Source organism: Helianthus annuus, chromosome 11 (genome assembly GCF_002127325.2).
Source record: "Helianthus annuus cultivar XRQ/B chromosome 11, HanXRQr2.0-SUNRISE, whole genome shotgun sequence".
Lineage (NCBI taxonomy): Eukaryota > Viridiplantae > Streptophyta > Magnoliopsida > Asterales > Asteraceae > Helianthus > Helianthus annuus.
The window spans coordinates 76891665-76963753 of NC_035443.2; positions in this window are offsets into that span (position 1 = coordinate 76891665).

Here is a 72089-nt window from a genome sequence, read left to right on the forward strand (position 1 = left end):
AGAATCCGAAAACAACTTATCCGATCCTGACATCTTGTACATAACAAGATCAGATTCATCATGTAAGTTGTTTTTGGACTTTTGCTTCGGAATGTATTTGTCTAGAAAACACCCATCCTCCTCAGAAGTGTCACAATCCGGTTTAAGCACTTTATCTACCACACTTTTCACCACATCACTTTGGACACCCTCGTCATTGGAAGACGTGAACGTGACATCAATGTTTTCAGGAAGTGTAACATCACTTTCTTCCTCAAGTTCAACCAACCCAGATTCCTTTTTAGAGTAATTGTGCAAAATTGGCGGTGGAACTTTGTGAAACCCTACACCGGTACCATCTGAAAACACATCCTCTCCAGCTTTGTTTTTTCCTATAGGTTTAGGAACAATATTCTGCAACACAAAGCTTGCAGAGTTATAACTGTTAAGTTTCAACTGAATTCGCTCATTCTCTATTTCAGCTTCTTGAACTTTAAGTTTCAATTGAGCGATCTCATCCAGTTGTTTATTAATTAATTCTTCTTTTATTCTCACCACAGCTCGCAAATGTTCATTTTCTTTAAATGTTTTACCATTTCGTTCATCACTTTCTTTAACTGTGGTTTTGAGCTTTTCAAATTTTTCAGAAATTTTACGGTTTTCAAGAATTAACTTTTCATTTTCAGTTTTAACCTTTTCATGATCAATTTTATCTTTTTCCATTTGAGAAGTTAACTCTTTGATTCGTTCAGTTGAAGCTCTCACAGTTTTGTCACGACCGAGTATTTGATCCTCAACACTGCTGACCTTGGCTGTCAGGTTTTTAATTTTCTCATTGTTGAGGTACGTGACAGTACTACAGAAATTGCATTCTTTTGTGCAATTTTTGCAGTCAATGTTTCCATCAATCTTCTTACCTGACGCATTAGCTGACACATTCTGACTGACCTGATCCTTAGACTCAGAAACAGAACTAGGATCTACCTCAAGTGCTTTTGCAGCTAGTACTTTATCAGCCATCTTTCCCAGATTTTCAGCTGTCAACTCCTGCGTAACATCGATCAAACCCGTATCAATCTTTTTCACTTCATCAATCTCTTCTTTTTCTTTCTTTTCTTTCTCCTCTTTCTCTTCTTCAATCATCTTTGACGTTGGTGTTCCCCACCATTTGTGCTGCCAATATTCATCTTCTTCTTTATACTCCTTGATGATGGCCTCGATATCAAGCGTTTTGTCATCAATTGCAATGTTACCATACTTATCAAGGTAGCACTCTCTGTCTGGATCCCATCTATTCGCTCTTTTTGCCTCTAGATATACACCAGACAGTCTGATAATCTTGTTTTCAGCAACCATCTTCCGGTATCTATACTTCTGTTCGTCTGTTCGATTATCTTTCCACGGAATAGGCTCATTCTTTGCCATGAAAGCATAACCAACAGCATCTTCTTCCGGTAAAACCTCTTTGCTCCAATCGTAACCCTCATCATCATAAATCACAGCTAAAGCCCTCGATTTGTCTCTGTTCTCTTCCTACTGCTTCAATCTGGGCGGCTCGGATTTATTCTGATGATAGATTGCCTTCTTGTAGTAGTCATCTCGAAACGGATTCTCCGATTCATCAGCATATGCATTCCTGCATTCCCTCTTGAAATGACCCTTCTGCTTACACTTAAAACAGGTCACCTTTGATTTGTCGAACCCCAACTTTGTGGACGGACCTCCGATTGTCTTCCTCCCGGTAATTTCCATGAAACACTGAGCACGCCGAACTGCACTTGCCATTGCCCAACGAATATCTATTAGTTCCATTTCCTCGGGGTCTATCTGATCGTAGTCTTCTTTTGTCAGATTTGTATTTCCGATCTTTCCGGCCACCAAACCTTCATAGGACTCCAACACAGACGCCAGAAAAACCATTTGTTGCTTGGCCGACTCTTCATCAAAATTCTGTGCATTCTTCAGATCTATCGCGATGTTGCATGAAAACTTTGCATCAGAACGTTTGTCAGAAGATGAAAATCCACCGTGATAACCACTGTGGCTTCCACTGTTTGAACTGCTTTGACTTTCTTTGTTTGCTGAAGAAACATTCTCAGCAGAAAATGCAGTTTTCGGAGAAGTAGCTTTCGGCATCAAGCTTTTCGGATAATAAAGATCCAAGTTTTGCTGATAGGATGAGTGATTGATTTTGTAAGTTTTCTTCAATTCAAGCTCATGACTTTCAAGTTTCTCAATCACCAAATCTAGAGTCAACTTTTCAGGAGAAATAGTGTTCTTCAACATTAATGCGTAATATCTCCAATCCACTTCATCTGGTAAGAAATCGAACAGTTTATCAACAAGTTCTTCCGGAGAATACGTAATCTTATGTCGTGCAAGTTCCAGCTTCAGATGACCGAACCTTTCAATCATTTTACAAACCGATTCATTTTTAAGATAACTAAACATATCAAATTCTTTTCTAAGCAATTTCGTCTTATTTTTTACAATCTCATTACTCCCTTGACACTTTTTCTTGAGTTTTTCCCATAAGTCTTTAGCATTGGAGTAATCTATCAACGAAATGATGTCTTCCCGCACCGACTGAAACAATAAAGCCACACACTTTTGTTCTGCCACAAAAGATTCAATTTCGTCAGCTGATGATAAAGTTTCTCCATTTTTGTCTCCATGATCATATCCATTTTTCAAACTCTTCCAACTTGCATACGCGAAAGCCATCAACCAATCCTCAAATTTTCTCGACCAACGACTATATTCATCAATTGCCATAAGCTTTGGGGGTTTGTTGAATGTACCGAATGCACTCTCAGACTACCAAGCTTCCTTCTTTTTCTCCTTTGATTGATTCTCGTTCGTATTGTTCGATGTCGTGTCATTGTTTCCCGAACTACCCGTGAATGCGTACATATCGCTGAACGGATTCATGAAAATATCGTCCATCGTGAACGTACCTGCAAAATCAAACAACGCTTAGAACAATTTTTAATTTTGAAAAATAACAGAACCACAAAAGCGATCGTGTCTATACTGATGACAGATAAGCGAATCAAGAGATGTTCAAATACGCGGACCAGACAATATCAAATGTGTCCTCTCGAGCGGTCCACAATATGTCAGAAAAGCGATCCAATTGTGTCTGTTCGAGCGGTTCAGACCAATTCTTTCGAGCGGTCCAGAAAATTGATCGTTCGAGCGGTCCGGATATGATCGTTCGAGCGATTCAAGTAGTGTCCGTTCGAGCGATCCTAACAGGAATATTGTCCGAAAAAGCGATCCACACAGGTATTTCGAGCGATCCTAAGGTTTAATTTCGAGCGATCCTAAATGTTCGAATACGCGACCCACTGTTTTTAGCCGTTTTTTACCATTTTTAGTCCGTATTTTCACCTGATTCTTTCTAGGGTTTGTTAATAGTGTGTTTTACACGTTATACTCGAATTTCAGACAATTTTGACCGTTGGAACCACTAGAAACTGAAAAAGTATGAGAGAAAGTGAGTAGAAAAGAGAGATTTCTGCAGATCTATGTTGTAGTAGTGTGAACTCCTCGTCCTGAGCTCTGATACCACTTGTTGGACCGTTCTATGACCCAAAAAGTCAGTCAAGGTAGTTCATCTTCACGTACGAAGGCGGAATCAACGTAAATGAAGTTACAACAGCTTATCCTTTCAATTCCTTATCTTTCTATTGCTTTCTGATGCAAATTTGGCAGAGTTTCAGCACCGTAGCACACACATACACACATAACAACTATGAACCGCTCTGGCCTATATATAGTGTTTCTGGGTCGCTCCTATGACATGCCTAAAGAGCGATCCAGACCACTTGCACTATAAGCGATCCAGGCAACTGACAAATAAGCGGTCCACATATAAACATTGACACATAAGCGATCCTAAGCCTATTTCACACAACATTTACATTTTGACTCCCTGTTGACCAATATTGACTTCAGACTTTTTGTAGACGCAGTCAACAGACATTCCGTGTATCAACACTTTGTGAATTTGGACCTGGCTCCCGATGGTCCTATGTACATGTTTCCTAGATTCTCAGAGTTTCGTATTCGGTGTAGAATCGTTCTGTGCATCGTGTAGGAAGCACCTTTCTTGCGTGCGTTTAAGAACAAGTTATTGTCCCACAACTTTCCCCCGGTATACTTTCTTCCTGAATTTACAGCTACTCGATCATCGATCAGTCGGGAAATACTGGTTGGATCCTTGCAGTTAGTTAAATAAGTAGTTTGCCAATCCTTAGCAAGAGTCGCTGACTCTTGTTGGCTAGCTCATCCGGCTCCTGGTAGTTTGATGTTCATTTGAAAGTCATCATCCTTTCTTTTGACGAGCAGAACTGAGGTAACCCAAAACGGAAATTTTGGTCTGCTATCTTCCTTCTTTATCTACTATTGAAACTACACTGTCAATCCTTGCATTTCCGAAGGTGTAAGTCTCTAGAGTGCATTTACTACAGACGCGGCGCCTGGAATCAAATCGATGCGAAATTCGACTTGTCGCTGAGGAGGTATTTCTGGCAAATCCTCGAGGAAGACCTTAGGATATTTCCTTATCACAGGAATATCTTCGTGCTTTGGTTCTTCGACTCCTTTGTCCACGACATGAGTCAAGAAAACAACACATCCTATTCGCAAACAACTTTCGTGCCTTCAAGTAATTTGTAATTTGCAGAGGCGTATCCCGCTTCATGAGTCAAGATTGTTTCTTCGTTCGCCATCGCGGTGCGGATATCAATCTCCGATTGATCATTTGTCAACCAATCCATCCAACTATCTTGTTGAAGTCTCCTAATTCACTGGCAGTAGATCAAGCGTGAACTCACACTCTCCGGGTCCTATCTTGCCATGTCCCATTTACTTCGTTGGTTTCTACTACCTTCCCATTAGCTAGTTCTATCGAGTGCGGGTTATCTAACTTACATACTACTAAACCAAGTATTCTCTCAAACCCCAGAGATTTGAAGCTAAAATTTGCAACAGTATCTAGCAGCGCAAATGCATAGCGTTGAGTAATATGGGACATACCGATATCCATGCTTGGATTCCTGGTGTGCTCCCCTAGCTCTGCTACTGGGATTTTATCCTTGTGCCTGGTTCTTCTTAGGGCAGTATTTTCTGAAACGCTTCTTGCTCCCACAGTTAAGACAACCTTTAGCACGTTTTTGTTTGTCACTCGTCCTGCCTTCGTCGTTGTTTCCTCCGTGATTCTTGCTATCATCTTGACCTTAATTTCCACTTTCAATACCTTGTCTACAAGTGTGACAACCCGAGTTTCTGACTTTTACTTTCGCATTTATTGCACGTTGACTTTGACCGTTGACTTTGATTGTTTAGTAGTTGACCTGTTAGATTTGTAATGTACACGTGGTGCTATAATGAAATGTACTTTGTTTGCATGGTTATGTGTTTGGTTGTTTAAACACGAGACTGGTTTAGAAGTTCTTAATGTAACTTGAGAATGTAACTGATTTAAGCTTAACTGATTTAAGCCCATTTCGGACCTAAGCCCACTAAGGGCCCGACGAAAAACACTATGATTCGCCAATGACAACTCAACGAAACAGGAATATGATTCGTCAACCCATACACGACGAAACTGGCTATGTTTCGCCAATTCTAGTCTCGCCGAATCTGATTCGCCGGCCCACATGTGTTTCGCGAAAGCCCAGTTCTGGCCCAACTCGTTATATGAAGTATTTGTTTGGTATCTCGTTCATTCACCACACTTTTAACGAAACCACCGAAACCCTAGAGCCCTATTGTTTTCCCTTAGCGACGGCAACTACAAGCTTTGAAGTCTTTTCCTTTCAATCAGTATAGTGATCTCTCCATCTTGGACTTAATTGATAAACTTTGAGCACATACTTAGCATACCGAGCAAACCAAGGTGAGTTCACACCCTTACTAAGGCATGGGATTCCCAGGGTTTGGGAATGGGATTGAAGGAATAAGGTTGAATAGATTCATACATACACTGTTACTAGACTACCATACCATCGCCTCGGTTGTGCAGGACACATACGTAAAACCTACGTATACTTATGCTACTCGCTATCCTCGGTTGTGAAGGATACTCACGTAAAACCTGCGTGAACTTATACTCACTACTGCCTCGGTTGTGTCAGGCACTTACGTAAAACCTACGTAAACCCCCACGTACCCCTATCCTCGGTTGTGAAGGATACTTACGTAAATCCTACGTAAACTTGTACGTATTACTGTTCTCGGGATATGTAGAACACCTATGGTTACGAATAGTCTAGTGGTTATACAACATGGGAAACCCCCACCAATAAAACTTACTATCGGCCTAGTAGAGCCACATGTTACAAACAAACTTACTATCACGCATGTACTTTCCGTGAACTCGCTCAACTAGTTGTTGATCCTCTGTTACATGCCTTGCAGGTCGATAGGTACATGGAGCTTGCACAGGGAGGAGCTGGTCGTTGTGGGCGCGGATCGTTAATGTTACGTTAAACAATTTATGACATTTCATACTTATTTATGTTGGGTTTTATTTATACGCTTCCGCTAAACAATGAAAACATACTTGTGTTTTGAACACCTTTTATATTGGTGATTGAATGGCATTTATTTTTACTTATTAATTACATGTTCAATATGATTGGTGGCTTGATCCTGGTCAGTCACGCTCCCAAGCGGTGATACCCCGCTGGTGGATTTTGGGGGTGTGACAGATTGGTATCAGAGCCATTTGTTATAGAGAACTTGGTTTTAATATGTGGAAAATGTTTTTATTAAAACCAGACTATAACCAGTAAAGTGCTGAACGATCCACAACGACGCTTCGCTCCACGTGCAAGACTCAACATCCTAGGTAATAAGGTTTATGTTTATTGCCTACATGCTAGAATTGCATAGAACTTTGCTCGTAGTATGCTTAGATTACATTGCTCACAACTTGTTATTGCTTAAGAACACCTATGTGCTTACACTCTTCTGTCATCGCACTACTCGCGAACCATTCTCACTTGTTCTACTTTTACTATGAAGATCATGTCTGGACGTGTGAACATGACTCAAGCCCAGTTGACGGCTCTTATCAATGAACAAGTAGCTGCGGCACTTGCAGCTGCACAAGCAGGTAGTACACCCTGCGGGTGTGATTCACACTAGGATCTTTAGATCCTACATTAACTCTTGTGTTTAACTTTGTCCTATTTGTATACAATAGGTCAACACGCCCCACAACCTGTTTGTACTTTCAAGAACTTCATGGACTGTCGTCCAAGTACGTTTAGTGGCACTGAAGGAGCGGTTGGACTCCTCCACTGGTTCGAAAAGCTCGAGTCCGTGTTCGAGATGTGCGAGTGCCCTGAGGCTCGCAGGGTGAAATACGCCACTGGCACGCTAGAAGGAATAGCACTAACTTGGTGGAACGCCCAAGTTCAGATCTTAGGGTTGGCAGCTGCTAACGCCACCCATTGGAATGATTTCAAGGAATTGATCAAAAGGGAATACTTCACTCGGGAAGACATTCACAAGTTGGAAGATGAGTTGTACCATCTGAAAATGACTGGGTCAGAGATCGAAGCTTATACCAAGAGGTCAAACGAACTGGCCGTGCTGTGTCCAACTATGGTGGACCCTCCAATCAAGCGCATTGAGCTGTATCTCAAGGGGTTAGCACCGGAAATTCAGAGTCATGTAACATCGGCCAATCTTGACAACCTCCAGGCCATTCAACGCCTCGCTCACCGTCTCACAGATCAGGCAGTGGATCAGAACAGGCTGCCTAAACGTATCAGCGCTACTGCTACCGCTACCACTGCCACAACACATGCTACTCCCAGTGACAACAAGAGAAAATGGGATGGGGATTCCAGCAAGGGGTCAGCTTCAGTTCAGTCACAGGTTCAGCAGCGAAAGACTGACAGTTATCAGAGTCCCAGTCAGCAATCTTCCGGCAGTCACAGGCAGGGCGGATATCGAGGGAACCTTCCTAAGTGTAACATCTGCAACAGATACCACAGTGGCCAGTGTAACAAGGGTCGCTGCCAAAGATGCCTCAAGTTGGGTCATGAGGCCAAGGATTGTAGAAGCCCTCGACCTGCGAATCAGAATCAGCAGCAGCCACCAGCACAGCAGAATCAGCAACAGGGAAACAGGGGATGTTTTCATTGCGGTGCAGAAGGTCACTTCAAGAGGCACTGCCCTCAGCTGAACAGAAACCAGAACAACAACAACAATAACAACAACCAGGGAAATGGCAACAACAACAGTGGGAACAACAACGGCAATGAAGCAATGGGTCGTGCGTTTGTGTTGGGGCAGGGTGATGCCAGAAATGATCCCAACGTCGTTATGGGTAAGTTTCTTCTCGACGATATTTATGTTACTGTTTTGTTTGATTCGGGTGCGGATACGAGTTATATGTCTTTGAAAATGAGTAAATTGTTAAAACGTACACCAACACCTCTAAACACCAAACATGTCGTAGAATTAGCAAATGGTAAAAGTGTGGAAGCCACGCATATAGTCAAGGGTTGTAACATCGTTCTAGCGGGTCAGACCTTCTCGATTGACCTCATTCCCATAGTTTTGGGTAGCTTCGATATAGTCATTGGGATGGATTGGTTATCCCAACAGCAAGCGGAAATCGTATGCAAGGAAAAGGTAATTCGCATTCCTCGATCTGGTCGAGAACCTCTTGAAGTTCAAGGCGACAAGAGTGGTGCTGTGGTTGGCATCATCTCTTTCTTGAAGGCGCAGAAATGTTTGCGAAAGGGTCATACCGCCATTCTGGCACTAGGCACTGACGCATCAGCGAAAGAAAAGAAATTGGACGATATTCCAGTAGTATGCGACTTTCCTCAGGTGTTTCCTGAAGATTTACCCGGGCTACCGCCTCATCGCCAGGTCGAATTCCAGATTGAGTTAGCTCCTGGAGCAGCACCAATAGCCCGCGCACCGTACCGTTTGGCTCCAACTGAACTGGAAGAATTGTCAAAGCAACTACAAGAGCTCTTGGAAAAGGGCTTTATTCGTCCAAGCTCATCGCCTTGGGGAGCTCCAGTACTTTTCGTGAAAAAGAAGGATGGCACTTTCAGGATGTGCATCGACTACCGTGAACTGAACAAGGTGACGGTGAAGAACCGTTATCCTCTTCCGCGTATAGACGACTTATTCGACCAGTTGCAAGGGTCGAGCTACTACTCCAAGATAGACTTGAGGTCAGGGTATCATCAGCCGAGAGTCTGGGATGAGGATGTATCTAAAACCGCTTTCAGAACTCGCTACGGTCACTACGAGTTTATCGTCATGCCATTTGGGTTAACGAACGCGCCTGCTGTATTTATGGACCTTATGAACAGGGTGTGCAAACCCTATCTAGACAAGTTCGTCATCGTTTTCATCGACGACATTCTGATTTACTCCAAGAGTCAAGAGGAGCACGAACAGGATTGATTTCGGAACTTCTTCAAAAGGAACAATTGTACGCCAAGTTTTCTAAATGCGACTTCTGGCTTCGTGAAGTCCACTTCTTAGGCCATGTGGTGAACAGGGATGGGATTCATGTCGATCCATCCAAGGTAGATTCGATCAGGAACTGGCCTGCACCGCGTACACCAACGGAAATACGCCAATTCTTGGGTTTGGCGAGGTATTACAGACGATTCATCAAAGACATTTCGAAGATAGCACAGCCGCTTACGCTACTGACACAGAATGGTGTCACCTACCGTTGGGGTAATGCGCAGGAAACCGCTTTCTAGTACCTAAAGGATAGGCTTTGGAGCGCACCTATTCTCTCATTGCCAGAGGGCACGGATGATTTTGTGGTTTATTGTGATGCATCGATACAGGGTCTTGGTTGCGTATTGATGCAGCGGGATAAAGTTATAGCCTACGCTTTTCGTCAACTCAAGATTCACGAACGGAACTACACGACGCACGATTTAGAGCTGGGAGCTGTTGTTTTCGCGCTTAAGATGTGGCGACACTACCTGTACGGTACCAAGTGCACAATTTACACCGATCACAGGAGTCTCGAGCATATCCTTAAGCAAAAGGATTTGAACATGCGTCAACGAAGATGGCTTGAACTTCTGAACGATTACGAATGCGCCATCAAGTACCATCCAGGCAAAGCCAATGTTGTGGCTGACGCCCTCAGTCGGAAAGATACTACACCTAGGCGTGTACGAGCTTTGCAACTCACTATTCAGTCCAGTTTTCCTGCACAGATACGAACTGCTCAGATAGAAGCATTAAAACCCGAAAACGTCAAGGCTAAAACCTTACGCGGCTCAAGGCAACGAATGGAACAAAAGGAAGACGGCGCCTACTATGTAACAGGGCGTATTTGGGTCCCACTATATGGCGGATTACGGGAACTTGTGATGGATGAAGCGCACAAGTCTCGCTACTCGGTACATCCAGGGTCGGATAAAATGTACCACGATCTCAAAACAACATACTGGTGGCCTGGCATGAAAGGCCACATAGCGACTTACGTTGGCAAGTGTTTGACATGTGCAAAAGTCAAAGTGGAGTATCAGAAACCAGCGGGCCTACTTCGGCAACCCAAGATACCGCAATGGAAATGGGAAGAAATTTCCATGGATTTTGTTACAGGCCTACCTAGATCCCAGCGTGGGAATGATACCATATGGGTGATCGTGGATCGACTCACCAAGTCTGCACACTTCCTAGCTATAAAGGAAACGGATAAGTTCTCCACTCTCGCAGACGTTTATCTTAAAGAAGTTGTTTCGAGGCACGGGGTGCCCACCTCCATCATTTCAGATCGGGATGCACGATTCACGTCAGAGCTATGGCAAGCGATGCACAAATCTTTTGGCTCACGATTAGACATGAGCACAGCATATCATCCTCAGACGGATGGGCAGTCTGAGCGAACGATCCAGACTCTTGAAGACATGCTTCGGGCATGTGTTATTGATTTCGGCAACGGCTGGGAAAAGCATCTCCCTTTGGTGGAGTTTTCGTATAATAACAGTTATCACACCAGCATACAAGCCGCTCCATTCGAGGCATTGTACGGACGTAAATGTCGGTCACCTCTCTATTGGGCAGAGGTGGGGGATAGTCAGATCACGCGTCCAGAGATTGTAGTGGACGCCACGGAAAAGATTGCACAGATACGATAACGCATGGCGGCAGCACGCGACCGTCAGAAAGCCTACGCGGACAAGCGTAGGAAGCCTTTGGAATTTCAGGTTGGGGACCGGGTTTTACTTAAAGTCTCACCCTGGAAGGGTGTGGTTTATTTTGGCAAACGGGGCAAACTAAATCCGCGGTATGTCGGACCGTTCGAGATCATTGAGAAAATAGGCAAAGTGGCCTACAAGCTAAACCTACCCGCTGAAATCGGTGCAGTTCACAATGTATTTCACGTGTCGAATCTGAAGAAGTGCCTGTCAGATGAGACCCTCATAGTTCCTTTTAAGGAACTCACTGTCGACGAGCGGTTGAAGTTCGTCGAGGAGCCAGTTGAAATCACGGACCGGGATGTTAAGGTCCTCAAAAACAAGAGAATCCCTCTTGTTCGAGTTCGTTGGAACTCCCGTCGTGGCCCAGAGTACACCTGGGAACGCGAAGACCAGATGACAGAAAAGTATCCCCAGTTATTCGAAACCAATACAACCACTTCTGAGGCTGAAGCTACTACTGCGGAATTTCGGGACGAAATTCCAGATCAACGGGGGAAGGATGTGACACCCCAGGAAAACCAATGAACGATGCAACGTATCTAGCTTCCTCAGTGGGTACGTACAAAATTACGAGACGAAATTTCTTTTTAGTTGGGGATAATGTGACAACCCGAGTTTCTGACTTTTACTTTCGCATTTATTGCACGTTGACTTTGACCGTTGACTTTGATTGTTTAGTAGTTGACTTGTTAGATTTGTAATGTACACGTGGTGCTATAATGAAATGTACTCTGTTTGCATGGTTATGTGTTTGGTTGTTTAAACACGAGACTGGTTTAGAAGTTCTTAATGTAACTTGAGAATGTAACTGATTTAAGCTTAACTGATTTAAGCCCATTTCGGACCTAAGCCCACTAAGGGCCCGACGAAACAACACTATGATTCGCCAATGACAACTCAACGAAACAGGAACATGATTCGTCAACCCATACTCGACGAAACTGGCTATGTTTCGCCAATTCTAGTCTCGCCGAATCTGATTCGCCAGCCCACATGTGTTTCGCCAAAGCCCAGTTCTGGTCCAACTCGTTATATGAAGTATTTGTTTGGTATCTCGTTCATTCACCACACTTTTAACGAAACCACCGAAACCCTAGAGCCCTATTGTTTTCCCTGTGCGACGGCAACTACAAGCTTTGAAGTCTTTTCCTTTCAATCAGTATAGTGATCTCTCCATCTTGGACTTGATTGATAAACTTTGAGCACATACTTAGCATACCGAGCAAACCAAGGTGAGTTCACACCCTTACTAAGGCATGGGATTCCCAGGGTTTGGGAATGGGATTGAAGGAATAAGGTTGAATAGATTCATATATACACTGTTACTAGACTACCATACCATCATCCTCGGTTGTGCAGGACACATACGTAAAACCTACGTATACTTATGCTACTCGCTATCCTCGGTTGTGAAGGATACTCACGTAAAACCTGCGTGAACTTATACTCACTACTGCCTCGGTTGTGTCAAGCACTTACGTAAAACCTACGTAAACCCCCACGTACCCCTATCCTCGGTTGTGAAGGATACTTACGTAAATCCTACGTAAACTTGTACGTATTACTGTTCTCGGGATATGTAGAACACCTATGGTTACGAATAGTCTAGTGGTTATACAACATGGGAAACCCCCACCAATAGAACTTACTATCGGCCCAGTAGAGCCACATGTTACAAACAAACTTACTATCACACATTTACTTTCCGTGAACTCGCTCAACTAGTTGTTGATCCTCTGTTACATGCCTTCCAGGTCGATAGGTACATGGAGCTTGCACAGGGAGGAGCTGGTCGTTGTGGGCGCGGATCGTTAATGTTACGTTAAACAATTTATGACATTTCATACTTATTTACGTTGGGTTTTATTTATACGCTTCCGCTAAACAATGAAAACAAACTTGTGTTTTGAACAACTTTCATATTGGTGATTGAATGGCATTTATTTTTACTTATTAATTACATGTTCAATATGATTGGTGGCTTGATCCTGGTCAGTCACGCTCCCAAGCGGTGATACCCCGCTGGTGGATTTTGGGGGTGTGACAACAAGTCTCCTTGGGATGCCCCCTCTTACCACAGTTATCACATTTTCCATATTTACATCGCCCGACATGATAACGTAGACAATTGTCGCACTTAGGTAGGATACCCATGTAGTCTTTTCCCTTTTTGGCGTTCTTCTTGTTACTCGCCCGAGTAATCATTTTGAAATTTGCGAGCTTTCTCTTGTTATCTCCAGATGACTCTACAGGAGTCTCCTCTTTCTCTTCCATACTGGAAAATTTTCCTTGTCTAATTGCTTCTTCAGTGAGTGCCATGCTTATGCTGATAGCCTCGGTGATCGTTGAAGGTTTAGATGTTGTTACCAGGCTTAGAATCTGAGGTGCCAATCCCCCGATGAAACGTTCGATCTTCCTAGATTTTGGTTCCACCAAACGCGATGCAACTTGTGATAATTCGCCAAATCTACGCACATATTCAGCTATCTTTGGACCTTCCATTTTCAGGTTCCACAATTCAGTTTCCAACATCTGGACTTCCGCCCTAGAGCAATATCTTTTGCGCAATAGTTCCTTCAGTTCGTCCCACGTCAAAGCATACGCAGTAGTCTCGCCCATTTCCTGAACCTGAAAGTTCCACTATGACAGAGCCCCATCTATTCATAGCCCAGCTACGTACGTGACCTAATGTTCTGGGGCACATTTGCTCAACCGTAAGACAAAATCTGTCTTCTCAACCCAGCGCATGAAGGCTAAGGCACCCCAGTGCCGTCGAATCCTCGAGGTTTGTGGTTCAAGAACTGCTCGTAGGTGCAGCCGCTGGGTGGGTTATTTCCTGAGGTACCTCCACCGTGTTCGGAGCGAAGGGCCTCGAGTTGTGCGATGGCTCGTGAGATGCGATCTTGTAGTTCGGACTCTGCTGTTGTCGGCAGAGGGTTGTTGGTATCGACGTTCCCTTGTGTCGACATCTTCTGAGAAGAAGATCGGTTAGGTCAGGTCTTATTATACAGGGAGTGCATATAGTTGTTTAGAGATCATATGCACATACATATACTAGTTTATCATACCAACCAATCAAGCAATAGTATAATCATAGTATAACCAAGTAATTTGGTAATTATGTTTAATGAGAGCATAGCAAGTAAGCACGTAGCATTATAGTGATAGCACACATATAGGTCAATAACGCGCTTAACGAAGACATAGCGACTGAGCTTTCGTTGGTCATTGGTTACAAAGTATTGTCGCATGCTTAATGATGATTGGCTTCTCATTATTCCCTGGCGACAATTGTGTTGTCTTCCAAAATGTATCACATCAACAGGGACACAGAGTCACCCTTCCCTTGTCCATTAATTATATTAGTGTATCGAAATTACGTAGTCAGATGTGGTCTTCAAAAGTCTCCACAATCTCGGCTTATCATTAATGTCCTACCCAAATGTAATGCAATCCGCATAATCCAGAAACCAACTATACTGGGGACTGAGGTGGAGAAGGAAAGAAAAGTAAACTGTTAACATGCTTGAATTCCTCCTCGAGCTCGTATGTACGTCGAAGTAAGTAACTGATCTGCTGCTCGGCAGTAAAGAAACAAGCATCAAAACCTGGGAATGGTGTAATAGCAGCAGGTGAGAGCGCAAAAGGAATCTTGATGAAAGTATACTGGCAATAGACAGGGTGGAGGACGTGTTGTCAACTCAAGCTCCAAAAACTCTGCTGCTTATATCCTCAAACTGTAGCTGATGTTACAGGAGCACCCATTCCATGTGTAGCCTCCATAATGTGAGGGATGGTAAGGGTCTAAAATTAGTATAGGGTATAATAGGAACCATCGAAACGGTTAGTCCAGCGATGTAGAGGTGAATGTATCAGACGGTGCGGACTGTGAGTTCGTGGAAAATGCCGCTGTAGCATAAGGGACCATTACGCGGGTGCTGACCTGAGGTACCTTCCCGGGGTGTGGGTATGTTTTGAAAGAAAGCGATAGGCATGTTGGCGCAATGGACGTTGGTCTTCACAAGAGCAACATCAGCGGGTGAAGGTGCAGGTACAAACGTCTCAACTGATAGGAAGATCATTAGGTGCCGGTACTGGGTCGAGTATAAGGGATGCATTGTCTGGTAAGTCAAAAGAAACAGGGCCATGATCATGTAAGGGTGCAGGTTCAGCAGGTACAACATCAGGCTGACCCAAAAGGAACCGGAGCTGGCTCAGAAGTAGGTTCTGGGTCGTGTAAAGGTGTGGTGCCTCGAGCAGGTGATAGTTGTAGCAGTCATAACAGCGTCGTCGTCTGCGTCAGTAGTAGAAAGCTGTAATCTGGCTGTCTGTAAGGCTGCAGATGTCACAGACTCAAAGGAGTCTGAAATCGAATGTATGCTAGAATCAGAGGATAGCTCGTTAACAGGGGTCTCGAAAGTGAAATTAGTAGCAACGTTCTCGTCTAACTTCCCATCATCGTGAGTGTTATCAGAAGGACTGTCAATAACATGCCAATGTCATCATCAATTATTCGTTGAGTAGCCAACCTTTGGAAGGAATGTCCACAGGAGGCGCATTGTCGAAGATTGGAGTCAAGAGGTGCTCTCCACCGAAGTGTCCAAATGGTAAGGCGGTCGTTGACCGAATCAAGAATGACAGGAAGACTCTCGTCAAGGAAACCATCAGCAAGGGTAATTCATCACCAAAGTCCGGCAGCGCGGATGGTTGGAAATTGTCCTTGTCCTTGGTCAGCATGTCAGGGTCACTCTCAGTGTCTGTCGTAAACATCTCCGGCGCAGGTATAGTCTCACCATCTGTGGCGGTGGCCGTAGGGTCATCATTTTCTGACAATTTATTTCCTGAGGAAGGTGACATGTGTGCCGGTACATAGTAGTCATAGCATAATAATAATTAGAAATCAGCGTATGCAAATAAGAGTAATTTATCACATAGTCATGTATTCACATTATCTTTCCTAGTCTCTTAGACAAATCTCCCAGTCTCTCAGACTAAACCACTCAGTCTCTCAGACTAACACATCCCGTCTCTCAGACCAAACCTCCCCAGTCTCTAAGACTAAACCCCCCCAGTCTCTAAGACTAACACATCCCGTCTCTCAGACTAAACCTCCCCAGTCTCTAAGACTAAACTCCCTAGTCTCTAAGACTAACTCCCCGGGCCTCTAAGACCAAACCTTCCCAGTCTCTAAGACTAATTCCCTGGTCTCTAAGACCAACTCCCAGTCTCTAAGACTAATTCCCTGGTCTCTAAGACCAACTCCCTGGCCTCTAAGACCAATCCTCCCAGTCTCTAAGACTAATTATTCCCCAGCCTCTAAGGCTGATCCTCCCTCAGCCTCTAAGACTGAATTATAAATATGAATTTTGAAATGTGTATTTGTGCCTTTTGTTTGTAAAAATGTTTGTTCCATGGATCTGGACATTTTGTGTATGCAATGAAAAACATGTTGTGAAAACATTTTCGTGAGAGCCCTAATGATCGTAGTCTAGACTCAAGAAAGAATCCTAGTTCGCTACGATCGAAGCTCTGATACCAAGCTGTCACACCCTGACTTTTGCGGAAGCGTTATTATGGTGTGACTTTCTTAATATCATTTCGTTCAATCATAACATCAACTATATGATAAAACCATAGGTTTGTCATCCATTAAATAAGTTTAAAATACAACAACATCGTTTTAAAACGTAGACTACAAATTCTAGTTTTACAAATCGTACAAATTGTTTTTGAGTTCATTAAAGACTCGTCAAAAGATATTGAATAATACCAAGGTTTGGAAGACATGTCTCGTCCAGGAATAAGACACACCGTCCAAACTCAAAGACTATGGATGACATCTTTGTTCTTAACGCAGCATAAAAACTTCCAACGCCCGCCAGATCCATTAAAATTTCCTGAAATACATATAGTTTGAAAAACATCAACAAAAGTTGAGCGAGTTCATGTGTTTGTTTGTGTGTATGTGTAAACCTTTGAAAATGTTGTAAGTATGTACGTAAGTCCCTGGTATGTAGCAATAAGGAAAAAGAGATCACTAATGGTTTGCAAAGCCATTGATATGTGTGAAGTGATGCAGGAAGACTCAAACCTAGCAGGTTTTGGCGTCAGGCACATAGTCACCTCATGGTCCACTCAGCGGACTCAGGAGTGGGGCTCGCTACACCCGAATAGATCTATCACTCATGTCCCTCGGTCCTACAACGACGATTAATGGCCTTAAGTTCCACCTACTCACTCACATGATCTAAGTAGTAAAAACCCTCCCTACGCTAACCATACCATGTAATAAATCTTTGTAATATTTGTCGCATGTATTTCACCCCCGAAGTATAAAACTGAAAACAGTAAAGAGAAAAGGGGGCACATGAACTCACAGAAGTGTGTAGCCTGTAACGTCAATCACAAACTCGATCTGCTGCGTGACGACCTACACGTGCTAATGTCTATTGACGGATGGGCTGTGCCTTGGCTTAGGATTTAGTGTTTTTAGTTGCGTTACTTTGATATTATACTTGTTGAAATAATAATAATTATTTTAACTTAACTTTTGTATTTAGGAAAATAGTTAGGTAACTATTTCGTATTCACACTTCTTAATTATTTTATAAGTGTATTTCCTTCCCAAGGATGGGGGTTTTTATACATGTACACTTTGTAATATCCGAAAAATATATTTTAAGTCCCACTTAAAAAAATATATGTTAGTGCATTAATGTCTATCGCCTTCGTCAATTCGAGCCGTAGCGAGAAACCAAAGAAATCAAGCTTTTATTGTAGTGTTTAGATAGTTTTAGCAAGGTGACATTTTGGTAATTAATGAGAAATCTCATTAATTCCAAGGCCTATAAATAGGAGCTTTAGGTTTAAAGTTTAAGACTTTTTGCTCATTTGGTGATATAGGAGATTCAAGTCTAGAGAAAGTACTCTCTACGTGATTCTTGTATCGTACACGTCATATCTTTCAATAGATTCACGTTTCTAGTACGTTATTGTGTGTTCGGTCACGCACATTCACGGATTCCGCACGTCGAACGTTCGTTACGCAATCGAACGGTGTCAAAACCGGTCCTACAATTGGTATCAGAGCCAGGTTGTGAGCTAGTTGACCAGAATCAAAGCCTTTTTCAAGCACATTTTGAGTTTCAGACCTTTCCGACGGACAAAATGGACTAAGATTTGAGTATATAGTGTAAAACTGATTAATAACAAACCCTTGAGATTTTCAGAACTAAAATCAGCTTAAAAGTGACTTAAATTTGCTCGAGAATAGGTTCTGCTTTTATGACAGTTTGAGTAGTTTCGCTTATTTGACATTAGAAATCAAAGGTTTCGCTCGTATAGTTTCGCTTATTGTGACATTTCAGAGGTTTCGCTCATAGGTTTCACTCCAAAATGTCAGTGTTGAGGTTTCGCTCGAGTGGTTTCGCTTATTAGTCAGTATATTAGTTCCGCTCTTGAGGTCATTTAGTAGTTCCGCTCTTGAGGACATAAGTAGTCTCGCTTATTTGGTCATCACATAGTTTCGCTTTTGTGAACTCAAGTAGTTTCGCTCTTATATACATTTAGAGTTTGGTTTCGCTTATTTGACCCGTTTTAGTGTAAAAACCATATTTTGAGCATTTAGTCCATTTCGTACGTGATCAAGTGTTGGAAACTCAGTCTGTGTGAAAGTTTTTCGAGAAAACCAACCTGTTAAACAAAAAGTTAAACATTTTTGAAAATTTGTCACTAAAAATGGAACATCAAGATTTTTATAACTTGTTTGCGGGAAGCGGTATGGCTACGCCAAGTCTGGCAAGTATAGTGCAGAACGTTAACATGGAAAACGAGATGGGGACTATGCAAAAGCCACCAAAGCTCATGAGTTTGGATGAATATGCGGGTTGGTCCGGTCGTTTCAAAAACTGGGTGCAAGCCAATCACTTCGAGTGTTGGATGAAAATAGAGGCTAAGTATCAACCACCAGTTAATGGAATGGGATTGGAAAAGGGTATCGGGAGTTTGACAGAATCTGAACAGATCGACTTCAAGGCTGAAAGAAGATGGTGAGCATTCTGCAATAGGCCATCAAAGAAGATATTCTCGTTTTATTGCAACATGAAGACAATGCTCAGTCAATGTGGCAAGCGTTAAAGCAGAAATTCCAAGGCAATGTTTCAATGATTAAGAGTAAGAAGGCCTTAATCAAAAAGGAATTTGATATCTTTACTGGGATTAAAGGAGAGACAACAAAGCAGTTAATCGAACGATACTGTCATCTTGTGGTCGAAATGAAACGTTTGGAAATTAAAAAGACAAATGAAGAGTGTATTGATAAGTTGTGTGATGTTCTTCCGTATGATGACTGGGGAACGTATCTAATGATGTTGAAGAATAATTCTGATTTTGTGAATCTCAACCTTAGCTCATTCATCGAGAAGATCGAAGCTCACGAGTTGGAATTGCTGAAAATCAAGAAAATGAACTTAGCGAGTGTGCAGCAGGATGTATCGTTGTATTACAAAGGCAACCCTACAGTTTCAACCAATCAATGTCCAAAAATACATACAGGGTTCAGTGCTGATAACACTTCAAGTGTTTCTTCAAACACTCCACAATCCGGCAATTCTTCACCATTCGCGAACTTTGTACCGAATGTCAAAGCTCAGGAACAGCCTTCACCTCAAAGCTCAACAGGATCAAATCATCAGGCATATGTTTCTGGAGTTCAGTGCAACATTGCGGTAAACATAAAGAATGGGAACGAGATAACTGAAACAGCCGCAAAACAGCACATAGCACTGCTCGCTTCCGTACTTGAGGCTTATAAGGGATTAGTCGCAGGGAGGATCGGTAATCCTGACATGACGAAGGAGGATTACGACCAAATCGATCCTGAAGAGCTTGAATTGATTGACATAAAATGGTGTATGGCGAGTTTGGTGCGTAGGGCTCAACGTTTCATGGAAATTACAGGCCGGAACAGTCTATCAGGCCCAGATCAAAAGTTAGGGTTTGATAAGTCGAAAGTTACATGCTTTAAATGTAAAGAACGCGGTCACTTCAAACGAGAATGTCCTAATCATGAAGTCAACAATCATCAAAACCCGTTCACCAACGACTACTACAGGCATGCGATATATCACCGACCAAATCAACAGCAAACTGTCTAGAGGCTACAGATAGAGAATAAACCGGAAAAGGCACTGATTGTGAATCAAGACGACGAGAAGGTTGCTGCAGGTTTCAGCTGGGATAAATATATCCCCGGTAGCAATGGTCAAGCAATGATGGCTGAAGTTGTTGAGATTTCTGAGAGTGTGTCTGAACCGGAAACAGTTACTGAAGATGTTTCTGAGGTTGTTGAAGAGGTTTCAGCTGATAACACGGTCGATATGGAAGAAATAGCTGCTGGAGTGTATTATTACCAGTCTGAACAGGAGGTTTTGGGAAGTTTAATGAAATCTGTATTGCCTCCTAACATTTCTGAATCTTTTGCAGGTTACTTTGAAGAACCAAGGACCGGATCCTGCCCAATGTTTGAAGAGAAGAAAGAAGTCGTTGAAGAGTTGATAGATGTGTCGAAAGAGATGAGTGGAGAAGTTTTGAAAGACATAGCTGACAAAGCACTGATGGGAAAACTTAAAGAGGTAGACTCAGAATCCAAGGAGTCAAAGTCAGTCAGTAATGTGTCTGTCAAACAAGAGGAATCTGGAGTTCAGGAGATCAAATCTGTCAAAATATCTGAGTCTGAGTCAGATAATGTCGGCAAAACTGATTTTGTAGAGGAGATTGTTGAAAAGGTTGTTTCAATCCCTGAAACACCGTGCAAACAGTGTTCAGAACCATACACGGAGTGTCTTGAAAAGGACACGAAGTATCAGGAGTTGAAACACCATGCTGATATGATTAAGTGTGACCTAGGCCAAGTTAAAGAAGCGTACGATACTCTTAAAAGGTCAATCAAGATGATTCAAAAAGAACAAGAAGTCAATTTTCATTTAGACACAATCGCTTCGCTTAAAAAGGAACCCGAATTGGTTAAAATTGAACATGATTGGATTGATAAGAAGTTAATGAGTTATGTGGCTTCTTCGTACGTTCTTGATCAGATTGTTCCCCAACAGCCACATAAGGCACCTGTCTTTAAAAGCGTTCCACCCCCAATGTAGAGTCATTACACACAGAAGTATCCAGATGGGATGGAAGCGGCATTGAATCTCAAATTGAGAACGGTAGAAGATGAGTTGCCTGAGACCATAGATATCACATTTTCCCCATCCGATACCGATAATGAATCTCAGGTTATCAAAAATGTTGTCGATCAGGTGTTGGATGAGGAAAGTGAGAAATCTGAAAAGGCTCATTCTGAGAAGGTTGTCAGTGATTCTGAAGATGAAGGAAATTTCTTAGATCGATATGTATCGAAATCGGAAAAGAGTGTGAATGAAGAGCAGATCATGGTGGTATACACTATGGTTGGAACTGACAAACTTTATTCCGACTTCGAGTACCCGCTTCAGAATGTAAAAATCGAGAATGTCGAAAAAGTGTTTAAACTGATTGAAATGAACATTAACGAAGTTAATAACAATGAATTCTTTTCGAAACCCAAAAAGTCATTTGTTACTTCACGTCCGACAAGTTCGGAAAAGAAAGAAGGGGTTGGTAAAGGTTAAAACAAGAAAAACACCTTTAAAAACAAAGGAATCGGGTTTGAAAAGAAATCGGCTAAGCAGGTGTTTAAGCCGAAAGAGAAGATCAATGATGTTTTTGTCGCTGGTCCTAGTGTTGACGATGGGAAAGATTACATTTTCAGTCAAAAAGCAGTGGACGATTTCAATGCAGCAAAGAAGTTGAAAGAAGAGTCGGTCAAATCTACTTTTGTCGAATATGACAAAAGGGTGTGTTACCGCTGCAATGAGATCGGCCACATGGCGAAACAGTGTCCAAAAGTCATTGAGAAACCTGTTGTTGTCAAATCAATTCAAATACAAACTGCTTCAAAACAAAGTGTTCAAAAATAAGTTGTTTCAAAACCAATTGTTCAAAAGTCAAACATTCAAAAACCACGATCTAAATCACCAACTGACACAAAGGGCAAAAAGCCATTGGTTTCTCCGATCCGTATTTTGAAACGAGGTGAATCGTTGAAGTCGGATGATAAGCCGAAATCAACTTTCGAGATTGGCGAACCTTCTAAGACTAGCAAGACTTCAAAGTTTTACCCTAAAACGAAAATTTTTGAAAACCAGTCTTGGATCGCGAAATCGAAACCATCGGTTGAGGTCAAGAAGATGGAGAACGCTTTGAAAATCGATTCAAATCTTTTTAAAGATGATGTGGTTGATTGTGAAAATGAAGTTGATAAGTTTCTTGATGAATTTCCACCAATAACTAACAAGGTTAAAACAATTGTGAAAGAAGAGGTTCCAAATGTCACATTTGGTTTTCTAAAAACAAATGAAAAGTGTGATGTTTTGTTCGGAAGTGTGTCGGAAGTAAAGAAATCATGGGCTTCATTGTTTGAATAAATTTGTTTTGATGTGATTGTTGCAGGGGCTGCCCAAGTCGATACTATCAAAGTGGATTATGGATAGTGGCGCTTCAAGGCATATGACTGGGACGCTTGCTCTGCTCTATGATGTCAAATCCATAAACGGAAGCTATGTTGGATTTGCTGGGAATCAAGGTGGAAGGATCGTTGGTCAAGGAACGCTGTCAAATGGAGTAATTTCGTTCGACAAAGTGAACTACATAGTAGAGTTAACGAACAATTTACTCAGTATCTCGCAAATCTGTGATAAAGCGTTTAGTGTACATTTTACTAAAACTGAATGTGTTGTGTTGAAACCAGGGTTTAAAATCCCTGATGAGATGGTGTTGTTGCGAGCTCCGCGGGAAAATGATCTTTATATTTTGGATATGGGCGTCGCAACGCCAACATCTCATCAGAAACAGTGTTTTGTATCTAAAACCAAAGCGACAGAAAAAGATTCGATAATGTGGCATCGAAAGATGGGCCACATTCATGTTCGCAAAATGAACTTTTTGGTACACAATGATTTAGTTGATGGTGTTAATCTAAAGAATTTTCACTTGAATGATGATTGTATAGCGTGCAAGAAGGGAAAGCAAACTCGAAAGTCACACCCATTGAAGATGATGAATTCAATCAGGTTACCTCTTGAGAGATTGCACATGGATCTCTTCGCGCCTGTCAACGTAAAGAGCATCAGCGGAGACTTGTATTGCCTGGTGGTGACTGATGACTTTACGAGATTTTCTTGGGTAGTGTGCTTGGAACGAAAAGATCAAACTTTCGAGTCATTGATGGTGCTTTTCAAGAAAATGGAAACGGTGTACAAACTGTCAATCCGGAGGATTCAGAGCGACAACGGAACGAAATTCAAGAATAACAAGATGTACGAGTTCTGCAACGAAAAGGGAATTCTTCATGAATTCAGTGCGCCGTACACTCCACAGCAAAACGGCGTTGGTGAACGAAAGAATCGGACCCTGATTGAGACAGCCCGTACCATGTTAGCCGATTCCAAGCTTCCAATCTTTTTCTGGAGTGAAGCAGTTTCAGCAGCCTGTTACACATTGAATAGAGTTCTCACTGTCAAGAAGTACAAAAAGACTTGCTTTGAGCTGCTACACCGTTATAAGCCAAACCTTGAGTTTTTGGAGCCGTTTGGGTCTCCTTGCACTTTTATTGATGAAAACGGTAAATTTGGCGCTAAATCTAATGAAGGGTTCTTTGTAGGTTATGCAAGCCCGCTGAAGAGGGTGTTCGTACCATGCCTGGGGAAGGTGATTCAAGTCCTACATGTGGATTGTCAGAAGCACACTCCATCGCCACAACTTCCCGGACAAAGATTCCTGTTCGACTACGATAAACTCTGGGAGTCGTTTTATCTGCCGGTCGAGCCGAGTGATGTGGAACTAGCACTTTTGTACCAGTATCAGCAAAATATGCCACATGATCAAGTGCCTATACCGCAAGTAGTTCCTCAACCCGCCGTGGGTACTCACGATGATGAAGCAGGACCGAGTGGAACAGCTCATGAACCACCAGAGGAACCAGCTCCATCTTTTGACGAATCTGATGACTCAGAAGCGGAACCCGCTCCGACTTTTGACGAGGATCCAACGGAAGCTGAGGATCAAACGGTTGATCTTGACATAACGAGCTTGGAATCGGAAGTAAATGTGCCTGAAAATGCTATGCCACGGACGTTGTCTTATCATCCCTCAGAACAGATTATTGGTTACCCACAAAGTGGTGTCAAAACCCGACATCAAATAGATCGAGCTCTTACATGTTTCTATTCATCTATTGCTGATATGCAGAAAGAAGTCTCATTAAAATGTTTTATTTCGCAGATAGAGCCCAGAACCTACAAAGAGGCATTGACCGAGGATAGTTGGGTGAATGCAATGCAGGAGGAGCTGCAACAGTTCGAAAAACTGGGCGTCTGGAGACTTGTCGATCTGCCAAAAAATCAGAAGTTAATCAAGACAAAATGGGTTTTTAAGTGTAAGCGTGATGACAGAGGTGTCGTGGTGAGAAACAAAGCGCGACTTGTGGTTCAAGGCTTCAGTCAACAGGAAGGAATAGATTATGATGAAGTCTACGCTCTGGTTGCCAGACTCGAGGCAATTCGGATATTTCTAGCCTTTGCGTCTTGGAAAGATTTTAAAGTATATCAACTAGACGTCAAATCTGCCTTCCTTTATGGAACAATCAGAGAAGAAGTGTATGTGGGGCAACCGCCGGGGTTCACAGACCCACTGCACAGAAACAAGGTGTATCTACTGGACAAAGCGCTATCGGACTTCACCAGGCCTCGAGAGCCTGGTACGAGACGCTTTTGACATACTTGCTGGACAACGGATTCACAAGAGGCACAATAGACCGCACTTTGTTCACCAAGGAAGAAGCAGGCCACTTGTTGATCGTGCAGATATATGTTGACGATATCATCTTTGGATCCACCAACGACGACCTGTGCAAAGAGTTTGAAAAGGTGATGAAGAAAAAGTTCGAGATGAGCTCAATGGGGGAGATGAAGTTCTTCCTCGGGCTGCAGGTAGAGCAAATGCCCGACGGAATCTTCATTCACCAAACGAAGTATGTGAAGGACGTGATCGACAAGTTCGACATGACAGATTGCAGTCCTGCATCCACCCCCCTCGCGCAGAATCATGGAATTTGTCCAGACGAGCAAGGTGTGAAGATGGACGAGACATTGTACCGATCTATCATTGGCTCTTTGATGTATCTCACGGCTTCCCGTCCAGACATCATGTACCCGACGTGTCTCTGCGCCAGATATCAGTCAAATCCAAAACAGTCACACCTGACCATAGTGAAACGTATTTTACGGTATTTGGAGGGTTGCCCAAGCATCGGCTTGTGGTACCCTTGATCGGGTGACTTTACTTTATCTGGTTTTGCTGATTCTGACTTTGGGAGCTGCAAGAAAAACGCAAAGTCCACCACTGCTGGGTGTCAGTTTTTCGGAACTCGACTCGTCACCTGGCAGTGTAAGAAACAAACCGCAGTAGCGCTCTCTACATGCGAGGCTGAATACGTTTCAGCCTCCAGCTGTTGCTCGCAGATCCTTTGGATCCAACAGTAGATGCACGACTTCGGTTTGCAATTCTTAGATACACCTATCTATGTGGACAATGAAGCAGCTATTAACATTACTAAAAATCCGGTTCACCATTCGAAAACAAAGCATATTGAAATCCGTCACCACTTTATCCGTGACTGTCACGAGAAAAAATTAATTCGGATTGAACACTTGCACACCGATGATCAGAAAGCGGATTTCTACACAAAACCTTTTGATAAAAAGAGATTTTATTATCTTTTGAGATTAAACGGGATGAAAAATCTGCAATCTGGGAGGGTTATTGAATGTGAAGCCGATTTGGGCAGCGATCTGACGTGAACCTTTGTCGAGTTGTCAATTTTGTTTGTACAGTTTATTTTCTGCTTTTCGATAAAAACAAAAACACAAAAATATGTTTTAGTTTTAGGGGGAGAAATTCGCAGAAAAATACAAAAACATGATAAAATTCAAAAATCCAAAAACATTAAACAATTCAAAAAGAGTTGTGTAGAGTAGGGGAAATGATAGTACATCAGCTAGACTGGCACAGTACACTAGAGAATTGTAATGTATAAATGCAATTAAGCAGTCTCGCTAAAGATGTGCTGGTAGGTTTTCGCAAAATCAGTAGATCAGTTTGGGATATAAACATAAATTTCACTTGCGTCTACGTGGCGAACACCTCCAGGATATATAGGTAACCCCTGAAATCTTGTTTGCAGGGTCCCGTATTCTGAGATACTAGGTCTTTATGCTCAGTGATATCTGGGGTATTATCCCGGGACTTCTGCTGTATGGAAGTACTGACCTAGTCCCCGGATAATACTTTCTGCAAAAGCTTTGAAATATAAGCTCGCCCTCAGCATGCTGATGAAACAATAAAATTGATAGTCGCTGCTGTTGAAAACAAAAGATCCTCTAAAGGGGACACACCTTAAAGTCGAAGCCGTCATCTCTCTGCGTATACGGAAGTATCGACCTGAGCTCTCACGGCCCTCGCACTTACCCCTGAACAGATATCAGCTGTGGTATACTCACCTGTAAGACTGAATACTGGGGTCTGGATACGGGAGTATATACTGAGGTGGAACACATGTAGATGTTTATGTTCTAAAACACTAATCCTGTATCCCGAACAGGTTGAAAGTTTTGTGAGAATTTAAGTGGATCAGTATATCAGCAATCTACGCGAATTGTTTAATGCTTAAAATGAATTAACAGCTTAACGGTGCTAGTGTCTTATCGGCAGCTGATATGATCCCCTAATACACTCACAAAAATATTGTGTGTGCAGTTTTCAGTTTATCCAGTTAAAATCCAAAAAGATTTTAGTTTCTCATTTTATTTTCGACAACTGACTTTGGGAATCGGAAGATCAAAGCTTAGTGCAGAACATGTCAGTGTTTGATGAGGGCTGGGTAAGCTGGTGAGGCAGAATTGTGATTGGTACAGTGTTGGACAAGTGAAAAAGTGTTTGGAAGATCAAAATGTTCAAAAGTTCATTCACTTGAACTATTTTGAGATAAAACAACTGTGTACTTCATAATTCGGTCAACCAAGGCCATTAACTTGGACTAGGTGGACCAAGCAGTTGACCAAGGTCATTGACTTGGACTTGGTCAACTGGGTGTGACGGTGGTTAATCTGAAATGTGTTCAAATGTTAAATTTTTGAAAATCACAATATGGTTTCGCTTATATGTCACTCTTAACCATAGTTTCGCTCATTTGTCACCTTAAAAATGGTTTCGCTTTTATGGTTGTTTCATGTCTAGTTTCGCTCATAGCTACCATATGGTTCCGCTTATGTGTCATTGGTCACAAAAGCGAAACCATACTAACTATATAAGTCGTGGTTTCGCTCATTGTTTCACTTTACCCTTTCGCTTATACGACACCTTCTCCGGCGACGTTGAAACGGAACCTTAAAACGACCAATTCCAGGCGAAGTGCTGCCCGATTTTTCCCAGATTTTGTTGATTTCATTGTTTACAATCATGGGCAAGGTATTTCTTAGTTTAATTTGACCTATTTCTGCTGTTATTTGAGCTGTCGGCCATGTATGAAGAACATAGCTTAGTTTTAGGATGTTATCTGTTAAATCAGAATTTGAATGCGATCATATGTTGTCGATTTTAGGTGTTATTCATGATGATGTGTGTTAATTGTATCAAATCTGTTGTTTGATGATGATTTACGGGTCACAGGGTATTAAATCTTAGATCTAGGGTTCTAGTGATATCAAAAATGAAATCAAAACACATCCCTAGTATCGGATTTGTCATGTTAACAGATTAGTGATTTCAATTTTGAGTTTGGATCAGTTTTAAGTGTCATGAAGAGATTTCGCTTTTAGGGTAGTATATGGTTTCGCTCAAACGGTCATGTTCATTAGTTTTGCTTATCTGTACATTGTATAGTTCCGCTTTTGTGTGTGTAAATGGTTCCGCTCATGAGTACATAGTGGGGTTTCGTTCATGAGTGCAGACTGTAGTTCCGCCCATCTGTACAATCAATATGTTCCGCTTGTATGAACAACAGAGGTTCCGCTCATAAGAGCATTTATGGTTTCGCTTGTATGCACAAAAATAGTTTCGCTTATAGGGTATCATGTGTGATAACTTGTAAAATTTTATTGTTTGAAAATTTTTCAAGTAATTCTGATTCTGTGTATATGATTGTAATTTGCAGGGATCTAGTGTTGTATTTGATCCTCTTCACAACAGCTGTTGTGATTTGGATGTTCAGAAATACCCAGATTTGGCAAATTTCAGTGGCATCTTGGAATTCATGGGTCGTATTCCCATTCAAAAGGCATTAACTGATCAAAGGCCAGTATACAAGTCTCACATTGAACGTTTCTGGACGAATGCCTGCTATGATGATCAGAATAAAGTTATATCTTTGATTGTTGAAGTGCATGGAAAGATGGAGAAGATTCTTGTCACCGAAGCTCTTATACGTGAAGTTATAAACTTTCCTGATGAAGCTGATTCACCAACAAGATTTCCGGAAAGAATGGTGAAAGGTTGCATGTTAAGAATGGGATATCAAGGAGCTTTAAATGCTGGAAATTATATGAAGTCTAAGTTTACAAAACCATACAAGTTCTTGATTCACTGTGTTTTGATGTCTTTAAGTCACACAAAAGGAGGTTATGATGCGATGCGTGACTATCAGATGAATATGGTCACTGTGTTGGTGCTAAACAAGAAATACAACTTTTCGCATATCGTATATCATTACATGGAAGAGAACATCACGTCAAAGAGCAAGACTTGGGTGTATCCAAGGTTCGTGCAGATGCTGATTGATCACGTGTATCCTGAGATCGACAGAAATAAAAAGGATGATTTATTGGTGCAATCACATATGAACAAGATTACAATTACACAGCTTGTGAAATATCACCCGAACCACCCTGAACCGAAAGTTGATGTTGCATTCTTTGGTTTCATAAAAGATGCAAATTATGTTGATCCAGATCCAGTAGATCACTAGAATTGGAGAAATGAAGCCGAGATGAAAGAGGCAGCGTATACTAAAGAGTTGAAAGTTCTTGTAGATTTCAAAAACACAAAGAATGAGTGGTATGTGAAAGAAACTGGGAGAAGACGCAGAAAGGCCACTCCTGTAGTTCAACAGGGTGAAGGATCGTCATTAAAACCTAAAAAGAAGCAAAAGAAAGCAGCAACAATGTCTTTGATTGATGAACCGGAAGAAGATAATCCAGTGGTCACTGCAGAAAAGGAACAAGTGGCAGCTACGGAAGATGATCCATTTAATGTTGATATGTTGTTTGATACAGATGTCTTAGAGACAGGGCCTTCTGTAGAAGTTGAAGCAGAGCATGTTGTTGAAGTTGAAGCTGAGCAAGTTGTAAATGTTGATGCTCAGAAAGGAAAAGGAAAGGTTATTGACGATGTTGAAGGTAATGATGTTGATAAGAGCACAACGAGTTCCTCGAGTTCTTCAGATGAAGAAGTAGTTGATGAAACTAAACGTTTACAAAGAATTCAGGAGGCAACAGAGCAAGAAAAGTTATTGAAGAAAAGAAAGAGATAGGAAAAGGACGATGATGATGTTTATGTGCCTTCTCCAGAACATGTCTCCGAATCTCAATTTTGTTGGTGCATAATGTCTAAATCCTGCATCTTAGTCTTAGTTGTTGAATGTATAGGGTCTAAATGTGTTAATTATGTATTGTATAGGGGTTGAATGTGTAATTTTGGGTTTGTTATGTAAAGGTTTCGCTTATATGGACATGTCCATAAAAGCGAAACTACTTGTTAAAAGGTTTCGCTCATATGGACGGTCCACATAAGCGAAACTATCACCCCTATATATACCCAAAGTGTTTTCTCTTTTTTGGAGGTAGATGTCACAAGTGTAGCCGACCTGCTGACCTTGTATTTTGTGAAAGTTGAATGAGAAAACGGTGTTAAAGTGTATTACTTCTGTTTCTACTCCTTTCTTGCTTTGATTCATGCCGATTTTGTATTTTCGCTGCATTTTTGGTAGTTGCTAGCTCCGATTGTCTCAAACGACTGTCAAATTCGGTCCTACAATTGGTATCAGAGCTAGGAGCTCGATTGCTTTGATCAAACACATTGATTCGTACCAGATTTCAGCGATTTCAGATCCGAATTTCATCTATTTCTTCATTTTTTCACTTTTATCACGTTTTTTTTACTGTTTTTCGTCAAATTGAACGGGATTTTATGGTCCGAATCGGCTGAATTTTTGATATGTTGTGCGAAAACACCTGATCTATAACCCTACCAAGTTTCAGATCCAAACTCCTAGCAGTTTAGGAGAAATCAAAGGTTTTCGGTCCGATTTCGGGTCAAAAATCGCTGGTTTCGCTCGTATAGTTCCGCTCATAGTGACATTAAGTGGTTTCGCTCGTATAGTTTCGCTTTTGTGAACCTTGAGGTTTCGCTCTTGTGACAAAAGTTGATTTCGCTCTTATGGCCATTTCATAGTTTCGCTCATTTGGTCACTTCTTGGTTCCGCTCATCTGAACATCTTGTGGTTCCGCTCATCTGTACAATTAGTGATTCCGCTCATAAGTTCACATCTGATTCCGCTCGTTATGCATGTGAAGTTTTCGGCTTAGTGAGTATATCGGTCCAATGAAACATTGTGTTGATAAGTGAAATGTCAAATCTTTAATTGACGATGTCGACCACGAGAATTGAAGTTTAATTGATTTGTTGTCGGATTAGTGTATAAGATTGTTTGAACCGATATTGAGCAGCCCAAGATATCACATACATTGAATCATCGGCCCAATAAACATTAAGGAAACATTTAATGTTGTCGGTAATTGGGCGGCCCAATCAGTAAACATTTACGGTACGACACATGATTGTCAGTTTTTATTGAATTTGCATGTGACCAGATATGTTAAATTGAAATCAAAAATTGCAAAGTGTTGTCGGTTAAGTGATTTTAGCGGCCCTATCATCAAACATAGCTTAAACATTACAAAAATTGTCGGCATTTAATTCAAATTGTCGGTTTACATAAGTGATTTTAACAACCCATTAAAAATTTTGAGGTCCAATGAGATGTAATTTGTGATTCTGTGTATCGGCAGTTAATTCATTACAAAAATTGACCCAATCAAGTTTTCGGTTTAGCGGATATTGACGGCCCATGTGATCACTGTAGTCAGCCTATGTGATTGGTTTTTATTGTGGCCCAATTAGTTTATGTTCTCTAATAGGTATGTCGGCCACTCACTTTGAATCAATACACAAAATCATGTGAACATTTAATTATTGACAGTCCACTTCATCGGCCCATGTGAAATATAATAATTCTTCGGCCCAATCATATTCATTTGACATTTGATGTTATCGGCCCAACCATATGTTCACGTGATTACATTGTTCGAAGTATATTGAAAGTGACAAGTTCATTTGTTGAAATCAAAAGGTATTTGTCAAGCATCGGATACTCGCCCGAGCGAATCCTCAAACAATCCTAACTCATTTGATTGTGTGAAATTTTGTATTGTTTGAAAATTTGTTGTTGTGAATTTTTCATTACCAAAGCATGAGTTCTGAGATTTATATTGCAATAAACAAATTTGATAATTTTACAGGTATCAAGGGAGAGTCTACAAAAGAATTGATTGACAGGTATTGTCCTCTAGTTGTGGAGATGGGGAGATTGAAGATAACCAAGACTAATGAGGAATTGAAAGACAAATTGGCAAACGCATTGCCATATGATGAGTGGAGTACTTACTTGATGATGTTGAAGAACAATTCGAACTATGAATTTCTCAACCTTAGTGACTTCATCGAGAAGATTCAAGCTCAAAAACTTAAGTTACAAAAGATTAGAAAATTGAAGACTGATTCAGGAGAGAAGATTCATGAAGCAGCAACTATTGAAGTAAAAGTCAAATCTGAAGAAATTGTTCAAGAGGAAGAGGAGCAGGTTAAAGAAATTTCAGCTATCAAGGTGGAGAAGAAAGCTGAAGCTGTAAAGATGACCGAGAAGTGCTCAAAATGTGATAAACTTGAATCAGACAATGTCAAACTCTTGAGGGATTTAGAGAGTTTGACATTGGAAAACAAATTTTTAAAAGAAAAAGAAAAATATTTTCAAAGTCAAATAAAGATTTTAGAAGATGAGAAAGATATTTTTGGTAAAAATAATCTTGAAAAACAAATTGCAATAAATTCTCATCTTGCTAAAATCATTCAGCTTGAAAAAGAAGCTGAAAGTGATTGGAATAAATTTGCTGAGTTAGAAAATAAGTTGAAAGGTTTTGTGACTTGTGCACCATATGTGTGTCCAGAACCGATCAATTCAGTTCCAATAAGTGACGATGTCAGAAATTTTGACAAAGTCAAAATTGAAGATTGTGATGAGAAATCTGATGATGAAAATGAAAAAATTGAAAAACGTTTTTGAAATTAAAAGAAAAATTTCAGAAAACTGTTCTACAATCGACTGAAAAGGGAGAATGCTCTAAGCAAAAACCTTTGAAGAAGAAAGTGGAACAGAAATAAAAAGATAAAAATTTGAAAAATGTACAAAAAGAAAATAAAAGCTCATCAGATCGATCATCCAATCGAAATCAAAAACCACAAAAATTGAAAAATGAAAACTCAAAAATTGTTGGCAATAAGTGGTGCAGGTCGGACCACAGTGCTCAAAAGTCAAATCCAGCAATCAGCAGGGAAAAGGAGTATCACCAAGCCAAACAGTGCTTTGATTTTAGCATTTAGACTGAAAATGGTGATTGGTATGATAACAGAGTGTGTTACCGATGCGGTTATCAAGGACACATTGCTGTTAACTGCCAGAGAAGGAGTTTTGAGACGAGAAGATGCTTTAACTGTCAAATCAGAGGTCACATTGCCAGAGATTGCCCAAGGAAATCAAGTAAAAGATTGAGGGTGAATTCTCAAAAATTGGCAAAGATTTCAGTCAACGTCAAGCCCAAAGAACAAAAGGTTCAAGAACCTACAGTTCAAGAAACGAAAGTGAAGCTTTCTCAAGGGCAGAAAGACCGACTGAGAAAGAAAAGAAAGAAGGCTAGAGAGTATCTAGAGAAGATTTTGTCCTCGGGTTCATCCGTTGATAAGAATAAGAGTTCTGATAAATCAAAACTCCCTTGATTGCAAAATCAAGCAAGATGAATTCATCAGATACAAATCTGAGGACAAAAGAGAAAAAGGAGAAAAAGAAAGTTGTCGGAGATGAATCTGGCTCATCAAAGTCAGATAAGCCACACTCAGGCAATGATTCTGGTGTGTCAAAACCAGAAGAGCCATTTGTTGAGGTAAAATCTGAGAATTCAGGTTTAACAATGGATGATGCAAATTTTCCACCATTGTTGAACAAGAATTCAAAATCACCCAAGGACAGTCAGGCTTGGGTGAAACTATTCAAATAGAAAAACCTGACTTGCTGGAGTTCCCAGGTTGGTAAGCGTGGAACATGAATCGGCACATTTCTTGAGAAATTTCACTCTGGTGATTTTTCGCCTTACATGTGGTAAATCAGGGACATTAAGTTGTACTTGATTTTATACAAGTGATGTTTGACATTTAAAACTGAAATTGTAAAATCTGTCATATGTATGAAGAAAACAAAGTGATGAAATGACCCCGAACCTATAAATGATTGGTAAACAAACTAATTTTTCTGGAAAAACCATTTTGATTAAAACAAACTTAAGTGTTTTGAAATCATTATGGGAAGATAGTTTGTTGTGAGGGGGAGTTCTGATTGTTTACGCCTGGTGGATGGAGAATTGAAGTAATTCTCATCAAGTTGTCAAGTTTGTATAGTTTGTTTCAAATTTTCCCAGAAAATCAAAATTGAAACATATTTTGATTTTAGGGGGAGAAAAATTTAAAAAAATTAGAAAATTTGAAAATGTCAAAAACATTGAAAAATTTAAAAAATGAGTTTTGCTGAAACAAGAGGAAATGATAGTAAATCAGTGGACTATCACAGCATGCTAAAGATATGAAATGTCAAATGTGATAAACGGTCTCACTAAAGATGTGACGATAGGCTCAGCTAGACTAGTAGATTTGCGATAATGATACAAACTTAAATGAAAAAGCCTAGTTCTAGTGGGAAACGCGGTTGAAAGCATAGTACTTAGTTTTGTTCTTCTTAATTGTGTACCTACTCAGTAATCGCTGATTGTCAAAAGACATAAAACTGGTTAAGTTTGTGAACTTTCACAACTTGCTGAAAAAGTCACTGTGATTGTGCATTTCATTTTGCAAAGATTTAAACTTTTTTTATTTCTTTATTTTGTTTAAGCATTGGACATCCTCTGCGTATACGTGAGTATCGACCTGGATGTTATTGCCTAAACGTTCTGCTTTATTTTCTTTGGTGTTTCGTTTAAGCTTTGGATCTCCTCTGCGTATACGGAAGTATCGACCTGGTGGTTAAAACCTAAACAATTTCAACTTGTTTTATTTTCTTATTTTGTTTAAACATTGGACTTTCTCTGCGTATACGGAAGTATCGACCTGATTGTTAATGTTTAAACATTCTGTTTTGTTTTCGCATATATCACAGTTGATGAAAGTTTAAAGGCATTACTTGAGTTAGTATATTGCATGATGAGGGGATATGCTGAGATCGTGGGGTCCATAATGTGACACCTGTGTCACCTCGAACACCAAACAAATGCCAAACCTATGAAACATTGTGTTTCATACTTGGGATTTGTATAAATATGTGTATCTTTCGCACATATCAATTCTTGTTCAATTCCGAGCTTTAAATCGCTTTCTGGAAAGTTATACGCGCACTGGTGCGTAAACGTAATCGGTTTAACGCGTAAAACACTCCGGAATAGTGAAATAGGCTTAACATACCTTAAATGACCTTTACATAACTTAGAAATAAGTTTTGGAAGGTTTGGTATGGCAAAAACAAGTTTGTTCGATCGCAGGGACTATTTGCGTCAAACTGCGAAACTATACCGATTCGTATGGTGTCAAACAGTCCGGAACTTGATCATAAGTTAAACATACCATATATAACCTAAACATGGCTTAGAAATAAGCTTTGATAGGCTCGGTGTGCGAAAACATGCTTATATGATCTTACAGGGACTAAAAGTGTCAAAAACGGCGTAAGTTTGCATTTTCGCGCATATCTTACGTTCTGGACACATCTGGACATCCAAAATTTTTGTACACACTAAAATATTTTTATTTTAGTGATCGCCATGCAAAAATTCCATTCGTCGCTTAATTTGGATCGATTTTGCGTTCGTTACGATTTCCGTCGTAATTAACCGAACAACGCGATCGTACGACCAAACGAACCGACATCCGAGATGTTTTCGAGCATATTTCAGGTCCCCTATGCTTTAACTTCATTTTAGAGCCTTGAAATGAGGTTAACGGGGTTTAAACGCATCGAAAAAGGCTTTAAACGCGTGCAGGGACCATTTCTGCCATTTTTGAAACTTTGCTGAATCAGACACGCCGTAGCGTAGCGCGAGCCCTAAGGCCTATGCCCTAGCGCTACGCGAGTGCCTCATCTGGGCAGAATATGTGTTTTCAGCAACAGTTTGTAAGTTCAGGGGCCAATCTTGCAATTTCTTTGTGTGGTAACCAAGTTACCACCTCTCCAAGTCTTTGCACCTGCTCCTAACACTTGTATGGTTGAGATTTCATGCTTCTTGGCCACACAAACACTTGTCATGATCTTGTTGATCACCAACAAGTATAAATAGCCCAACCATTTCATTGTTTCATTGCTCATTACCTCTTATTCTCTTCTCTAACCTGCTTTGGGGAGCTTTCTCATCTGATTGGGAGCTCGTTTTCTTAGTAGAAAAGATAGCTAGGACCCTTTGTAAGTCTTCTTTCATGCTTGTTCTTCTTGTTTAAGTAGAAAGTCAAACAGTTTGACCAATAGTTTGACTTTCGGTTTTGACCATCAATTGGTCAAGTCAAAGTTCAATTGAACTTTGACACGTGATTGTAATCACGATAGCTATAATCCTTCGTGATTATAACCGCTGATTACCACGTTAACTAGTTGTAGTGTCGAGTCAAAGTTTCGGTCAAAATGCGTTTTAGCACGCATTTTGCAACGGAACTACTTTAGAGTATCAAAACGCTTTGTTTTGATACCAAATCAGTAAGTTAAACATGTTTTGACATGTTTAACTCGACACTATTAGTTTGTGCTTGTTTAGGGTCGTAAGATAAGCGGTCTAAACAACCGCTTATACTTCCGAACCCGACCCGTTTGGTCGATCTTTAGGATCCGACCAAGCTTAGTTAGTGATCATAGTTGCATAGGGAATAACCACTGAGGTTATACCTTATGATCACATAGGATTGGTTAGTCGGATGCTAGTTAGCTTGTATGCCCATAGGAAATGACCAAAATGCCCTTTTGAAGCTAAAATCCGTATTTTGACTATGTGAACATATTTTCGACATATAATCTGAATTAGTAACATGTTTAGGGATAATTGGGCATGTAAGACTTGACATAGCACATAGTTAACCATCCGAACATAGTTTTACGCAAACGACGCATTATAGTGGCTTATACTACCATAATGGGTCGAAACGGGTCAAAAGCACTTAGGTAGACTTCCAAATCAGAATGTTGGGACTATTGAATCATACCATATGAGTTCAAATACTCATTTGATTTATAGAACCTCATTCTATCCTATCTCCCGATTTAGGATCCGATTGTTTATCATAGTGATCCATTCTAGGTACCACTTGATTCCTTGATTTCCCGAGCTTTGTTAGGACACTTAATCAAGGATACTCGCAATCTCAAGTGAGTACATAGTCCCCTCTTTTAATGTTTTCAAATGTTTTGGGGTGAAACATATATGCCTATCTGTTATTTTCCTAATTTCATGCTATATGATTACACATGCTTATTACATATTCTTTTGACAAATTAAACGATTTCCTATGGTTTAAACAATGATTTTCCAAAACTTATAAAACTAACTGTTGGATTGTACCTATTTTTATACATTCACCCAGCCGATTGGTAGTATGATATAGCGCTATAGGACTAGACACCCCATTCCTGTTGTATGGAATGTCAGAAACCAAATTTTAACCAAATAGAAATTGCCTTTGTGGTATTTCTATAGTCTCCAAAGTGTAGTTTGATACACTAAGGCTTTGTTGAATACCAAATCACACTCTTTGTATATGTTGATATACTACAAAAGTACAGTCTGATGTACTCTCAAATGTGATATACCAAAGTATATTTTGATATACTAAGTACAAAATCCAACATGTGTTTTAATATACTACTTTTACCAAAGCATAGTTTGATATGCTACTATTTTCCAAAGTATAGTTTGATATACTACCTACTTTGTTATTTTAAACTAAAGTATATCTTGATATACTACCTAAAGCATAGTTGATATGCTACTTTTAAACCAAAGCATAGTTGATATGCTATTTTCAAACCAAAGTATAATTTGATATACTACCAAAACTATTATTTTAATTACTAAAGTATATTTTGATATACTATCCATTTAGCTATTTCAAAACCAAAGTATACTTTGATATACTATTTATACAAACTTTTCAAAACCAAAGTATATTTTTGTTTATACTATAAACCCGTTTTCCAAAACGACACGTTTTCAGAAACAAAACTTTTACATTAGATTCATGGCTATTTTGAAAACATAAAACCTTTTCTCGTATTATCTAAGGCCATGAATCTAATACACAAAAACCTATGTTACTCACCGGCATTTTTATGCTGACGTGTCTATTTTCATATATGTTTCAGGTAATACTATGTGATGATTGATGATGCACGCTACATATAGGATGGACTTGTGCCTTAGTGACTTAAAACTGAGAAACAATTATTTGTATTATTCTAAATTGTACCAAAACATTGAATTCTATAATTCAATAAAACAAAACTATTTAATCCATGGTTGTGAAACAATGATTCTGTTACAACACTCCCCGACGTTTCCGCCACGTTTTGTTGTTTTACGTGGTCGGGGTGTGACAGAAAAGTTGGTATCAGAGCCAATGGTTATAGGGAATTAGGTTATTAGTAATGCTTTGACCTAGACTATAACCTTCCTAGGACCCTAACACAAGTTATCTTGTGTTTAGTCTTAAAACAATACACGTCACCTATCCTTAGGTGATAACCACAACGAGAACACAATAACGAATCCGCTTCAAAAATTAATCATCTATCCTTGGATGATTGATTGCTAGGTTTTGAACCCTTTGTTATAAGGTTTTGAACCCTTCCAGTTTGATTCATCTCTAGCTTTGTGCCTTTTGAGTTTTCAAAATCCCGTCAAAGTTTGGGTCTAAATAATGTGAACACATGCAAACTGGAAGAGTGAATGCCTGTACCCTGAGTTTTCTGTCTAAGGCTAGAGTGTTCGTACAAATCCGCAGTATCGGACCAGTCACTCTTACCTGGGAACTCTTGGGGTGAGTGTTCACTTATAGGCGAGCATGTCTTCAGTGATACATTATATTGATCCATTTACTTTGATTTGTCACAGTGTCGTTTGTTTGTTTTAAGTAACGAACAAATGGTCACAATCCTTATGCTTTGTCGATATTCTTAACATCTAGTTTTGAATATCCAATAGCATCTCACTTGTTTTCCCTCATGTTTCTTTGCCCTTTTAGAATATGCCTCCTCGACGTGATCAAGCTCAGGATGCCACCTTGGCAGCTTTAATCGCTCAGCAATTCGCTGCTGTACTCCCGAACCTTATCACCCAGATAAATCAGGCAAACAATAACAATGTTCAGTGCACCTTTAAAACATTCAACTCAGCTAAGCCACTCGCATTTACTGGGTCTGAAGGGGCCACGGGGCTCCTACAGTGGTTTGAGAGTCTCGAAAGCACGTTTCGTCATGTGCAATGCCCAAACGAGCGAAAAGTTGAGTTCGCGTCAAGTGTGTTCCAGAAAAGAGCACTCACATGGTGGAACGGCATAATGAGGGATCGAGGTGCCGATGTAGCAATGGCACAAACCTGGGAAGAGCTTCGGGCTCTAATGATGAAGGAATTCTGTCCTCGTCATGAGCTTAGGGCTTTGGAACGGGAATTTGACGATCTCAAACAAGTAAGCGGTGAACATCGAGCCTACACTGATCGTTACGAGGAGTTGAGTCTGTTATGTCCTACCATGGTTACGCCTTTGGATAAAGCGATCGAAAAATACATTGATGGTCTTCCTGACCCAGTTCAGGATATTGTTACTGGCAGTAACCCTACTACCGTCAGACAAGCCATTGAACTATCTGCTACCCTGACTGAGTCTCAAATCAGGAAGGGTAAGCTTTTCCGAAAAGGCGATCCGAAACCATCTGACAAGTCAGCACCAGAAAAACCAAAGGATAAACAGACCGAGTCCTCTAAGAAGTCGAAGAAGCGTAAGGCTTCACAAAACTTCGCAGTGGTCGCTCAGAATGATCAGGTTGCACCAAATCAACCAGCACAGCCTCGTGCTAGGAAGAACTATGTTGGTACTGCACCCTTGTGCAACAAATGCAACCGTCATCATGTGAATCAGACACCGTGTCAGAAGTGTACCCACTGTGGGCGTTTGGGACACTTGGTCAATACATGTCGCCATGTTATCCAAAACCAAAATGCTGCAAATCCTGCCGTTGTTCGAGCACAGTTTCCTCCTGGATCGTGCTATAACTGTGGTGACCTTACTCACTACAGGAACAATTGCCCAAGACTTGTTAATACAAATCCAGCACGTGGACGAGTATTTAACATAAACGAGGCAAATGCAAATGACAACGCAGCAGTGAACAATTAGTCTTTTGTATTTCCTTTTGTTGTTATCTTTTGACATTTGAAACAATTCAGTTATTATAAATAAAATGGTTATTCCAATTTTATTTCCAAAACTGATACGATTGTGTGTATGTGTCGACATACCCCTACAATACCGACACCAAAGAACCATGTTCTTTCCAGAACAAACTACTCTTGTGGTTCCTTCATTCTATGATCATTTGTGATCTCCCCAAAAATCCTAAGTACTAGTTTCTTTTAAGAAACAAAGTACAGGTGCAATTCTTAATCAGATACTTGAAGTACCATTTCAAATCTTTGATTTGATAAAGGTGCTATCATAAGTCCTTAATTGGATTCTTTATATATCCTAAAACGAATGTTATAAAACAACAAAAACAAATTCCAAATCCTTATAAGATCTTCCTATCTTCATAGTTAGATTCTTGAGGATATTTTAAAGTACTAATTGAAGTCCGTGATTGGATTTCTAGTGTACTTCAAATTCACAAACGAGCTAATAACTAAATTAACGAATACACAATTTGGTGATTTTGTGTCTATGTGTAACTCCAAAGCTCGCTATCTAAGTCCTGGTGGAATCTTCCATATTTTCATATGATAGATTCTTTGAAGGATACTCAAAGTACTATCTTAAATCCTTAAGGGGCTTCTATGCAAATAGTAAGAACCTTGGATTCCAAAGTGTTGTATCGAAACGATTATTTGGTTCCGAGTTATAAAGATCCCTTAAATGGTCTATTTAAAGAGATCATACAACGGTCTAGCTAAGGAAGATCATGTGTTGATCTGATTAAAAGGATCGTTCATTGATCTAGTTAAAAAGATCCTTTGGTGGTCTAGTCAAAACATTTCATGTTTATTTGATTGATTTTACCCCACACATTATGAAATGAATTGTGCGGACTGTGCAAGGGATTACGTAATCATGGATGCATACGTAATTATGGAATTCAGTGCACAGAAACCACAACAAATTTTGTCATGTGTTAAGACCTATAGTGATGAGAATAACGAGACGGGAGCAATGTAAAAGGGCATGGTGGATACGCCGCTGGTACTTCCTATATATAAGTGTTCCTTATTCCATTGCGAAAGTAGCGTTATTTAAATTACTAGAAGTCCTGGACCTTGGCCAATGACATTTTATTTTGTAATCTCCGACTCTAATTTCGAGCACACACAAGTTTCCTATAATAGTCTTCATAGGAAACAATCTCCTATCCATTGTTCGAAACCCCATGTTTTTTTTTGTTACTGCAACAAGGACATTCTGGCAGTTATCAGATTCGCTAAGAATCCAAACGTAACCTAGAGTTTTACTTTGGGAAATAGAGGATTCATTCAAAAGCGAAACGATCACAGTTGTCTTCACAAGTTTCCTCTAGAATTAAATTTCGGGACGAAATTTCCTAAAGTAGGGGAGACTGTGACACCTGTGTCACCTCGAACACCAAACAAATGCCAAACCTATGAAACATTGTGTTTCATACTTGGGATTTGTATAAATATGTGTATCTTTCGCACATATCAATTCTTGTTCAATTCCGAGCTTTAAATCGCTTTCTGGAAAGTTATACGCGCACTGGTGCGTAAACGTAATCGGTTTAACGCGTAAAACACTCCGGAATAGTGAAATAGGCTTAACATACCTTAAATGACCTTTACATAACTTAGAAATAAGTTTTGGAAGGTTTGGTATGGCAAAAACAAGTTTGTTCGATCGCAGGGACTATTTGCGTCAAACTGCGAAACTATACCGATTCGTATGGTGTCAAACAGTCCGGAACTTGATCATAAGTTAAACATACCATATATAACCTAAACATGGCTTAGAAATAAGCTTTGATAGGCTCGGTGTGCGAAAACATGCTTATATGATCTTACAGGGACTAAAAGTGTCAAAAACGGCGTAAGTTTGCATTTTCGCGCATATCTTACGTTCTGGACACATCTGGACATCCAAAATTTTTGTACACACTAAAATATTTTTATTTTAGTGATCGCCATGCAAAAATTCCATTCGTCGCTTAATTTGGATCGATTTTGCGTTCGTTACGATTTCCGTCGTAATTAACCGAACAACGCGATCGTACGACCAAACGAACCGACATCCGAGATGTTTTCGAGCATATTTCAGGTCCCCTATGCTTTAACTTCATTTTAGAGCCTTGAAATGAGGTTAACGGGGTTTAAACGCATCGAAAAAGGCTTTAAACGCGTGCAGGGACCATTTCTGCCATTTTTGAAACTTTGCTGAATCAGACACGCCGTAGCGTAGCGCGAGCCCTAAGGCCTATGCCCTAGCGCTACGCGAGTGCCTCATCTGGGCAGAATATGTGTTTTCAGCAACAGTTTGTAAGTTCAGGGGCCAATCTTGCAATTTCTTTGTGTGGTAACCAAGTTACCACCTCTCCAAGTCTTTGCACCTGCTCCTAACACTTGTATGGTTGAGATTTCATGCTTCTTGGCCACACAAACACTTGTCATGATCTTGTTGATCACCAACAAGTATAAATAGCCCAACCATTTCATTGTTTCATTGCTCATTACCTCTTATTCTCTTCTCTAACCTGCTTTGGGGAGCTTTCTCATCTGATTGGGAGCTCGTTTTCTTAGTAGAAAAGATAGCTAGGACCCTTTGTAAGTCTTCTTTCATGCTTGTTCTTCTTGTTTAAGTAGAAAGTCAAACAGTTTGACCAATAGTTTGACTTTCGGTTTTGACCATCAATTGGTCAAGTCAAAGTTCAATTGAACTTTGACACGTGATTGTAATCACGATAGCTATAATCCTTCGTGATTATAACCGCTGATTACCACGTTAACTAGTTGTAGTGTCGAGTCAAAGTTTCGGTCAAAATGCGTTTTAGCACGCATTTTGCAACGGAACTACTTTAGAGTATCAAAACGCTTTGTTTTGATACCAAATCAGTAAGTTAAACATGTTTTGACATGTTTAACTCGACACTATTAGTTTGTGCTTGTTTAGGGTCGTAAGATAAGCGGTCTAAACAACCGCTTATACTTCCGAACCCGACCCGTTTGGTCGATCTTTAGGATCCGACCAAGCTTAGTTAGTGATCATAGTTGCATAGGGAATAACCACTGAGGTTATACCTTATGATCACATAGGATTGGTTAGTCGGATGCTAGTTAGCTTGTATGCCCATAGGAAATGACCAAAATGCCCTTTTGAAGCTAAAATCCGTATTTTGACTATGTGAACATATTTTCGACATATAATCTGAATTAGTAACATGTTTAGGGATAATTGGGCATGTAAGACTTGACATAGCACATAGTTAACCATCCGAACATAGTTTTACGCAAACGACGCATTATAGTGGCTTATACTACCATAATGGGTCGAAACGGGTCAAAAGCACTTAGGTAGACTTCCAAATCAGAATGTTGGGACTATTGAATCATACCATATGAGTTCAAATACTCATTTGATTTATAGAACCTCATTCTATCCTATCTCCCGATTTAGGATCCGATTGTTTATCATAGTGATCCATTCTAGGTACCACTTGATTCCTTGATTTCCCGAGCTTTGTTAGGACACTTAATCAAGGATACTCGCAATCTCAAGTGAGTACATAGTCCCCTCTTTTAATGTTTTCAAATGTTTTGGGGTGAAACATATATGCCTATCTGTTATTTTCCTAATTTCATGCTATATGATTACACATGCTTATTACATATTCTTTTGACAAATTAAACGATTTCCTATGGTTTAAACAATGATTTTCCAAAACTTATAAAACTAATTGTTGGATTGTACCTATTTTTATACATTCACCCAGCCGATTGGTAGTATGATATAGCGCTATAGGACTAGACACCCCATTCCTGTTGTATGGAATGTCAGAAACCAAATTTTAACCAAATAGAAATTGCCTTTGTGGTATTTCTATAGTCTCCAAAGTGTAGTTTGATACACTAAGGCTTTGTTGAATACCAAATCACACTCTTTGTATATGTTGATATACTACAAAAGTACAGTCTGATGTACTCTCAAATGTGATATACCAAAGTATATTTTGATATACTAAGTACAAAATCCAACATGTGTTTTAATATACTACTTTTACCAAAGCATAGTTTGATATGCTACTATTTTCCAAAGTATAGTTTGATATACTACCTACTTTGTTATTTTAAACTAAAGTATATCTTGATATACTACCTAAAGCATAGTTGATATGCTACTTTTAAACCAAAGCATAGTTGATATGCTATTTTCAAACCAAAGTATAATTTGATATACTACCAAAACTATTATTTTAATTACTAAAGTATATTTTGATATACTATCCATTTAGCTATTTCAAAACCAAAGTATACTTTGATATACTATTTATACAAACTTTTCAAAACCAAAGTATATTTTTGTTTATACTATAAACCCGTTTTCCAAAACGACACGTTTTCAGAAACAAAACTTTTACATTAGATTCATGGCTATTTTGAAAACATAAAACCTTTTCTCGTATTATCTAAGGCCATGAATCTAATACACAAAAACCTATGTTACTCACCGGCATTTTTATGCTGACGTGTCTATTTTCATATATGTTTCAGGTAATACTATGTGATGATTGATGATGCACGCTACATATAGGATGGACTTGTGCCTTAGTGACTTAAAACTGAGAAACAATTATTTGTATTATTCTAAATTGTACCAAAACATTGAATTCTATAATTCAATAAAACAAAACTATTTAATCCATGGTTGTGAAACAATGATTCTGTTACAACACTCCCCGACGTTTCCGCCACGTTTTGTTGTTTTACGTGGTCGGGGTGTGACACATAAGAACTTAGTGCAAAATTAATATACCTTAACGTATCGGTAAGCATTTTCGAAAGTTTTTAGATTGAGCTTAAGAGGACAACTATATCGTCAATCAACGTGAATCGTTTAGAACTTAAAATGATTAAAGCTTAACGGTGCTTGTGATGTGTCTCAAAAACTGATATGATCCTCTTACACAAACTCACAAAAATATGTCTGTATATAGTTTATTTCCCAAAATCCAAAAAGATTTTAGTGTGTTTTAGCATAAAATTTTGAAAAATTCAAAAAGATTTTCGACAACTGATGTTGAAAAGCTGATATTCAAAATCTCAAAGGCTAAACAAGATGAACAATTGTTTTGGTTAAGATGATGAGAAGTTGGAAGATAATCCTCAAATGTTTAGATGATTCATTAATTTGAATCACAATATTGTGTGTTATATGTTTTAGAATTTTGAGTGAATTCTTTTAGAGTCAAAATTATTTTGTCTTACGAGAGGTTGAGATGTGTAGGTTTCTGATTCTGTTGCTACTGAAAGCCAGGTCTCGATCCCAAAAGCACGGAAGCTTGACGAAAGGGGGAGCCTGAAGAAAGAGACTACCAAGGAGGGGAGCAACTGAAGCTGAAAACAGATCCACGGGGATTCTGTTCGAGAAAGAGAAAGACAAGACGCTACGAGATTGACTGCGGCAATATCCAAGGGGGAGATTGTTAGTGCATTAATGTCTATCGCCTTCGTCAATTCGAGCCGTAGCGAGAAACCAAAGAAATCAAGCTTTTATTGTAATATTTAGATAGTTTTAGCAAGGTGGCATTTTGGTAATTAATGAGAAATCTCATTAATTCCAAGGCCTAAAAATAGGAGCTTTAGGTTTAAAGTTTAAGACTTTTTGCTCATTTGGTGATATAAGAGATTCAAGTCTAGAGAGAGAAAGTCTAGAGAGAGAAAGTACTCTCTATGTGATTCTTGTATCATACACGTCATATCTTTCAATAGATTCACGTTTCTAGTACGTTATTGTGTGTTCGGTCACCCACATTCACGGATTCCGCACGTCGAACGTTCGTTACGCAATCGAATGGTGTCAAAACCGGTCCTACAATATATTTAAATCATTTGTCTAAAACATCTTAATCCCAAAATATACATATTTTTCCCAAAAATATTATATTTTACTTCATAAACTTTCCAAAATAATATTTTACCAAAATATACATGTAAAAGTATTTTTCCAAAATATTACATAAGTGACGTTTTAGCGTGTCGTAATGCAACAATACTTGCGTAACTTTAGATATTTATTTTGTAAGAATTTTTGGTATTATTTAGGAGTCGTAATTTTCATGGTATATAATAGTTATATTATTTTTACCCTAAAAATAATATATCTAGTGCACATAATAAACAAACAATCACACAAGCGTTTTAGTATAAAATACATATTCTAAATATTTATTTATCAAATTTTACTTAAGAAAATCAACCTCCGGCACTTAGTATTTTTGTAATAAAAATCATGCCGAGGTTTATTTTGAAAACTAAGTTAAAATTATATTTGTAACACTTGTTAGAAAAATATTTCTAAGTGTTGAAATTTTAGAAAAATTTCGCCAGAGTTTCCTTTGTAAATGGAGGCGTCTATGCTTACTAGCATATCATTTTCTTTTGTAAAATCATTCAAATAATCATCATACAATTTCTAATTACCAATCTTGACAAAAATAAGTATAAACCATAAACTTATGAACTTGAAAAATTTATAAAAACATGTAGTAACTTACTAGTATACTTAGTTAGTCTTGTTACCTTTAAAAATGTGATTGGTTCTTTAAAAACTTTATTTTTAAATTGTTTGAACTTTTACAACTTCTAGGTAAAATTTCTAAAAACATTTCTTTGTGAAATTTTCTTCTTACACAAGTGTTTCTACACTTGTTTACCCACTAAAAGTGTGATTAGTTTATGTAAGATCCATGTTTTATCAAAACTCATTCTTTTCACTTGGTTCTTTCAAAAAACCACTCATAGATCTTTAGATCTACAAGATTACAACTTATTTTGATCTTTATTTTTCAAGAAAACTTTCATTTATTCAAGTTCATAGTTATGTGTGGATGATTTCATCATCCAACACATCTTTATCTTTCACATCTTGCTAGTTCATGTTCTTAAACATGACTAGCAAGTTCATGTGATGAACCATATCATTTCTACTAACAAATAACAAACAATAATCATAACAACACAAGAACAACCTGATTTCATCTTCATTTTAACACTACTTCATCTCATAGTTAGTTTATGTCAAGACTTTGATTATGTTCTTTAGAGTTCTTCTATTTTCACCATTCTTCTCACTATTAACCAACAAAAATATGAAGAAGATGAAGATCTAAGGCACTTACTACTAGCACAAGGCTAGGGGAGTTCAAGAGCGTAAAAGTGATGGATAAAAGAAAACGAGAGCGGTCCTTGAGCTTCCGAACACACCAAGCTTACTTGTATGATCACTTACACCTTTTGGGAGTATGGAGATTGCTTGGAATGGACTTGAAGGTGATGATGGTGGGTGGTGTTGGTTTCGGCCGATCCAAGGGAGAAGGAAAGAGAGAAGTTTGCAAGGGGGGGGGGATAGGGTTGGGTTTCAATGTTATGGTTACAATCTAGTTAGATTATAAAGGTTAAGTTAGTGTGTTAAGGTGTGTTGTTAATTATATAGTGTGTTAGGGTGTTCGGGGACCATAACTAGCTCAGAAAAGTAAAAATAATGTGTTTAGCAATATTTTTGTGTTCCAGGTAAAGTCCGGTTGTTCGGTTGGGTTTTGTCTGTTAAAGTGCTAAATTAATCTTTAAAGCGTCTTTTATGTTACTTTTACTGACACATTTAATTCCCGACACTTTGGAAAGTATCTAGGACTATTTTGCCAAGTTTTTGCACTCTACTAGCATAATTAAATGCTGAATTTTTGTTATTTAGTGCAGAATTCTGCATTTAAAGTGTGTTTTAGGCACTTTCCGGCACTATAACTATCCCCTAGTGACGAAGTTTTATGGTCCTCACCTCCCTACACTCCCTACTAGTGTAGTATTCTATCTCTGGCTCATACTGGCCTCAAAAACATTGTCTATCTAGGTGCTGGCATTGTCTGCATGTTTCTGGGTTATTCGTTCAGTGTGCTAATTGTGCTTTGTGCATCAAGTTTGTCACTAAAGTTTGTGTGTAATAAATGGAGCGACAGTATGAATGTGATGCATGTGTATGTATGTGTCAGAAATCAGAAAGCAGTTTAATCAACAGTTGTAATTAAGCACAGACATTAAGCATAAATCAATATTAATTAAATGTACGGATGCATGCAAATTTGACAGTTGTCACAAAAGGACTCTTCATCAACAAAATAAGAGAATAAAGATAGGCTCAAAATATGTGTCTTTTGGCATCAGCAGATCTAGGGGGACATTGTCGGGTTATATAAGATATGCTGATGATGAAAGCCAAAACCTAAAGAATCAAGTTTAGAAGAACAAGTGCTGATGATCAAAGTGCTGGTCAACAAGATAATTGTCAAAGTCAACCAAAGTCAAAGACCGGACACTAGAAGACCAAGTCAACAAGTCAAAGGAAGAAGTTTTAGATTTCGAGAAGCGCTAATTTTCAACCAGTAGTTTTGTGAAATCTAGTTGTTCTCACTAAACTTACAAAAGAGCAGCTATTCAATCTAACAATGTGACAGTGTTTCACAACTACTTGTAATTACATCATTTATTGAACTGTTAAGGGTCGCTTTAAAGATGACGTCACCAGCAGTTCACACCTCCTATGTATTGTTTTGTTCGTTCATGGTAATTCTTTAAAACTTAGAGCCTAGAGCATAAAAAGAAAGTGAGGAGTGTGTTCACCTGGTGAGGGGGAGTATTGTGTACCTTCATGATTGTATAAAAAGAAAGTGAGGAGTTTGCCATCACTCCTAAATCCAATTGTAATAGTTTGATGTGTTTTTTTATTACTATTTTATTTAATTTTCAATTTGATTAATTGTTTTATAAGAAAAACACACACAACACACAAACTTAAATCTAACAATGTGTAAGAAAATTCGCGATAACCTCTTGACAGCTAGAAGCTGTCAAAAGAGTTATGCGGAAAAAAGATGCAAGCTCTTGAAATTTCAAGTCAGTGATCACATCCTTCTCAAATTATCCCCTTGGAAAGGTGAGATTAGATTTGGAAAGAAAGGAAAACTTGAACCTCGATTTGTGGGACCATTTAAGATCGTTGAGAGGATCGGAGAGGTAGCCTACAAACTTGAGCTACCTCCTAAACTTGGGAACGTTCATCCAACTTTCCACGTGTCCAACTTGAAACAGTGTTTAGCTGATGAAAACCTCCACATCCATCTTGATGAAATTTGCATTGATAACACAATGCACTTTGTCGAAAAACCTATGGAAATATTGGACCGTGAAGTTAAAAAGCTCAAACGCAAATGTATACCGACTGTTAAGGTTCGCTAGGAATCCAAACGTGGCCCAGAGTTTACTTGGGAACGAGAGGATCAAATGAAAGCGAAATACCCAAATCTTTTCTAACAAGTTTCCTTTAGTTAAATTTCGGGACGAAATTTCCTAAAGTATGGGAGACTGTGACATCTGTACATTTTTAATCATTATACAATTCTAGACATTTTTATATTCAATAAAATCTTTTATTTTATTGGCAAGAATGCACAATTTCTATCGTTGTACAATTTTGATCATTTTCCTGTTTGATAAAGTCTTGTATTTTATTTACGAAAAGGGTAATCGTACGATCGAACGAAACGATATCCACGACATTTCCGGAAAAAATCCAAGTTACACATGCCTTAAAACCTTTACATAACCTAAATATTAGGTTAAACGGGGTTAAATGTCGCATCCCCCGTCCCCTATTTACCCGGGAACGGGCGGCCGCGACCAGTATCAGTGGTATCGGTGTTTATCATTATTTGGCAGCGGAAATTTCATCCGGACCGTAGTTAGGAAATATTTTATAAGAGTAAAATACCACACTTTTATAATATTAAACACATGGGAAATTCCCAAGTTTCCCTTACACACATTTTATAGGGGTAAACCCTATTTTATTTAAATAAAAACATATTCTTTATTTAGGTAACTTTATAGCCACTTTTCCAAGCCTTCAGTGCTGTCCAGCTGGCTTCTATTTGGCTTTCACATTTTGTTACCTGAAACACGTTTAAAAACATTTTGTTTGTGGGAAATACTGGTGAGTGAATCCCAATTTAATCAAGACAGGTAAAACTATTTACAGCATTGAGGGCGATCTCGCAATTACATTTGTTTATTTTTCTACCTTTATTACCACCCACGGTACTGTCAACCCGACTTGTGGTCATGTTACTACTCATAGTGTAGCAACAAATTTTGTATACAAAACCCCAACATACCGACGATAATTGTAGAATACAAATACTCAATCACTGTTTAATATAATGTAAATCATTTGAGGTTTTGTAAAAACAGTTTGCAAAAAGGAGGATTACTCACATTGCTACTTTAGGGTTTTCCTTTGTGTTTTCTTGGTTATAATCTATTAATTAAACAATGCACACGCGTTAGTATAATAACCCAAATTTACATTAGTTATACCCTCCCCAAGACAGAACTCCAACGACTACGTCGGGCAGAGCCTCAACAGCCGTTACGGAGCACTAGATCAATCGGGCAGCGTATTTAATACGTAACCGGGGGTTAAAATACTTACAACGAGGCAGAGCTTCGCTAATTAGGGAGGGGGTATAATGCCCGATTATAATTTCTAATATTCAAAAAGTTGAGAGAGATCAAGAGAATTTGAACGAATGTAAACTGAAGGCCGGTGCCCCTTATATATAGTGTCTAATCGATACTTTGTCGCGCCCCGCGTAGACTTCAACAAAGGGCTTCGTGGCCCGCGAGGCCCACTAGGGTAGGCCCTAGGGTTGCTGATTCGGACACTATGCTTGACACGCTGCCGACATTTGGCGACACCAGGTGCCGGCCTGATGTTGATCTGTCGCGGCCCGCGTAGGCCGAAGACTATGTCTTTGCGGCCCGCGAGCGATCCTCAGGAATTGTTTTTATTTTATTTTTGTAAAATTAGAGTATTTAGGGTCCATTATTCGCATACGGGGTGTATTTTAAAGCGTATAGGGATGTTCTAAATATTATAGGGGTGTCAGAAATAATTTTTGGAGGGTTGTTATATTAAAAATGACAAAACACGACAATACAAGTCTAGGGGCTAAATCTGTCAAAACATGAAAGTTCTACCCCAGCCAGGGCCTTACAGACCGTAAATGAAAACCCCATATGGTCCGTATGGGGTGCCCAGCACAACAGAACACTTGGCAGCCTCTTGTTCATAGCCCTGGCCCCCAAGTTCGTGAATTTTCCAACTTTTCACCATCTTTGGACATGTGTAACGATGCTCCTCAGATTATGACACCTCAAGGGACACTTGGATTGATCTTTGGAGCTCTGTCACACTATAGATAGCCAAGGATTTCATCCATTTCAACTTGCTCATTTCTCATTTTCTTCTCCCAGCTCCTTAAAGCTTGTTTCCAGTCATTTGGAAGCCTCCTAGTAAACTCTTATCGTGTTCTTCAACACAAGTAACTGTTCTATCCAAGTCTCTTTCATTATTTTGGCATTTTGGGCCAAAAGTCAAACAGTTTGACTTTCTGTTTGACTTTCGGTTCTGACCATTTTTGTTCAAGGCAAAGTTCAATTGAACTTTGCAATGTGATCGTAATCACGAAGGTAATAATCAATAATCCCTTGCGATTGCACCTTCTCTTTACCACGTTTACTACGCGAAATGACGAGTCAACGTTTTATAAATTAAAAGTCAAAAACGTGCAAAAGTGCATTTTACGACGAAACTGTTTTCAGGTTTTAAAATTTAAAGTTTTGACACCAAATTAGTTTTATAACTTAATTAGACATGTACCAACATGCCTAACTCGTCATTTCAAGTTTAGTGCTTTTGCTTAGTCATAAGTCGAGCGTTTTGACTACCGCTTTGACTTTCGAATCTGACCCGTTTGGTCAATCTTATAATTCGACCACGCGCATTTTTATGACCATAGTTATATAGGGAATAACCCTCTGAGGTTATACCTTATGGTCATAAGGTTTGGTTACTTATATGATGAGTCGATTTTTATGTACTTTAAAATGATCGAAACACCCTTTTGCGCATAAATTGGTTTTAATCATATAAGACCAAAGTTTTGATATCTAAACTGATGTTATAACATAATCTATCTTGTTTTGGCATATAAGACTCATCATAGGACATATTTAACCATCCGAACTTATAATTACGCATACGACCAGTTAAAGTGGCGTAAACCACATTAACGAGTCATAACGGGTCAAAAGCACTTAGGATCCTTTTCTAATCAGAACATTAAGCTTATTAAACCATATCATACGAGTCACAACACTCATTTGGTTTATAACACTTCATTCTATCAAATCCCCCGACTAATGTCCCGATACACTAACATAGTTATCCGACATTAGGAAACCATTGAACTCTTGAACCTTTGAGCTTTGTTTGATCATTTGGACAAGACATATACGCAATCCCAAATGAGTACATAGTCCCCTCTTTTACGTTTTTTTTCAAATATTTTGGGGTGATTCATATGTGCCTATCACTACTTTTTTTGATTTCATGACATTATACATGTTTTAATTACCTAGTACATATAGTACATGATTTCAAAGACATTTTTCCAATGGTATATTGACTTAGTATACCTTGTACATGATTTCAAAGACATTTTCCAATAGTATATTGACTTGGTATACCTTGTACATGATTTCAAAGACATTTTTATGGTATATTAACTTAATATACCTAACACATGGTTTTAAAGACATTTTAAAAATGGCATATTGACTTAGTATACCTTGTACATGATTTGAAAGAAATTTTTATGGTATATTGACTTAATATACCTAACACTTGGTTTCAAAGACATTTTTACTCGATATGTTGACTTAGCATAACTGGTACACGATTTCAAAGACATTTTACTTGGTATATTGGCTTAGTATACCAAGTACATGGTTTCAAAACATTCTCAAGACATGCTTACATTGTACAAGACATATTGGTGCATTGAATATACAATGATACATTCATTAACATTGATCACGCCGACTGGTAGTATGTTAGGGTACCAATGATTGACAACCCCATTCCCGCTTCCTAAGTTTGTTTGGAAGTGACCTTAGGGAATAACAGAATCCGATGAACATTTGATAAACCTTTATCTTAATAAGGGTTTATCCAACAGTTAACAAGGCTTGAATGTATTTGCCAACAATCCAAATATATGTTTTCACAATAAAAGCAACGGTTTTATAAGACAAAACCTTTGATTAAACAAGACTTTTGTTTATTCAAAAACATTGTTTTACACAAGACATTCTGGTTATACAAGACATTATTTTATGGTTTAAACAAGACCTTTATTTACCATACAAGACATTTGTGGTTTATACCATACAAGACATTTGTTGTTTCACACAAGACATTGGTTTATACAAGACATTGTTTATACAAGACATTGGTTTATACAAGACATTGTTTAACACAAGACATTGGTTTATACAAGACATTGTTTAACACAAGACATTGGTATATACAAGACATTGTTTTATACAAGACTTTGGTTTATAGTAAGTGACTTAGATAACGAGATGTGTGTAATATGATATAAAGAATAGTGGATATGTCGCTGGTACTTCCTATATATAAGTGCTTTTATTATATTACATATCGTAGCTATCTAAACCACTTCAAACAAAGACAAGACATGACATTTCATTTTGTTATTTCAAAAGACATATTTTGGTTATTAAGTTAACCATGCATAATTCTTTTAAATCAAATGATTTTCATATGATTTTTATAAAGAAATACTTTCATTAAAGATTCATGGCTACTTTTGAAATAGTTAGACATTTTTCTTTTAACATTCGAAGCCATGAGTCTTCATCACAAAACCTATGTTACTCACACGCATTTTTAAGCTGATGTTTTATTTTCACATATGTTTCAGGAGCTAATGTATGATTTTGAGCATGCGACACGCAGCGCGTACCCGGGACTTAGTTACTTTCAAATTTGAAAGACAATTATAGTACTTTGTTTTTTTTATTCCAAGACAATGTAAATTAATAATTCAATAATACAAAACTTTATATGCCATGTGTTGTGAAACAATAGTTCTTTAACGTGACTCCCCGACGTTTCCGCCGTGGTTTGTTGTTTTACGCGGTCGGGGTGTTACACAATCCTTCACCATTGTTTTTTGATGTTGTTGCAATAAAGTTTATGAATTCTTTAGCTTGTTGAAAACATTTTATGTTTTTTTTTTGTATTAATCCTTTCTTTCTTTTTCATAAAATTCTTTTTTTGCTTCTTTCGTTAAATTTTCTTCAACCAGTAATTGATTTTCAATTCTGACTTTATCTAACAATTTTTGCAAATCATTAGATTTCTTGTTTTCTGAAAGTTGCTTTTCTTGTAAGATCTCAAAATATGTCATAATCTTAATTAATTAATGTTCTAAGTCTAGGTTGTTTGTGCTTACTTTGTGTTCTGAAGTGTCAGATTCTTTATCAGAAATTTTTGCCATTAGACAAAAGTTTGCCATTTATTCTTCCTTATCAGAAGAATCATCTGTTAGCCAGGTGTCTATCCCTGCAATTAGGCTGACCTGCTGTTGTCTTTCGGCTTCTTTAAGCATTTTTTTCATAATAAGCAACATCCTTCAGCCTTTTGTTTTTACATTCTGATGCATAATGCCCCTTTTTTCTTACACTTGTAACACCCTATTTCAGCTTTTCCTTTATCATTTGATTTTCCTTCCATCCTCCCCGCCAAACCTTTGAAATTATGAATAAAAAACGTATTCCCAACCTTAACTTTCTCCGTCGACTGAGAAATCCTTTTGCAAACACCGCAGACCTTCTTGTTAATGGGGATCAGACTCTAGCAACAACTAGTGAAGTGAATCGAGTCAATAACCTTCCTCCAGAGACCCATATTATCAATACGATAACGCCAAACCCACTTAGAAAGTAGCGCCATGTTCACACAACTGAGACTAGAAAGACTGAGGCCGCCTTTATTGACAGGAGTAGTCACCCTTTGCCATGCCACCCAGTGAAGTTTGTTGATAGTACCTGCCCCACCCCAAAGAAATCTTTTTATAATCTTTCTAGCCCTTTTAAGACCCCCGCCGGAGCCTTGAATAAGGATAAAAAATAGGTGGGAATACTCTCTAGGACCGACTTTATGAGAGTTACTCTCCCCCTATAAATAGTAAGGAGGACTTCCACAAAGTTAAACAGCCTTCGAATATATCATACACCGATTTCCAACTATCCACCCTATGCATCTTAGCTCCCACGGAACCCTAAGGTGCACAAACAGGAAATCACCCTTATTAAAATTGAGGACCGAGGCCATGTCATCCACCTCAGCAGAGTTCAAACCGACACCGTATAAGTTGGACTTCCTAAGATTAATTATGTTGGGCCCAGATGGACTAAAAACATTCTTTTCTCGTAATATGGCAAATGATTTCAACAGATATGAAAATAGTGCGCGGAAATAGAAATCAAACTTTCAAGAAACAAGAACTACAAAATTTTCAAGTTTATATCACTTTGAAACAAAATGGTTTATAAGGTGATTATGGGGTTATTAACTAATACAAACGAATACTTGTGAAATTTTGTATTGAATGGGTAATGGAGTTTTGTAGTGTGTATTAAATGCTAGGCTTGCCTCATTTTCCTTTGTTGGGGAGCTTTTTATTTATAGAAAGTCTTGGGCATGAATAAACATTTGTTTATTCATGCACTTGTCCTGCAAAAGGTAGCTTTTTAACATATTCATTGAATCCATTTGTGTCAACTTGCTTCGTCAATTGTGGAAGGATAGTGATTGTTCAGACAAGTTGCTATCATCAGAATTTCTGATGACCACTTCATCAAAAATCTCATGAACAAATCATCAGAAAATCTAATGATCAGATTATACTAGAATCTGATGATATTCATCAATAATATCATCAGATCCATCAGAATAGCCTTTTTTGATAGTCTTCTCTTGTTCTTGATCAGCTTCTGATTCATGACAAAGATGTATTGTTCATTTCTGGTGTCCTATCTCGTTTCTTCTTATCGTTTTGATCTTCAGGACTTTATCTTCTTCTATTGATCGGGCTGATTATCTTTTTCTTCAATACTTACATAAAAAGTTTCCTAACAAATTTTGAGGCCTGCAATGAGATAAAAACACCTGAGAAAACAGGCAACATTTTTTATGTTATTACAAATCTACTCTCCCATAATCACACAGTCGTCGGCGTATAATACGTGAGTCAAAATCGGACCGTCGTTAAGCAAAACGACACCCCTTAAAGCCTCCACTCTACTAGCTTTCCGTATCATGCTTGAGAATGTTTCCATTATAAAAAGAAACAAGAAGGGGAGATCGGGTCTCCTTGCCGCATACCCTTATATCACTGAAACTCAAAAGTCGGAGATCCGTTAACCAGGACCGAGGACCGAGCCATGGATAGAATGTCGTAAGTGCACCAACACCACCGGGGAGGAAAACCCAATTGACTCTTGATCGCGATAACGAACTTCCAGTTAACATTATCGTACGCTTTAGCAAAATCGATTTTGAACAAGAAGGACTTATATTTGCTACTTTAAGCCCAAGCGACCACTTCGTTGAGAATGAGCGGCCCATCAAGAACGAGTCTCTCCTTGAGAAAGGTGGGTTGGGTTTCCAAAATCACTGATCCAATGACTAGCTTTAACCTGTTAGCAATCACTTTAGAGACCACTTCGAGATTTTGGGCCGATAGTCCCCCGATCCCTCTGGATCCTTATATTTATTTGTAAGGGTTATGAAAGAAGAAGTGCAGCGACGCGAGAAGATCCCCTCCTCATATAACTGTTAAAAAATACCCATAAAGTTTATCTCGGACAGCCTCCAGATTTTCTTTACAAAATTCATGTTAAAACCATTGGGCCTAGGAGCCTGATCACTGCCACACTCGAAGACAACAGCCATAATTTCTTCCTTCAAAAATTTATCCGATAGCATACTAGCATCTTCCTCCAAAAGGCTTTTGTCGAAAGAACACGAAAGATCAGGGCGGCTTGGCATCTCCTCTTTGAATTTATCTCGAAAAAAGTCATGAGCAGCTTTTTTAACTTTAGTAGGCTTAGACTCCCACACATTCTCAATCAAAAGCCCCGGAATCTCGTTTAAGGCCTTTCTTTTGTTGACCACACTGTGAAAGAACGTCGTGTTATCATCCCCCTCCATCGCCCATTTAAGCCTGGCTCTCTATCTAATGTCTTTGGCTCTACTATCTTCAATCGAATTCAGCTTCATTTTACATTCAAGTCTCACCCATTCCTCTTCGCCGGTTAAATCTCTATCTTCCATAATAGCTTCCAACTCCTCTAATTCCACTTTCGCACAAACCTCGGCTTCCCCATCCTTAACCCTCAGATCATCTCTCCAGGCTTTAATCTTATCCCTGAGAATCTTGAACTTCTGAGATAAAACCAGATCAGGGGGACACGAGAGATGGAGGCCAACCAGCACTGATACCACCACCTTATCGAAATCAGGCCTTTCAAGCCAAGAACTGAAGAATATAAAAGGCTTAGGGCCGTAATTCAGATTTTTAACGGTTAACAAGATCAGATTATGGTCCAAATGACCCCTGGGAAGGGATCGCACACAAGCCTCCTGCCACAAATTCTAGAACGCTTTGCACACAAGAACGCGATCGATTTTGCTGAATTTCCTTCCATTAGGTCCTTCGATCTTATAAGTAAATTGGCTACCTTTTAAATTATACTCACATAACTCAACATCAAAAATGAAGTTATTAAACTCCCTCGCACAGATCGGTTTATATTTACAATTTTTTTTCTTTCCTCCGGCCTTCTAACCATGTTGAAAGATCCAAGAAAAACCCATAAGCCAGGCCGACCGCTCTTAACCAACAGAAGTCTGTCCTAGAGACTCCTCTTATCAACTAGCTTTTGTGGAGCATATATATTAATAATATTCACAACGTCCAAACTCCCCTTTATGTAACCAGATAACAGAGAAAGTTCGGGTCTTTGAGCACAGAGCATTTAGAGAACATACATGGATCCCAAATACACATAATGCCTCCAGACCTCCCCATCGGGTCGACGACTTCCTTTCCCATCCCGACCGCCCCCAGAACTGGGCAATATCAGAATCTCCAAGTCTCCTGAAATGCTATGAAAGCCACCCTCTCCGCCCATTTCCAATCTCTAATCCACTTCGCCCTTTTTACCACACCAAAACCCCTAATATTAATCGACATCCTATTCATTTAAAACCACATTAATACCTTCTTCCCTGATCATTTCATTCACCTTTCCAACTACAGAATCCAAATTGGTGCCCACTATCTTGCCGAAATCGATAGTGTTCTGGACCTCCAAATTCATAAGCCTGACTTGAGTGTCTTCAACAATCTCCTCTTCTTCTAGAGTGGCATCAAAACCGATTAAGAAGTCAGAGTCCCATCTGATTGTGACACGGAAACTACCAAGACATTATTAAGATTGAGGGGTCTATCAGTGTGATTAGGGATAACTTCTGCATCACTCCTTTGGCCCAATTCCGGATCTGGGTCCACTAGGCCTAAGTGCTCCTCAAGTGAAAAAAGCTCCTCATGCCTTCTTCTTTTCTTAGGCCTGGGAGAAGCCTGGCCCACCAGATTAACCCAATTATCTATAAAAGACTTCTCACCCACTTCAATCGAATTATTTTTAATATTATTAAGTCCCAAAGCGGATCCTTCATTAAAGCTCTGGTTTCTGACCAACTCCTCGTTCCTCGGGATTGCCCCAGAATTTGCATGCCACGCCGAATTAGATTCCCAATGCTGATCATTAGCCCCATCAAGTTCCAAAGCAAACCCTTCACTTTCCATAACATCCTTCCTGCCGACCACCGGAGGAGGCACGTCAGGCATCGGCACGGCCCCATCCATTTTCGATGACATCCCCATCGTATCCCCATCCTTTTCCAAATAATCCAGAATCTAGGGATCTGATTCTTCAACTACCCACACACGGTAAGATTTATCTTGCAACTTCATATTAAGAATACCATTTATCCTATTTTTGGTATTAGTTAAAATCCACAGCCGATCAAACGTTAAATCCAAGGTTGAATAACTCTTCCATATTTCCTACTGATTGTGTCAAATACCTCCGGCGACAATAGATACAACGACACCCCATGTATGACCACCCAAGCTAGGTGCTCCAGGGAACCAAAGCCGAGAACCAAGAATCCCATGTCGTACTATAATTTATGAAGAGGTCAACTTGAACAACATCAGGGAACGAGAGGATGACCGGCAGCCCTCCACTATATTGAATAACAGCTCATGAAACCCAGCCACTACCAGCGAAGCCATAAGGAACCAAAGGGTCTTGAAATCTACAGTTCTGCCAACAAAAGCCCTGCCAATCAAACCAGTAAGAGTAAAGACAGAGGGTAAAATGAACACACTCTCCTCATCTCTAATCTGGCTGGATTTGTTCAAAAGGATATCTGAGAATGAAACGCCCGGTCTCACAGTGTTGAAAACCTTCTCCGACTTCAAGCCTGTAGTTTTATCAATCCTGAAACCTCTAGTGTCTCTCGAACCACCACCACCAGCGTCTCCTACCTCCACCCTGGGGTTCCTATCTTCATTTTCACGGGCAAACAAAGCAGCGTTTACCTATAAATTGTTGCCTCCTATTTTTATCTTCTTCAGTTTGAGACCAAGCTCCTCCGAATTTTCAACTCCTTTGAAACTGACAAAACCAAAGATTCTACCGTCCTTATCTTTTTTCTTAGCAATGAAAAACCCCCACGATATCCCCCAAAGTCTCTGAAAACAACGGCTAGGTCCCACGGGCGGCAACCCTGTAGGATGTTAGTGACAAAGAATTTTGTGACCTCTGGCTTACCCTCCGAACCATCTCCGCCCCCTCTGTCTTCTATGTGGCAGCTCCCATTCCTCCTCCTCTCCTCCTTGCTCCGACCAGTTGCCCTCCCCTCCGACCGTTCGCCCTCCCTTGTTGTCCCAATTGTTTTGTACCTAATCAACATATGTATTGTATTTAGTTTAAAATATTTTGTCTTCAACTCAACATTATAATAAACTGTGATCTTCATCTAAAGTGTAGTCACTACATCTACTGAATCATCAACTTCAACATAATTATCAGAGACTTTGAGTGTACCGTAATATTTTGCATAAATAACTATTGTTATGATGCTTCACATCTACTTCCTCACTTCATGGTCATAATCTTTGCCAGTAACATTAACAGCTTTAGGTTTGTTGGTAGCCTCTAGTTAAAGTTCTAAATTCTTCTAGTACATTTATATCTTGATCTTTAATCATTACATTGGTGCTTCGTAGTGGACATAAGGCAAGTGCAAACCCCCGTTGTCTACCATGTTCAATATACAAATCAATCTTATGTAGTCAGCCAACATATTTGATCACACTCAAGACAACAACGTCATCAAATAATAGTAGCCGTCCATGATCTTGGTCAAAGTAGGGTTTCCTAAAATGGCGATGCATCAGTTTTCGATGTTTTTTACCGCAAATACACATCCTTAAAGTTTACACCTTAAATCCACCCAATACCTAGTTTGTAGAACTTGAACCTGCAATACATTGATGCGTATAAACACCAGTATATGCAAAAATTTGTATTATACATTTATACTTCACAACATCCAAGACACGAATATAAATTATTTAATGTTATTCATAACAACCAGGATAAGTATACATTAACAACTATGAGTCTTCAAGCCAACTAAGTAATTGTATAGCCATCAACCAAATGGTCAAAGCGAATTCATGTTTACGGTTTCGTTTTTTATGGTTTACTATTTATAAGTTTTGCTAACAAGTAAGGGTTCTGTATTAAAATAATGATGATATCTTCCACATAATGCCTTTTTAACTACATAAATGCATAAATGCTCAAAAGGTTAAAAGGTTCAAAGGTTGAAAATCGGGGAGCAAAGATAAAGCAATACGTGAACAGTAAGTAGTCACATCCCTGATTGCTTCACCAACTCCTCCAGCCGCAAAAGTAAGGCGGATGCACAAAGTACAGTCTTTTACCCGCAGGTTAAAAGCCTTCCACCCCAACAAGGGCAAGTCCTCCACGGCAAGCATATTCACTAGTCAACAGCTTCCTCTTTGAGCCATGTCTCTCCGTACAAATGTGATACTTCATTTAAGTGCCAGGACACTCTCGATCAGCCCTGATTCCAGGTGAATCTCTGGTCATTGTTCTTGAGTACTTGTTCTATACAAGTCACTCTCTATTACATTCAACACACACATTCTTATTGCTCCCACATCCGAGACTGAACACATTTCAGTGGAGGATCCCGAGTAAACAACAAAAACAAACTAGTGAACCTCTCTCCACATCTTGCAAACGTGGGGGGACCGCACGACCTGCGTTAGGCAAAACCAAACCCTTCAACCCTTTTGCCTAACCAGCCCAGCTACTACCCTTGGTCTATTATTTGTTGCATCAACAAGTTGGCGCCCACCGTGGGGCTACGCCACTAACTTTCTTCAAAAGACCTAGTAGTGTAGCTCCATTCTCTTGAAATTACCATGTCAGAAAGTGGATCCCCGGGAGAGGTGAATCAGGTTCCAAATACCTCTACCCCAAGCACTGGCCAAGCCCATGTGGCTATACCAACGTCTTTCTCGACACCGGGGAGCACTCCCGAGTTTCTCACTTTCAACACTCCAACTCCATCCAGATCAGGGGTCCCTTCCCCTAATGTCTGTGTCTCTAGAACCCCATCACATGTTTAACTTACCCCTGAGGGGGTCGCCAACAATTTCCTTGAGTTGAGATCTCTCCTCAACCAATATGTGAGTAGGGAGAGAGACAAGGGAGTGAGGATTCGTTTAGACTATGACGAGCCAGGACCAACACTATCTCCTGGACCTCCCATCCCTCTTTTTGCAAACTCGCGACCTCTTGCATCTAGAGATGAGGCTGGTCCCAGTAATCCTCCTCCAAACCCTAACCCATATCTGTCCGCGAGGCCAAATCCTACAACAACTCCTCTGTTTTCGTCCCAACCAGCTACAAACGGTGCTCCTTTGGAACACGAGCTGACTCTTGACTAGCTCCTACAGTCCCCAGTGACAAGTTTTCCACCCTCAACAACAACTACATGGGAACAAGCTTTGTCGGTACTCCCTTTGGTACGAAGTGCCGTTATGAGCACTCCTATGGGGGTTAGTTGCCCAGCAGCACACGGGAGCCTTCAAGGCTTCAACCTTATGCCCCAGATGATGGCCCAGATGATGGCCAGCTTCCCGTGGCAGCACTTTATCAATCAGGTGCTAGCCACCCAAGGGAACAACAATAACAGCAGCAACGTGGGTGCAAGGGTTGAAGAAGATTTGGCCAAGCCTTACAAGCCGAGTAACCTCTCATGCTTCTCACAGCAAATAGCCTATTATGATTTTCAAACGAAGATTAAGATGCTGTCCCACAGCAAAACATATGATGGGACTGAAGACCCTGAAGACCATCTTCAGATCTTTACTGGTGCAGCTAGAATCGAGAAATGGTCGAATGCTGAATGTTGTCTGATGTTCATGCAAACCCTTGTCGGATCAGCCAGAATATGGTTCAATGATTTACCTGCTCGAAGCGTTCGATGCTTCGATGACCTCAGCAAGGGGTTCCTGGCCAATTTCTCCCAGTAGAGGCGATATGTTAAAGATGCTACAGTAATATTTCAGATAAAATAAAGGGATGATGAAAGCCTTCGAGAGTTCGTCGAAAGGTACAAGAAGGAAGGTCTCACCTATGTCGGGGTAGACGAAAAAATGAGAGTGGCCGACTTTATGAACGCCATTACCTTCAAATATCTCACAAGAGATTTTCAACAAATCCCTGCCCAAGACCTTGGAAGAAGCTCTCGAAAGGGCCGAAGCCCACATCCGGGGAGAGGAGGCTGAGGACATTAAAGAACAAAGAAAATGGGGATCAAGCTGGCATGGCAACAGCCCAACTAGAAAAAGGGGAAACTTTAACTCTTATGACAGACGTCAAAAGGGTTCAGAGCAACGAAGGTTTGAAGGCCGAAACCCTCCAAGCAGGTAGAGGACCACAAACTTCACACCCCTTACCAAGACCCCCCCCCCCAAGAGATTCTTGCGACGGAAGAAGTGAAACAAATCTTTCGGCCTCCTAGACCTCACCCTAAAAGCAGGAAAAACGAAAATTCCACCCAATAATGTGAATATCATGAAGAAAAGGGGCACCACACCAATGATTGCTTCCAGCTTAAGAAAAGGATCGAAGAAGCCGTTAAGTCCGGGGAACTTGCTCACTTGGTGAAGGGAGTAAGGGACAAAATGGCCGAAGGAAAGGGCAAGGAAGTTAACATGGTGGATTTTGATGGAAAGTTCCTCACAAAAGGTAACGGTTGGAAGCTTGGGATCTTCAGTGTGTTTGCTTCCCTCCAACGGAGAAAGACCCTCTTTCAAACCCTCTTGTGGTTGAGGCTACTGTGGGAATGTTACAAACAAGTAGAGCATACATAGACACTAGTGCTGCCACCGAAATCATGTTCGAGAAGTTCTTTAACCGTTTAAGCAATAAAGAACGTTCAAGGCTTCAACCCTCAGGAACCTCCATAAAAGGTGTTGCTGACATACCTCTTAAGCCTTTAGGGCAGCTGACCCTTAATGTCCTGTTGGTGCATATGTCTGTCGACTTCGTCTTGTATCGAGTCTTGTATCTAGATAGGATAGACTGGAGCTCGGTAGTCAAAGAAATAGGATTTTTGTGTTGTTTGACCAGTTCACACGAACCGGCAGAGCCAGTTCATGCGAAGTGGCCACTTTGCACGAAGTGGTCATGTCAGGTTCATGGGGACTTGCATGCCTATAAATATGAGAGCTCATGTCTTCATTTGTAACGCTACTAATTCCGGAGCAGAGGTGCTGCCAAATTGTCAAGTGGTCTGTAAAGCTTTAAAATCAGTATACAAGATAGTTAAAGAGATTCCTAGTGTATATCAAGCTGATTCACCATAAATACGTTTGTTTCCGCCTCTCGTATTGATCTAGATCTCTTCTGAACGACTCGTTTAGGTCGAATCTCAATCCTACAAGTGGTGTCAGAGCTCAGGAGGAAGCGTTCTTACCGATTCAGCTTATTTTCATACAAAAATCTCATTTCTACTCACTTTCTTCATATTTTTTCAAAATTAAACGAGATTTCACCGTTAAAATGAACTGATTTTTACATATTACATGCGAAACACTGATTTAAACAATCCTTGAAAGAATCAGACCTAAAATCGACCTAAAACGTGATCAGTTTTGATAATATATCATCAGATCGTTCGAAGATGATCCAATTCGTTTGAATTAGGGTTCCATTTCGCACGAATTGAACATAATTGACTCAGTTCGCTTGAATTGGACTTCCAGTTCGCATGAAATTCAACCAGTTCGTGTGAAAGTGTCATCAGTTCGCACCAAATAAGTCCAGTTCGTGTGAAAGAGTCATCAGTTCGCACCAAATAAGTCCAGTTCGTGTGAAAGTGTCATCAGTTCGCACCAAATAAGTCCAGTTCGTGTGAAACATACCTCCAGTTCGCATGGTTTGGGCCAGTTCGCATTAACCCAGTTCGCACGAGTTGAGATTAAGGTCAGGACGTTTGAATTTAGCTTCAGTTCGCACGAATTGAAAGTAGGTCAGCTCGTTTGAAAATCAAAGTCCAGGTCGTGCGAGGTCGTCAGAAGTTGATCAGTTCGTTTGAGGTTTGAACAATACCGAAACATGGACAACGAATTTTATAATGTATTTGCTATGGCTTTGGGTACTCCAGTTACTGTTGCTCAGAGTGTAACTATGGAAAATGAAACGGGAACGTTGCAGAAACCCCCAAAGCTGATGAGCATTGAAGAGTATTACAGTTGGAAAGACCGTTTCGAAAATTGGGTTTAAGCATATCATTTAAGGTCTTGGGAGTGTATTGAAACTAAGTATGTTAAACCTCATTCAGATGTGGGAGTTATAAAGACTATTTCTGAATTGTTGGATAAAGAGAAAGACATGTACAAGGCAGAAAAAATGATGATCAGTCTACTTCAGCAAGCTGTGAAAGAAGACATCTTCATACTATTTCAACATGATGGTACTTCACGTTCAATTTGGGAAGCACATCGCATTAAGTTTGAAGGAAGTACAGAGATGATCAAAAATAAGAAATCATTATTAAAAAGGAATTTAACTTGTTTAAAAGTTTGCAGGGCGAAACTACAAAGAAGCTCATTGAGAGATATTGTCATTTAGTGTGTTCAATGTCCCGGTTGGATATCAACAAAGATAGAGAGGAATGGGTTGACAGATTGGCTGATGCTTTACCGCAGAATGAATGGGGTACATATCTTATGATCTTGAAGAATACCAGAGAGTATGACGGTTTGACAATTGTTCAGTTCATTGAAAAACTTGAAGGACAAGATCTTGAACAACAGAAGATTGCTAGAATGAACAATCCAAGTGGTCAACAAGATATAAATTTGTATTTCAAAGGTAATGTTCAAAATGTTGAAGCAAGTCCGAAGATCCAATCTGCTTTTAGCGCAGAAAACTCATCCGGATCACTCAAGCAAAGCTCAATCAACAATAGTGGATTTTCTTCATATCCGAGTCTTAATCCAAATGTTCGAACTTCAAAACATCAGTTTCAAAGCTCAAACAATGAGAATGGTCATGTGCTACAATGCAACATCGCGTTGCATCTTCAAAACGGTCAGAATTTCTCTTGAGAAGTTGTTAAAGGTCATATGGCATTACTAGCCACTATGTTAGAATCATATGAGGGTTTGGTTGCGGGAAGGATCGGAAATCCTATGTTAACAAAAGAGGACTACGATCAAATTGATGCTGAGGAATTGGAGCTAATGGATATTAAGTGGTGTTTAGCGAGCGTGTTAAGAAGAGCTGAGAAATTTAAGCAGATAACAGGAAGAGATGACTTTCGTGATGCTAATGTTTCTACTTTAGGTTTTAATAAGTCTAAAGTTACTTGTTTTCGATGCAGGGAAAAAGGACATTTCAAGAGGGAATGTACCAACCGTGAAGCAGGAGGAGCTCAGAATCCTTTCGGGAACAATGATTATCATCAAAAAGCGATTTATCATCAGGTAGCTCAACAACCGTCATCACCCAGTGCTAATTCGATTAAAGATGGAAAGAAGAAAGCTTTTCTAGTTAATCAGGAAGATAAAAGATTGCCAGAGGGATTTAGCTGGGACAAATACATTCTGGCTGAAAGTAACTCAAAGTTTAGAGCATTTATTGTATAGATCGTTCAAGAGCCAGAGTTGATGAAAGAATGGATGGATGTGTTTGAAAATGATGAGAAAAATCAAGATGGAGAGTCTGTTTCTTCAGAAGATAGTTCAGAAAAGACACAAGTGTTTGATCAATCATCAACTGATAGTAGCGATGATGAGGAAGATATTAATCAAATTAACATTGGAAAAACTCATTTATCTCTTGAAAGTTTCAAATTTTATTTTGCAGATAAATTGGAGAAGCTAAAGGAGAGACGGGCAGCAAAAGAAAAGAAAGAAGTAAATTGTGAGAATGTTGCTGAGAATGAGATGAATGAACAGAGTAAAGAGGTCAAAGTTGTTTGAAAAGATTGTAGAGGTCACTAAACCTTGTCTGAAATGTTTGGAACCATGCAAACATTATGAAGAAAACGACAAGAAGTATAGTGAGCTCGATGAGATAAAAGAAAAACTATTGTTCGATGTTAAGTACGTGAAAGAGTCGTATGATGTGTTGAACTAAATGGTGAAGAGTTTGGAAAAGACAAACTCTGAAAGGGAAGATGCTTTGACTATGATGAATACAACAATGATGACTAAACAGAAGACCATCAATCACTATATTGAAGAGTATGCAGAATTGAAGAAGGAATTGGAGACTGAAAAGATTGAAAATGAAAGAATCAGACGATTGTTGCTGAGTTACTCAAGTTCAGATTATTTGATTGATAGAATTTATCCTACTGTTGCAGGTTTTGAAGCTTTTCAAGATAAGAAGACGGAAGAGAAGGATAATGGTAAGAAACAAAGTGCAAATTATAACAAGTGTCCGCCTCCGATCTGGGAAGGTTATTCTCCTAGAAAACCAAATGAGGAACAACTCAAAAAGGCAGTCAATATAAAGTTAAAGTCCGAAACAAATAATGAGTTACCAGACAACATTGACGTCACTTTCACATCGTCTGACACTGATCATGAGTCTGAGTTAATAAAGAAAGTGGTCGATCAGGTGTTGGATAAGGATGAGGAGTCAGAGTCAAAGTCTGAGTCAGAAACTTCGAGTTCATCAGTCAACAGTTCGAAATCATCAGTCAAAAGGGTTTACAATAAAGAATTTCTTTTATCAAAAAATAATTTGAATGATGAACCAATCAAAGTGGCATATACTTTGAATGATTCAGACAAATTATATTCTGATGAGGAATTTCCAATCAAAATGTGAAAATTGAAAATATCAAAACAGTTTTTAAATTGATACAAATAAAGTTTTCAGAAATAAAAGATAAAATGGGATTTTCAAAACCTAAATATACTTCTAGAGTTCAACAACGTTTAAACAAGAAAAAAGGTTTTGGTCCAAATCATCAAAAGAAACGGAATCATAAAGGCAATTTCAAAAAGAAGGGGTTGGGTTTTGATGTTGAAAATAATCAAAACGCTAAATTCTAAATCAAAAACTGTATTTGTTTCAGGGACAAGTTCTGAGGAAGAGGAAAAGAGCTCATTCTGGAAGCAATCGAACAAAGCGTTTCTTGCAGAAAAATAGAAACATGAGAAGAATGAAGCTAATCAGAAAAAGGAAACAAGAACCTTTTACAGATGCAATGAAGTTGGTCACATTGCATCGAACTGTCCAAAGGCAACACAAACAAAACAGGGAGTCTCTTATAAACTCAAAGAAAAAATTGTTGATAAAACTGAACCACCAACTAAAAAATTTAAAGTGTTTAAAAATTCTACATATGAAGTTGGTGAGAGTTCAAGAAGGTTTTACAAAAGAAGAGTGAATCTTAACAATCACAAGTGGGTTGTTAAGAAATCAGATGTTAAATCCGGCGATGAATCTGACTCGTCAAAGTCAGAGGAGCCACAAGTTGACCTTAACAGAGAAAATCCAGTTCCGCCATTGGATGACGCAAACTTTCCACCATTGCGGGCTGCAAATTTAAAATCAAAAGTTGGAAAACTAGAGATTTCGAATCAGTTCTATTCTGGAAAGAATGAATTCGACGCCGAAAAGGTTTTCAATGGCAAAGTGAAACATATTTTTGGGAAGATGGTCGATGGAAGGGAAAAAGGGGTAAAAGATTTTTATGAATCAAAAAGGAATGTTCAACCCCCGAGTGAAATTGAACCGGATGCACCCAAAGCTAGTCCGGCTAGGGTGTCTGTATTCCATACTTAAAAATCCTGACTTGCCGGAGCTCCCAAGTTAGTAATCATGGAGCAGGAATCGGCATCATTCTTGAATATGTTTGTTTGAAAAACTTACAAGTGGTAAAACTCAAAATTGTCATATTTTGATTTGCAAGTGATATTGTTGATAAGAATCTACAAGTGGTTAATCAACGTCATTAAGTTGAACTTGATTTAACTTTCATACAAGTGGTTGAGAAAACAATGTGATGAATTAAACCCAGATATTACAAGTGAAATCAACAAAACTAATTTTCCGGAAAAAAACATTTTGATTAAAACAAACCTAAGTGTTTTGAAATCATAATGGGAAAATAGTTTGTTGTCAGGAGGAGTTCAGATTGTTTACGCCAAGCGAATGGTGAATTGCTTGAACATCAGTTTCAAATTTTCTTTAAATGGTTTTGAATTTTAGGGGGGGTAAGAAATTTCAGAAAATCCAAAAACATTAGAAAATTTGAAAAATCCAAAAACATGATAAAATCAAAAATGAGTTTTTGTTGTGAAAAAGAGGAAATGATAGTACATCAGTAGACAATCACAGCACGCTAAAGAATTGGAAAGTCAAATGGGATAAACGGTCTCACTGACGATATGCCAGTAGGTTTTTATACATTCAGTAGATTGTATTCGAGATATAAACCTAAATATCCAAATACTTACTTACTTCGTGGGGAACATCTCTCGGATATATAGGTAACCCCTGAAATCTTGTTTGAAAGACTTTCTATTTCTGACAAACTAGGTCTTTGTGCGTGATGATATCTGGGGTATTATACCAGGACTTCTGATTTTGCGGAAGCAAAAGCCTAGTCCTCGTATAATATTCTGCACAGCTTTAATCATAAAGTTCACCCTCAGCATAAAAATCATGAAACATTGAAAAATGCTAATCATGTGCTGTTGAAGAAAAGATCCCCAAATGGGACACACCTAAAGACGAGCCATCATCTCTTTGTCTGAACGGAAGTTCTAACCTGAGCTCTCATGGTTTCGCATTACTCGTTTACAGATATCATTAGTGTACATTCACTTGTAAGACTGAATATAGGAGTCTAGATACGGGAGTATATTCTGAGGTGGTACACGCGAATAAGTTTAAGCGCTTAAAACACTAAATTTGTATCTCGAAACAATTGAACTTTGTGAGAAAATTTAAGTGGATCAGTATACTGACAATCTAAGTGAATCGTTTAGAACTTAAAGTCTAAAAAGGTCAACGGTGTTAGTGATTTGTCTCAATAACTGATATGATCTTCTTACACAAACTCACAAAAATATTGTCTGTAAATATTTCTTTACTGTTTTTCATTAAAGAAAAAAAATCCAAAAAGAATGTGTTTTAGCATAAAATTTTGAAAAAATCAAAAAGATTTTATTTCATCTTATTTTCGACAACTGATGTTGAAAAGCTGATTTTCAAAATTCCAAGTGCTAAACATGATGGAAAACAGGGTTGGGAGAGTTCGTTTTGAAATGAGAATTGATTTTGAAAAGATTAAATGGCTCATTAGTTTGAAACCAAATTTTAATGTTTCGAATACATGTGGTAAGCAGAGATTCTAAAATTGTTAAATTTTAATAATTATGGAATTTACTGTTGGGTAGACATTTGTGCAGATCCCTGATTCTAAGCCTGAGCAGAGATTGAGCCAGTTTTCGATCTTAGAACGAGAGCTATGTCAGATTACGATCCTGGATAAACTTAAGGGGGAGTCTGCTAGCAAAAGGGAGTCTGAAGACGGTAGAGCCATTTTCAAATCCTGTCGTACACGCCAGATGCTAATGCTGAGGAGAGTAAGAGAGAGATAGAAGAGAAGATAAAGACTGAAGGATTCTTACAGTGTCAGATACTTTGGAAAGAGCACAAAGACTGATCAAGATTGAAGACTCATCATACTGAAGACTCGACACCGAAGACTTCGTCAACATCCAAGGGGGAGTCTGTTGGTGCATATGTCTGTCGACTTCGTCTTGTATCGAGTCTTGTATCTAGATAGGATAGACTGGAACTCGGTAGTCAAAGAAATAGGATTTTTGTGTTGTTTGACCAGTTCACACGAACTGGCAGAGCTAGTTCATGCGAAGTGGCCATTTCGCACGAAGTGGTCATGTCAGGTTCATGGGGACTGGCCTGCCTATAAATATGAGAACTCATGTCTTCATTTGTAACGCTGCTAATTCCGGAGCAGAGGTGCTGCCGAAGTGTCAAGTGGTCTGTAAAGCTTTCAAATCAATATACAAGACAGTTAAAGTGATTCCTAGTGTATATCAAGCTGATTCACCATCAATACGTTTGTTTCTTCCTCTCGTATTGATCTAGATCTCTTCTGAACGACTCGTTTAGGTCGAATCTCGATCCTATAAGTGGTTTCAGTGAAGGCCAGAAGGAGAGAGTCCAACCTCTCACTTTTGTGGTCATCAACATACCTTCAAATTATGATGTGATCATTGGAAGGTCGGGGCAGTGTGCATTCTACATTTCTGTGTCTGTTGGCCATGGCACTGTCAAATTTCCTACCGAGAGGGGAATCGCAACCCTTTAACCTACTCAAGAGGCCTATATAGTTAAAGCTGAAAGTTCCAAAAGTGAAAAAGACAAACAAAGGCTAATTATAAACCCTAAGTATCCCGAGCAGAGGATAAGGGTCAATCCAAGCCTTTCACAAGAAACTCTCTCATATCTTAAAAACTTGTTGACACATTACAGTGATGTCTTTGCTTGGTGCCTGGAAGATATCACGGGCATCCCTCGAAGCATTGCTGAACATGAGTTGAAAATACCACCCGATGTCAAGCCTGTTGTCCAAAAGAAGCGGAGTTTAGCACCCGAAAGAAGCTTGGCTGCATGCCAAGAGGTTGAAAAGCTTGTGTCAGCTGGCATTCTCCGAGAAGTCAAGTATCAATCCTGGGTTGCAAACCCGGTCATGGTTCGAAAGCCGGACAACTCTTGGAGGATGTGCATAGACTTCAAGGATCTGAACAAGGCTTGTCCCAAAGATTGTTACCCGTTGCCAGAAATTGATCTCAAGGTTGACTCCCTCACCGGTTACCCTTTCAAGTGTTTTCTTGTTGCTTACAAGGGTTACCACCAAATCCTCATGAAGGAAGAAGATGAAGAGAAAACCGCCTTTCACACAGACAAAGGAATCTTTTGTTATCAAATGATGCCTTTTGGCCTCAAAAATGCTGGAGCGGCCTACCAACGCCTGGTTGACAAGGCTTTCGCAAGTCAAATTGGTAGGAACATGGAGGCATATGTCGACGACTTGGTAATCAAAATCAAAACCGAATATCAAATGCTCGATGACATCCAAGAAACCTTCAAGAACCTAAGGAAGGTCAACATGAAACTCAACCCCGAGAAATGCTAATTTGGTTTGAGGAAGGAAAGTTCTTGGGGCATATTGTGGGAAAACAAAGCATAAAGG